General features: G+C 45.1%; 1 protein-coding gene and 1 pseudogene across 1 annotated transcript; both read right to left on the bottom strand.

The window, feature by feature from the left end:
- Positions 1–6337: 6337 nt before the first annotated feature.
- LOC116746889 (protein FAM90A1-like) lies at positions 6338–30772 on the bottom strand. The gene is made up of 6 exons (XM_032618656.1): positions 30634–30772; positions 29330–29386; positions 8794–8867; positions 8168–8367; positions 7624–7729; positions 6338–7027 (listed from the first exon to the last, which is right to left on the bottom strand). The coding sequence occupies exons 1-6, from the start codon at positions 30770–30772 to the stop codon at positions 6338–6340; spliced, it is 1266 nt and encodes a 421-aa protein (XP_032474547.1).
- Positions 30773–43148: 12376 nt separating this feature from the next.
- LOC116746888 lies at positions 43149–49325 on the bottom strand (annotated as a pseudogene).
- Positions 49326–53739: the final 4414 nt, after the last annotated feature.

The raw sequence follows: 53739 nt of genomic DNA, 5'->3' as shown, positions 1-53739 counted from the left end.
CAACCCTGACTTTTAGTTGTGTCCCCCATCTACGTGGATATTAATCAGCCAAGGGCCTATTTCAGGATGCAGTTAAACCAAGGACTTGTTCCACTTGGAGGAACCGTGGCACCCGCCCTTCCGGTCTCGTCCTTAACATCCGCTGCTCCAGAAGGAAGCAGGGGTACACGAGTCATAGTGTTCCGGTCGTGGACTCTCTCAACCCTCTGTGTTAAGGATGCTCAGAAATATGGAATGGCTAAGGTTTAGCAGAAAATTGGTTTATTTACCAATGACATGCAGAGGTTCCAAAAACTTTAATATATGACAGGGTTACACATCTAGAAGAAGGATCAGCTGTCATTTAAGTTCGTTCAGTCTGTGTCCTGTGTTCAAATTCCTTTAGGGTAACAAAGATCACCTAGATTTTACCTGTAATATGACCGCTAACATTAACAATCAAAAGAAACTGCCTGTTACTTATGTCTTCATTTTTATCGCCCAGTTGTGGGGGAGACCTCCCCGTATGATGCACAATCAATCCCCTCATTACATCCTGTCTATCTTGAAACAGAAAAATCTTCTAAAGGTATTTGCTCTCAAGTTCCTTCTCTCCTGAACTCCCGCCACAATCAAAGTGAAAGTGCAGTGATCATTTTCTATCAGAAATAAAGAGAAGCCTTGGGTTAATGCCAGCATCTGTTTATTGTGGATTGGAATCAAGTATCCAGGACAATTCTCATTGCCCAAAACACACTCAAGGAAAAGTTTAGTGTTTGGATTCTCCAGAGCACCCGGGAAATCCAAGGTGGGAGGGACTTCCTAGGAAAACCAATCAAGAGTTGGCCATGGATTACCTTTGGTTTTACCTTCAAGGCAAATTTGAAGGTGAAATGAAATGTCTTTTTTTACAGTTAGAATTTTTCTTCTCTTGATAATAGGAATATGTAAATCCCTATATCCAGGGAAACCCCAGGCATATGCAAGAGAGCCGCCTTACAAGTAGAAAGAAGACGGAACCTAGGCAACCATGTCTATGTCCAGATTACAAGTCAGAGGAATCAAAGTGGGTTAATATGTATTAATTTGGGGGAAGAATTAAAATAAATATCTCAAGAGATTTATTTTACCTTGAGATAATTATTTCAACATAAAAATCTATCTCAAGACACGTAAGAAATGAAGAAAATCACTTGATGAAACCCATAAAAAAATAATTCAGAGAGGCAGAAAATGAAATATTTAGGAACAAATTAATAAAAACAGCAGATGTGGGGCTTCCCTGGTGGCGCAGTGGTTGAGAGTCCGCCTGCCGATGCAGGGGACGCGGGTTCGTGCCCCGGTCCGGGAAGATCCCACATGCCGCAGAGCGGCTGGGCCCGTGAGCCATGGCCGCTGAGCCTGCGCGTCCGGAGCCTGTGCTCCGCAACGGTAGAGGCTACTGCAGTGAGAGGCCCGCGTACCGCCAAAAAAAAAAAAAAAAAAAAAAGTCAGATGTAGATCAACAGTCAATAGAACTTTCCAAGACGAAGAACATGCTCTACATATGTAATGTATGATACAGAAGCTGCCACACACACGTGGTAACAGAACACTTGAAATCTGGCTGGCGTTACCAAGGATGTGAAGTTTAGCTATTTAATTTCATTAACTTGAATGTTCTAGCCACATGCAGCTGGTCGTCACTGTATTGGGAGAGCACAAGGCTACAATCTTAGGTTAGGCAGTTAAAATAACTAAATACATTCAAGACAACAGTGTTAGAGTTGAAAAAAGGGACATGTACAGTCAAGAGTAGGAAATGATGGTGGCAAGATACATGTTGACACAATATGATTCAGAGACCATAAGAGGCTGCTTTGATAGGGCAAAAGTGTAAAGACAGATAGGACTTACAACATTTTCATGGAATGAAGTCAAGGCACATCTCACAGTCTGGAGGACTCACCAAAACCCCAAATTGGAGGAGCTGGTGAAGCCAAATGGATTCTGAGGCAAGTACCAGGGCAAGCAGCCAATTTCTCTTCCTCCAAAGCCCCAAACTGTCCAGCTTCTTCTTCTCTGGACAAATGCATCCCTTTGCCTGTCTGACTTTCCTTTAAACCTGGATAACAGTTTATAACCCAATCTGGGCTACATTCCAGGATCCACCCTCTCAGAAGGTTACCGACCCTAATAGGGTTTCAGGCTGTGAGCCACACCCTGTTCAATTTGATTGGATTTTCCAGACTAATAGGAAATTGTAATCCTCACACAGTGCTGGAGAGCAAAGATGTACGGTCGTGTCCAGGGATAGTGAGAAGATCCGTTCATTCCCTTCTTCATCCGTAAACACTGTCGAGTGCATTCTCTATACTGGGAACCATTATGTGTCTTCAGAATAACAGGGCATCAGACACACGGGGAATCTGTGGAAATGAAGCTGGGATTCCCTGGGAGAAATCTGGAATTAAAAATAAAATGCAAGGTGAGGAACTATGAAAACGTGAAATATAAATAATGAGGTGACAAAATAAGATACATTGCTGGGATGCAGAACGTGACTCTTAAAGCACTGGCCACGTAGTATTTTCAAGAACATGTTAAGAATCTATTAACTATGCAAAGAAAATAGGAAGACAATTTTATACTTTAGTTCTTGGTTAGTGGGGACATCCATACAAAAGTTCCTACATAGTAAACTATTGTAGATAATTTTTCTTCCATGTCATTCACAATTGATTTATACATTTGAGTGGCAATCTTATGGGTGTGGAGATGGCTGTTTAAGTTTAAAATTCCTGGCTCCCAAATGGAAAAAATTAAACCAGGGGACATGGTGAGTATTTCATTGTATCTGAGGACATTTTGCTTGTATCTCATACAATGCCTGGCAATCCTATTATCTCGTGCATTTCAATTCCGTCTCCCGTACACATGAAAGAATATTTCACCTGAAGCTAGTATATTAAGGTAAATCAACTATACTTCAATTTTTCTTTTTTTTTTTTTTTTTAAAAAAAAAGAGTATTTCAGGGCTTCCCTGGTGGCGCGGTGGTTGAGAGTCCGCCTGCCGATGCAGGGGACACGGGTTCGTGCCCCGGTCCGGGGGGATACCCCATGCCGCAGAGCGGCTGGGCCCATGAGCCATGGCCGCTGAGCCTGCGCGTCCGGAGCCTGTGCTCCGCAATGGGAGAGGCCGCAACAGTGAGAGGCCCGCGTACCGCAAAAAAAAAAAAAAAAAAAAAAAGAGTATTTCAAACCTTCTCCATTACCCCTCAATCTCCAAGGACTCATCCTTTTCTCCTACATCCCTCAGATTATATATAACCTATTTCCCAAATGAAATAGATATTTTTGGATGTAGGTACTTTCCACCATAACATTTAAAGAACTCTCTACTGTCATTCATTACTCATGCCATCTCCTGTATAAAAGGAAAGAAATAAAGATGTTAAAAAAATAAAATAAAATAATAGTAAATACATTAAAAAAAAAAAAAAGGAAAGGAACTGCCTTTCCTCTCAGCTCAGGAATTTATTTCTAGATTTGTGCTCTTTCCTATTCTTTCCTGCCACGTCAGAATGTATGTTATAATTTAAATCAAATACACTTTATTTTATTTTCATTTAACTTTTAAAGTATAGTTAATGTATAGTATTATATTCGTTTCAGATATACAACATAGTGATACAGTATTTTTTATAGATTATACTCCACTTAAAGTTATTATAAAATATAATTTGGATTCCCTGTGTTGTACCATATATCCTTGTAGCTTATTTACTTATTTTATACATGGCAGTTTGTATCAATACCTCTTTTCTTTTAAATTTATTTATTTTTGGCTGCATTGGGTCTTTGTTGCTGTGTACGGGCTTCCTCTAGTTGTGGTGAGCGGGGGCTACTCTTCGTTGCAGTGCGTGGACTTCTTAGAAGTAGGAGAAGAGACCAGGGGTCTGAGCAAGAGGAAAGGCCATGTGAGGACAGCAAGTCAGCTCCCTTCGGCTCGACATGGATGGAGACCTTGGGAAGAAACAAACCCATCTATACCCGGATCTGGGAAATTCTGGCTCCAAGACTGTGATGCTTCCAGCAATTAGAGACCTTTTTTTAGATGGAAACCAATGGGAAACTCCTTCTCGGCCTGGAAGGAATGCACTGTCTCACACTAAAGACTTCAGAACGTATTTTCCATGTCTTTTGTCCATTCCCTCAGGAGGCAGAGACTCCACACAGGGCTCAGCTCCGGGGACCTCACGGGGCTAGGACATGGTCAGTGAGGCTGGAGGGCTTAGGAATTCCTTGAAAAGAACACGTGCTACTGTGCATATCTATACAATATCCCCTGTATACATTCTTTATTTGTCACGTGTTCTATTTCACAGATCTTGAGATAAGTTATAAATTCAAATACCTTTTTAAAAATCTGGATGTATTTCATACATTTTCACTTTTTCTAAATATATTGCCATTTCACATTTTTCATTATCTTTCTTCCCTGGACTATTTGAAAGATTATTTTTATTTTGAAAGTAGGAGATTGTTGAACCTCTTTTTGCTTACTCTGTCTGAATATTTTGGGTCGAGTATGGATAATGAGCTGTGTGCCATCACCTGGGTAGATGGAAGGTACGCCACCATCTCAAAAGTGACAGCACGTGTTTCTGTTGAGCCCCAGATCAATGCTGTCTCACTAAACCCATCCTGTGTCCTGAAACCCTGTCCCCTGTATTTGCAGGTCCGAGAAAACCGAGCCCATCCCTAACAATTCCAATCCCAGATGGCTACGATGAGACTCCTCTTCTTTAATCCTGTGATGTTCAGAGGATTCCATAAAATAGAACATGTGTCAGGGCCTATTCAGACCCTTTGAAATGCCAGAAGTAAGGATCAGTGGTGTTTTTTTTTGTGAGAATCTGTAAGGAAGTGCTGGGACAGGACTGGGGTCATGAGATAAGGGAGTGTAAGGAACACGCTCAGACCCGGGTCACAAAGAGAAAGGTCATTCCAGAAGTTCCCGTAGGTGTGGGCACGGCCCCGAGTGTGCCGGCTCTGCTTTCCCGATATGTTAACAACCTTGTGCCTTCAGCCAGCAGCTGCCCTTGACGTACAGGCTTCTGCGGAGTGAAGATGCTCTCCCCAAACAGTTGTTCTGTGTGGAACATGGTTTGCTCCTCCCGGGAAGCCCTCTCTACACAGCTCGGTGAATTTTCTTGGACCTGCTCAGGTCTCTTCCTGTTAGAGAACAGAGGCAGCCTGTGACACAGGTGATATCACTGCCACCACCTCCAGTGGTTCTCAAACCAGAAGATATAATCACCTCCAGAGCAGCTGTAATCCCAATGCCCGGGCCTCAAAACAGACAACATGAACTTGTACCTTTTGAAGTAGGATTCAGGCTTATACACCTATTAAGATCCACCGAGTCCAGTGTGGCCCAGTGTGAGAATAAGGCAGCCTACACGTTATCACGTCGTCCATGCAGGGGGTTGACGCGGTGCATCGTTAATGTGCGTATGTAGACCTGGGGGTCTGGGAGGGCCGGAGAGCCTGTATTTTTAAGCCTTAGGTCCTCCCAAGCTCCCCTTTCCCTCAGTTACAAAATCCATCTTACTTTTTCTTTTTTGTTGTTGTTTTTTGGCCGCACGGCATGTGGGATCCTACTTCCCTGACCAGGGCTCGAACCCGCGCCCCGTGCATTGGAAGCAGGGAGTCTTAACCACTGGCCTACCAGGGAAGTCTCCACAAAATCTATCTTGAGTAAAAATAAATGTTAAGATGATCTTCACGGCTTAGAGATAAAAACCACGTACAGCATGTCTTATACGGTAGAACTTTACTAAAATTGAAAGAAAATTTGAAAACAAAGCTTTATAGTAACGTTTAATGAAACATAAGAAGCAGAGCCGTGGGAGTGTCCCCACCGTGATTTACAGTGAACGACTCCACAGAGTCCACGAGTCTCATCTCAGGACGGGGCACTGCTGACCTTCTGCAAAGCACAGCGTTGGGCCCTTTAGCCAGGTTCCAAAAGTTCAGACATTTGCACCCAATGCAGATTACTTCCATAGCTTCCTATTTACACAATAGTTAAAAGTTACTCCTGGAATTTGCCTCAGGTACTTAAAATAGATTCAGACTGACAAACAACTTGTCATTCCAGCGTGATAAGCACCATTTGACAGATGGCTGTAGTTCCATCAGGAGAAGGTGCGGGGCGTGCACGTGTGTGTCGCTGGGGCTTGTCTGGGTTTCCAGCACCGTTCGCCCAGCAGGGGTGCGGAATCGCTGCTTCTCCAGGAGCAGCTGCTCTTCGTGACTCCCCCTCGTCAGGTGCACGGTCACCTCCAGGGCACCTGGGGCTGGAGGACAAGCCTTAGCTGCCATTGGCGTGTCCCTCCCAGTCGCTGTCTTCAGAGGAAGAAGACACCTGAAGGTCATCGTAGAGGACACTCCGGGGGCCAGGGGCCCAGTGTCCCTCAGGCTTCCTGCCAGTGGGAGGAGGGGCTGACTGCTCAGGACGAGGCAAGGAGGGAGGCGCCACGTACCTGCAGCTCCACCGGCCTTCGTCTACTCTCACGAAGAGTATCCTGAGAGGCTGGCCTGGAACATGGCTGATGGGTGGAGGATGGTGTCTGGTGCAGGCTTGGACACTATTGGGGCGAGATCTGTCCAGTGGAGGTTTGAGGGCAAGGCTTTGCCCCTGGGCAGGTGTCTTCCTGCTGACTTGGGGGGTCCCTGTGGGTCCGGTTGTACTGGGTGGAGGAGGGAGATTCTGGGAAGCCCCCAGATCTGCTGTCAGAGTGCTCTTCTGGGGAGTCTGGATGGGGCTGAGTCTAGGTTTCTTTGGGGGGTTCAGACATGTCCGGATGGGGATCTGGGCAGACCTCTTGCCTGGGGCCTTGATGCTGCTTTTGGAGTCCTGGACCAACCTTCTGCTGATGAGAGACACTGCAGGGTGGGTGGGTATCCTGTCATCCTTCCTGACAGGTGACCTACTGGGGAGATGTGGATCCCGGAGGGGTTTCCTCGTGGATGCCTGGGTGAGCACGGGCATGTTTGGATGCTGTAGGAGACCAAACAGAAAGGCCAGACATGAGCATCTTCTCTCCATCCAGGAAAAATGAAAATTAACCAAAACCCATCTCATAGGAATTAATTGTATGTGATGAGATACTCAACCTCAGTGGTGCTCATGAAAAAGAAAGTTACAATATCACCTTGAGACATTTCTGCATCAGCTAGGCAAATACAAGGAGTTTAACAATGTCTCTTGTTAAGTAAGTGGGAACAAGCTTCTTGTGTACCCCCTTCCGAGGGCTGCGCACAGCTTGGTGTTTTGCGGGCACTTTGATGGCATAATAAGTTTTGATGGCCAGTTTTGGAGGATGAATCACAATTTACAGATTCGTGTTCTAACTTAAAGGATTCTGCTTACGGAATGCTGCTGATAAAATCACTTCCATTTACCAAACAGCATATTCTTGCCAGCCACGCAAGTAAGAATGCAAAATCAAAGAAACCGAGGAAAATGGCATCTGAAAAGTACTCTAAGTGATCACATTGGTTGGAAAAGAATGGGACCCGCTCCCTCCCACAGAAGGGGATAGAGGCCAATTGTGTTACCCCAGAAGAAGAAAGAGCGCGAACCAGGAGACTGACCCTCAGGTAGTGGCAGGATTCTGTCCCCTCCTTCCAGTACTGCTGCCGCCACCCTTGGGGTTTCCTGGGAAATCTCTGGAGTAGCTTCCTCTGCTGCTCTTCTTTCCTGCAAAACAAACCACGTTAAGGGGCAGAAACCCAATTTCCTTGTCACAACTGGGACCAACGGTGCTGTGGCCCAGCTCCTTTCCAAGTCTGGGGGTGACACCGGACCTGAATCCCTGTGCTCTGTGAAGACTCCTCCACCGCTCATATCCTTCCCCCGACTCCAGGATTCCCTCCTGGGTTTCCCAGGAATTCCTGTCTATTTGTCCCTATGGCCTTGGGGCCTGTCAGGTGCAAAATTGCATGTGTTCTCCACACCCCTCAGTGACTTCAAGGCATATTCTGAGCTCCTGAGTGTGGCACCCTCGGGACATGGCTCCTGTTACCCCAATTTCCCTGTCATTTCTAGAGATGGCTCGGCACCCAGTGTAGAGAAGGAGACGAACCGTCTCCAGCGATTTCAACCCAAAGCTTGGGTACCACCCACCCCATTGCTCACCTTTGCCTTTCACCCTTCTCTCTCTCAGCTGTGTTAGGGGTCCCAGGCGTCTGCAGGTCCTGCAGCTTCCGTGGTTCCAGGTTCTCCTTGCCAAGTTTGGAGCCCAAGGGCTGGGGGGCCAGGGCCCCATGACAGCGCTTCATGGGGCACCTGAGGCTCCTCGCTTTGTGCCCAAAGGCTCCGCAGTCCCTACACTTCACCTGTGGGTGGAGGGGAACAAGGTCAGTGAGTCAGCGGAACCCACAGGTGCATGTGCAAAGCGAACACAAGGACAGATGGAGAGGGATGAACACTGGTTCTGGAGAAAGGACAGAAGCACGCGGCCCCTTAGCTGCCAGGATATTTATGATACTGTGGTGTTTCCCAAAGTCTCTGCCAGGGAGCATCAGAGGAGGAAGGGCTGGTACCCTAAGTGTGCACAGCAAGACCCCGATTGAAGGACTTGGATAAAAGCAGGCCAGACATCACGCTAAGGAGGGGTCAGGTGGCCCCCGTCTCTGAACGGCCCCGTCTCCCTGGGGATGAGGTCCCAAGGCAGCTGTCTTTGGTTGGGGCTGGGCAAGGGAGTTATGGACCCAGCTGTTCCAGGCCCAAACCCTGTTTCCGGAGTCCATGCCTCCACTTACCCTGGGGTCTTCATCCTTTGGCGGGGGAGCCACCTGCCTCCCTGTGCCCAGGTTTTGCTTCTTCACTTGCTGGACTTGAGAGAGTTTGCAGGGACCCAGCTGTCTGCAACGACTGGCCATGTTCCCCACTCCTCGGTGCTTCTTACTTTTTGAATTTCCTCTGTATAAAGAAAGAGAAAACTGTCACATTCATACAAGTCACCCCTGCCCCCTCCACACAAATGGGGTCGTGAAAGCTCACGACCACTAAGGAAATCCAGGTTCCTGATACTTTGACTTCTCTGCCCAGACATTTCTCCATTCTCTCCAGACACCTACCCACAGATGAGGACCCTGACTTGAAATTTTAGGCAGAACAGTGAATTTGGATTTGCATCCTTGAAAGACTAAAGTTAGAGACTTTGGTTACATGTATAACTGTCTAATAGATATGAGTGAGAAAAGATTTCCCCACACATACAGAAATACTTATGCTATGGAAAGGCCACATTTAATATTGACACCCAGGCATTTGAAAACCAAACATAAGTTTGATAACTCCTTGAGAATTGGGCTCTCCCATCTGACATCAGAGAAGGCAGTTCTCAAATACAAACTCACGTAACACAATTATTTTCTCCTCTGCTAGCTTAGACGGGGCACAACGCAGCGTCTGAACTGTTTTCTGAATCCTTCACCCTCAGTGTCTCACTTTTACCTAGTTAATAAAATGTGAAATACGTGTTTCAACTGAGGATGAATGGAACATTTTTAGGCTTTCAATGCCTACAGACAATCCCACCAAGTTTTCATAACTGCTCATCCAGTGCCCCGCATCAATCAGAATGCTAGGATGCTAAGTTCCTTAGAATTTGAATCTTCACGTAATAAGAGCATTCAGAAGGATATATTTTTTCAGCCTCTGTTCTCAAAACTGCTACTGACGTTAAATGATCTAGATCATTATGTGACACCATACTTAAAACTCAACTCAAAATCTATGAAAGATTTGAAGATAAGGCCTGAAATTGTAAAACTCCTAGAAGAACACAAAAGATATATGCTCCTTGATATTGTTCCCAATCAATGGAAAAAGGAATAAGGAAACAATAGTATGTATATTCTGTGGAAATCTATTCAGCCATAAAAAAAGCTGAAATCTTGTTATTTTCCGGAACACGGATAGAACTTATTGTTATGATGCTAAAGAAAGTCAGAGGCTGAAGGTGAATACCAAAGGACTTCACTCATGCGTATGATGGTAAGAACAAACAAAAAGGAAATAAACCAACAAATTGGTGAACAAACCAAATGACAAAAACAGACATATCGATTCACAGAACAGAGTAGTGGATACCAGGGAGGAAACGTCAGGGGCCAAGGCACAATGGTAAAGGTGGGCAAATGTGTAGTGACAGTGGAGAGGAAAATTTTGGTGGTGAGCCTGTGTTAAGGTTTACAAAATTTTAAATGTAATACTGTACAAATGAAACATCTAATATTGACACCCACTGTTAATGCAATTTAAAAAATAAAATTATAAAAATAAAGACACCTTGGGACTTCCCTGGTGGCGTAATGGTTAAGAATCCACCTGCCAGTGCAGGGGACATGGGTTCGAGCCCTGGCCTGGGAAGATCCCACATGCTGCAGAGCAAGTAAGCCCGTGAGCCACAACTACTGAGCCTGCGCTCTAGAGCCCACGAGCCACAACTACTGAAGCCCATGTGCCACAACTACTGAAACCTGCATGTCTAGAGCCGGTGTTCCGCAACAAGAGAAGCCACCACAATGAGAAGCCCTCGCACCGCAATGAAGAGTAGCCCCCGCTCGCCGCAGCTAGAGAAAAGCCCGCATGCAGCAACGAAGATCCAACACAGCCAAAAATAAATAAATAAATTAAAAAAAAAAAAAAGACACCTTACCCTATTGCCAGGCCAAATCACTACATATCTTCAGTGTGGACTTCTTGTTCTGAGGGATATGCCAAACACAAATTTAAAGCAAACTACCCTGAAGTCCAGCTGTGCTCCTCCTCTCTGTCAGGAGAGTATCAGGGAGGTGGGTGGAGGAGTGCAGCTTTGAAGGGGGCTGCAGACGGGTCAAGGGGGAATTTCCTCTCCCAGCAGACCTGATACTGCTCCAAGGTCGCATGACCTTGTTAAGGGTTGCTTAACCAATCAACATCATCTGTCACCTTTGCTCTGACCATGTCTGAAGACATGTTAAGAGAAAGAAATAATTCGTGATTTCACTCATGTGTGGAACACAAAAAGCTAACAAACAAAAAGAAAATAAGTAAAAACAACTTTAAAGAAGAAAAAAGTTGACACGATAACAAATACAAAGATACACAGACCCAAGTAATGGAAATCAGAGGAGAAGCCACGGGCAGAGGCAAAATGGACAAAATGAGGCAGCTAGATGGTGACAGAGGAAAACTGCATTTTTGGTGCTGAGAAGGTGTATGGTACACAGAAACTGAAATGTATTGCTGTGCACATAAAACTTACTAAAATTATAATGGAATGATACCTAAGTTAAAAAAATTTTAATTAAATTATAAAGAAATTAAAGAATCGATACTCAACTGCCTAAAGCCACATCACTACGTAATTTTATTCTTGTCCTGTTTCCTTGAGGGACTAGCTGAACACCAAACTTAAATCACACAACATGAAACTCAGCTGGATACCTCTTCTCTCAGTAGATGCTCAGAATGGTGGGTGCTGGACACTCTCCACCTGAGGAGATGCAGCTTTGTGGGTGGCTGAGGAAGGAATTTCCCTTTCATGCTGACTTTATACTACTCTAAGGTCACAAGACCTTGATGAGGCTTATTTTTAACCAATTAACATTATATGTCACCTTGTATTTATCAATGTCTTGAAGACACATTTAGAAAAGAGAAATATCTTATGAATTCACTTATATGTGGAACACTAAACACAAATACAAAAAGCAAATAAGTAAAAAACGGTTAAAGAGGAAAACAAATGACATAAAAGCAAACACATATATTCACAGAACAGAGCAGTGGATATCAGAGGTAGGATCAGGGGGGTGGCCAATGAGTAAAATGGGTCCACAGGATGGCAACAAAAAAACTTAATGGTATACCGGGGTTGAAATATATTTTTGTGCACATAAAACTTAGCTAACATTTTGACCGAATGGTACCCTACAAAAATAATTCAATTAAAAGATTAAAGCGTCTGCGCCCCATTGCTTAAACCACATCAGTACATATTTTGTCTACTGTCGGATTTCTCTGACAGAAAAGCTGAACGCCACATTTAAATCAAACAACCTGAATCTCAGCTGTGTACCTCTTATCTGTCAGTAGGTGCTCAGAATGGTGGGTGCTGGATACTCTGTGCACCTTTGAAGGGGGCTGAGGACAGGTCAGTGGGGGAATTTCACTTTCAAGCTGCCTTTGAGTCTGCTCCCAGGTCACATGACCTTGATGAGGTTTTTCTTAACCAATCAAGGTTACGTATCACCTTTACTCTAATAATGTCTTGAAGACACATTTAGAAAAGACAAATACCTTACGACTTCACTCATATGTGGAACACTGTATACAACGAAAAAACAAACGAGTAAAAAAAATTAAAGAAGAAAGCAAACGACACAAAAACAAACACATATATTCACACAACAGAGTAGTGGATATCAGAGGGTAGCAGCAGGGGGATGGCCAATGAGTAAGATGGGTCCACAGGATGGCAAAAGAAAAAACCTAAGTTTTTGGTGCTGATCAGTTTTATGGCATACTGGAGTTGAAATATATTTTTATACATATAAAACATGTAATATCATAACCCAGTGATACCATAGAAAAATAATTACATTAAAAATTATCCATGACTCATTGCATAAAGCCACATCTATACATATTTTGTCTAGAGTCCTGTTTCTCTAGGGGATACACTGAACACCAAATAAAATCAAACAACATGAAATCCAGCTGGTACAGGAGTTGAAATATATTGTCATACACAAAAAACTTATCTAATATTATAACCAAAAAATACCTTATTAAAAAAGTCTACTGAACAATAAATTGAAAAGAAACTAAAGAATCCGTATCCTTTGTGCATAGCCACATCATTATTTTTACCACTGCCCTGTTACCTGAGGAACAAGATGAACACCAAATATACAGCAAATCAACCTGAAATCCAGCTGGGTACTTCCTGTTGGTAGATCATCAGAAATATGTGTGCTGGACAAACCCCACTGGACACAGTGTGGGTTCCAAGGTGCCTGAGGAAACGTCCGTGGGAGAAGGGTCCTTTTCTTGCTTGCTGTTATACTACTTCAGGTCACGTGATCCTGTTAAGACATTTGTAGCCAAGGAAAGATATCTATCCCTTTTTTTTCTTACCTTGTCTCTAAGGAAGGTTTATACATTGTGATTTATTGTTATCATGCATTTTAAAACTAGAGGGACACCTGTACATACTTTTAAGAATAATTATGATCTGAAAGAAAATTAAACATTTTTGCGTATGCTTATTTTTTCCGAGAATCACAATTTTTACTGTGGTAAAACATGCGTGGCATAAAATTTACTGTTTAATCACAGTGAGGTGTCAAGTCCTATGGCATCAAGTGCACTCATGTTATCCTGCAGCCATCAGCACCATCCATGTCCTGATAAAAAATAGACAGGAAAAAGAAAGACAGCATTTTCCCACATGGAACAAATAATTATGCGATGAGAAAGCTGCATTTAATATTGTGGTACATGCAACTGAAAATCAAAGGAAACTATGATTACTTCTTGAAAATTTGACTTTCCCATCGGACATCAGAGCAGGCCATTTTCAAGTACAAATTCACTCAGGAAAAACATTTCCTCCTCTATTAAACTAGAAGCTTCACAGCTGAGCTTTAAATCTTTTCTCTTCAGTGTTTCTTTTTTATCTAGTTTCTGTTAATGGAAGACAAAGAGGTTTCAGCTAAGAATGAACAAATCCATTATTTAGGCTTTCAATGCCTACAGAAAATCCCACCTTGTTTTGATAACTGCTGTTTCAGTTCCCCACATAAATCAGAATGCTGATTTACATGCCTTCTGAATTTTCATCTTCTTGTAATAAATAGTGTGAAGAACGATGTATTGTATCAGTTTCTGTTTTCAGAATTACCCTTAAAAATAAACAACCAAGGTCACGAACTCACACCATACACAAACCTGAACTCAAAACACATGAAATACTTGCATATAAGACCTGAAACTGTAAAAATGCTAGAAGAAAACAGCGACAGTACACTCCTTGAGATAGGTGGTCATCAATGGAAAAACAGATAAAGAAGAGGTAGTAGGTATTTAATGGAACACTATTCAGTCATAAAACACTTGACATTTGCCATTTTCCACAACATGGTGGGGACCTGGAGGATATCATGCTAACAACATAAGACAGGCAGAAAAGACAAACACCTTATGACTTTACCCATATGTGGAATATTAAAAAATTACAAGAAAAAATAAAGAAAAAAATTAATGATGAAACCAAAGGGCACCAAAACAAACACATAGATGCACAAGACAGAATACTGGAAACCAGAAGGGAAGTGGCAGGTGGAAGGCCCAATTTGTAAAATGCCACAAGATGGTAAAAGACAGAAACTAAGTTTTTTGTCCTGAGCAGGTGCATGGTATACAGGAGTTGAAATATATTGTTGTAAACATAAAACTTATCTAATATTATAACTGAATGATACCTCAGTAAAACAATAGAAATGTAAATTTTTAAAAATTAAAGAATCTTTACCCCACTGCCTAAAGCCATATCACTACATATGTTGACCACTGTCCTATTTCTCTGGGTGATTAACTGAACACCAAATTTACTTCAAACCAACCTGAAATCCAGCCGTGCTCTTCCTATCAGTCAGTAGAATCTCAGAAAAGTGGGTGCTGGACAAACCCCACTGTCGAGATGCAGTTTCCAAGGTGGCCGAGGAAGGGTCCATGGGGCAAGTTTTCTTTCTGAGCTGACTTTTATGCTGCTCCAAGCTCACAGGACCTTGTGAAGCCTTTCGTACCCAGGGAAGGAAATCTGTCACAATCGATAGACAATAGAATTTGTTGCTCATCCTCCTCACACAGGACTGTTTTTCACCCTGACTCTTCCCCAGAATCCCTTGTGGAGATTTGAAAAGTAATGATGGGTCAGTATCATCCTTGTATGTGTTCCTGTAAAGGGACTCAGGCCTGTGGTTTGGGAATTGTGCTACTTTGTGCTACAAGAACACAAGTTATCCCAGTGGATATCCTGGAAGAATTTCCCTTGAGATTTATGTTCAATATTGGTTTGTGTTGAAGGATAAATTCCAAGTCCTGCAGACAAAGTGGGGAGATCTGCTTTGTGAGAACATTCATTTTTTTCTTGGGGAAAAGTACATTGCACTAATTATTTAAAAAACGGGCTTACATGATGGCTGATAGTTTTAGGCATTTTATATTCCTGGAGGCTTATTCCATGAGCTTATGTGGGGGTAGCGAGGCTGGGTTCCTCTTTAGTGAGACTGCTGGGTGCATAATTCAGAAATCAGCTGAATAAGATAGACAGTACGATCCTGAAAGGAACTCTTCATCCACTTAGCTCAATTCAGAGGTTTTGGGAGAAAATAACAAAAGATATTTCTGAGGTCTGGGAGGGCAGAGATGCCTGTCTCTTTAGCCCCCGGTGGTTTCCATCTGCAGAAATATGTTGAGGGGCCTCAAAAAGTGTAGGACTAGATAGATGTCTTTGAGACTTCCTCATGACCTTGCCTGACCAGGTTGGTGACATTCTGGGAAACCTGGCCAGTGGAGCTGAAGATCAGAGCTATGTCACTACCAGGGCCTCAAAGGGTAGATGGGGTTGAGGGATGTTGAAATGAGTGGAGGTGAGTTGTGTGGAAAGAGCTGTGGAGAAAGGGGACACTCAAAGAGTGGGGCTGAGTCTCTGCCCACTTTCCAGGAGTGCAGATCTGAATCCCTGTGTTTACAGGGGCACAAAGAAAACCAGATACCAACACTTGGCTCCTTTAGCCACAGACTTTATTGTTTGAATATTTGCAACTATTATTCTATACACAAATTTTAATTTCTTCCAAACTCTACATTCTGTATTGCTAGATCACTTCACTCTCCATTTTATGCTACATTTTCATGAAGAGGTATTTCCACAAATCACAATTTGCCTGAATGTGTGTTAAAGGATTCTTTAAGAGGCTCCCCCTCCCACTCAGAGGGTCAGTTTTTTCTGATACGAAATCTAGCTGTACTTCCACTTTGATATTTAGGATTGCTACATCCTCAGTGTGAGAATTTAATGTTGACTAAGAAATAAGTGATCACTGAAGACTTCCCTTCCTTCACGACACTGAGGGTGTGTTGTACAGTCTGAGCACACGTGTTCCAGAGAGGTTGCTCTATGAAGAAAGAATTTCTCATGACTTTACATTGACTCACTTCTTCAGGATGAATTATTTATAAGTATGCTTTGGTGTTGCTCAACATACTTGGGTATTTCTCAAGAGTTTACATCTTCGTTCTTGTTTTAGTGTTTATTTCTTGGAGGAGTTTCTTGTGCACATCAAGCCTGGTGATCAGCTGAATGTTTGTTAACAGTCATTACAGTCTTAGTTGTTCTCCACCTGGAGTTGGCCCGTGTTGAAGAATAATTATCAAAAAAGAACTAGGGGTTGGTTATCCTCTGCTCAAGTCTCTAGGGCAGGGGTCCCCAACACCTGGTCCACAGCCTGTCAGGTACGCGGCCGCACAGCAGGAGGTGAGTGGCAGGAGAGAGAGCCAAGCTTCATCTGCTGCCCCCCATCACTCGCATTACCGCCTGGACCATTCCCCATGCCACCCCACACCCCCCCAGCCTGTGGAAAAATTGTCTTCTACAAAACCAGTCCCTGGTGCCAAAAATGTTGGGGACCACTGCTCTAGGGTCTTTAGAGTGGGGAACTGTTGCTGAAAACACCCATATTGTATTTATAGAGTGAGTTCTACTAAGTTACCTAAAATTAGGCCAATGATTAAAGGCTTTGCCACAGAGAGAGGGCACGCACGTATGGATCCACATCCACAGGTGATGCCTGTCTGGACTGAGGAGTGTGATGCCTGAACGAGTGTCCATATTGATTACAGACAGAGTTTCTTTAGTGGGTGTGAACCTTGGTGTGGTTAAATGCTAAAGGTATGCTGGTGTTTCATCCACATTCCTCACATGTATGACGCCATGTCATCTCAGGTCAGAACGTCTACTGAGGGCCCTCCTGACTTTCTCTCCAGTGCTGGCTTCCCTCATGTCGTCTCAGGGAAGAGTCACGACCGAAGCATTTCCCACACCACTGACATTCATAGGGCCTCTCTCCAGTGTGGGTTCTCTCATGTCTTCTCAGGTTTGCATGCTGACTGAAGGCATTCCCACACCGCTGACATTCATAGGGTTTCTCTCCTGTGTGGGTCCTTTTGTGCCGAGTCAGTTCAGAAGCTTGAGTGAAGGCCTTCCCACACAGAAGACATACATGTGGTTTCTCTCCAGTGTGGATTTTGTTGTGTGTGCGAAGTCCAGAACGTTGACTAAAGGTTTTCCCACACAGATGACATTCATAGGGCTTCTCTCTGGGATGGATTTCCTCATGTCTTCTAAGGTAAGAGATTTGACTGAAAGTTTTCTTACATAGACAGCATTTATATGGCTTCTCTCCTGTGTGAGTTTTCTCATGTCGTTTCACGAGGGGAATTTGACTGAAGACTTTCCCACACACACGACATTTATATGGTTTCTCTTCAGTGTGAATCATCTTGTGTTGGCTGAGCCTAAAGCAAGTACTAAAGGCTTTCCCACATAGAGGACATTCAAACGATTTAGCTCTAGTGTGAATGTGATCCTGTCCGTCAAGGAATGACCCTTGACTAAGTGATTTTCCATGCTGTTTGCTGACATTACTTTTCCTTCTTAAGGGAATTGGTGAATGTTGAGGTGAAGATCTAGGAGTAAATTCATCACTCAAATCAGTCCATCCAACAGGATCCTCTTGTGTGTGAGAAACCTGCTTTGGGAAAGAGATAGGAGGCTGTTACTGGTTTGTCCACATCTATGCAGACACTCATTCCTCTACATTTACACCCTAGAGCATCAGTCAGTTGTAGTCTCCTGTTAAAATGTTTCCAGTGTCAGTTGCATGCACATGTTGTGTTACTCCCTTGCAGGCACAAACGTTCTCTTTTATAGTTTCCCAACCCAGATACCAGATTAATTTTGAAGACTTCAGTCTGTTGTAAAGACTATGAGATGAGCAACGTTTGTGCAACGGCCTTTTTTTCTTAGGTCTCATGTTGTCGTTTTGAGTTCATATTAATTTCTTAACTGATTTCAGCCTATCCAAAAATATTCCCAGAAAGAGCTCAATCTCCACTTAATTACATACTAGCAATTGTGCTCAATTGCCAACTTATATCACTGCCAGGTCCTTCATTTAGATGACTGTTGTTCTACCCATGAAACTTACCATTGGCATGGTGGCAGATATGTGCTTCCTGTAGACACTTTGCGTGAATATCATTTCTTGTCTAAGCAGGCTTTCACCATCTAAAGAAATGGAAAAAATATAGATTTTAGAATGGCATTAGGGAAACAGAAATGTAAACAAAAACCAACGTCCATGTGAGTATCTTTCAAAAGTTGGCACTTAGTTGGAGAAACAATGTATAATAAAGAAATACTCAAGGTAGTAGAAATACTTTAAAAGTCATTGTCTATTAGAAAAAAAGAGGATTAAAATATAAAAATGTCATGTGGTGGAGAGACATTGGGTCAGCAAATGATGGAAAACACATTAAATGGGGCGATCAGAACAAGAATCACTATGTGAAAGTTTAACTGCAGTGAGTCCACAAGCACCCTTTTCCCTAAAGAATAGAAAATGGCAGGAAGTAATATGAATTTTCATTGCTAGATGCAAGGAATGATAACAACATGAAGAATTTCAGCCCAATGTCCTCACTTCCAGTTTAGAATATATCGCTCACTTCATAAAACTTTCATTTGGTGTTTCCAAGGACTTAACACACTGACTGAAACTCTTTTTCAGTGAAGCACAGGCCCCTGATTCTTACCTGGACTCTGGCCTTGGAGGCATCCTGTTGCTTCACTCCACAGCTCTTTTCCTTGTTCGAGCTGGGAAATCACATCTGATTTGCTGATCTGATTCCCTGTTTGATATGAAAAAGAAAAAAAGTGTTGGATTTTGAGTCTGGGCTAATTACCCTTTGCTGTGCTCAAGTCCAGGGTAAGGGCAAGAGGAAAATACAAAGATAATTGAAGGTCAGTGCCGGCAACAACATCTTCAACAGACAAAAGAGTGAAGGTCCTTCAGCAGACCAGGAGGAAATCCAGAGCAGCAGCAAACACAGTGAGACCCTCTAGCGGCTGATGCCTGTGCACAAGTTCAAAGAGAGATTACAGAATCCTCAGTGTTTTCCAAATGGGAAAGATTAAAAGACTCTACAGTAGGCTGAATATCACTTTCAAACAGGAGCCAGTAAGGATACGCCTTACAGGAATCATCAAAATTATGTCATATACACGACTCTGGTCTCAAGCCTTCATGGAGTGACTAGAACAGAAGAATCATTTTTAAAATATTTGATCCATTTACTTATGCATTAAAATGTCCATTGAATCCCCAGTTCTGTTCTGAGTGTAAACACTGAGTAGCAACAAAGGTATGAAATGTGGCCAAGATTACTTTCCAGTGTAGTAATGCAAAGTGCCGTGAAAAGAAACATCTTCGTTTTAAGTAGTTATGAGGACTATCAAAGAAGCAGGAAGGACTTGGAGTGGGACACGGGGAAGCTGATCTAAATGCCTGTTCGGTGAGTGAATGAATGCCGTGAACACACGTGCACGTACATCCGTGTTGACAGACTCACCTACGGAGACCAGGTGAGTGATATTTTCCAGCATCACGTTTCTGAACAGGGTTTTCTGGGATGTGTCCAGCAGGGCCCACTCTTCCTGGGTGAAGTTGATCGCTACATCTTCCAACGTCACTGATTCCTAAAACATCAGGGATGTTCTGGTTTAGACAGAGCAGTCCCTACCACTGTCCAGGGTGGGAGGGTTGAGATGAGGAGGTGATGGGGTCTGGGTGGATAAAGGATCACGCTCTGTGTGGGGTTCCCCTCGGTTCTCTGCCAGCGCTGAGCTGGTGTCTGCCTTTCAGGTACATTCACAGAAACCTACACACTCTGACGTCATGAAGCTTTATTTTACAGAAATATCACTTGAAGTGTGTTATAATACGACATGGACATTTTTTTTTAATAACCTGGGAATTAGGACTTCCAGACAGTTGATTATAAAATACTCACTTGAAAATTTATAACTCAATTTCTGTTCCCTAATAATTTCAAGGAACTCTACAGATTCATGACAAGACAAACAATAACCATGATGGGCTACTTTGAAAACATGACTTTTGTCTTAAGTTATTTGCCTAGGGGAACCTTTCATTCCCCAAATATGAACTGCTTTAATAACTTGTTATGAGCTTTAAAACATCCAAAGTATTTTTCTATTAAGTGGTTTCTGTCTAGCAAACCTACAAGAAATACATTATTCTATCAATCAAGACCTACGAAGGAATGCCTAGCATTCCTCAGAAGTGAACAAGATTCATACAGAACTAGGTACCAGGAGGTGTTTCCTCTTAATGCTATAGGACACGGGTGTTCATAACAAACTCTGAGGTCAGATGGTTCAGAAGCATAAGCCGGGGACTCGGGTAGCTGGAGTGAAGGACAGACCTAGCCTGACCATCGCTGTGATGGGAGGACTCCCACTCTCTACATTCTCAGGGACTTAGACCTTAGTTATCACGGTTTCTCTTGTAATCTAATCTTGTCTCCATGCTGAAGGATGAAAGAAGCCTAGTTATTGGTTTTGTTTTCTCCAGTTTTTAAAAAATCTATAAAAGAACCTAATTTTATTCTACCTACTCTAGTCTTTCTCCTTTCTTTTTAGAAAAATTAAGAAAATACTCCTCCCTACATATTCCTTCCAGTTACCAAATATGAATAAACGGTTAATTACTAACAGGTATATAAAATGTGTGATTTGGGGGAGGAATGCTAATGATAGCTTGGTGACTTTTTCAGAACTCTTCAGTAGTGCATATATACTGAACAATTGTGAAAGGTTTCAAATAGAGAAAAAGTAAAATGATTCCCCTTTAGTTCTAAACCTGTGTTCTGCTCTTGTCAACACTGAACAGCCTCACACCAGGTGGTGTAACACTGGATTCGTTACATCACAGGCTGTAACCTCTGACTCTCCAGGGACTGGAAGGTCTGCTCCTTCCTCAGCTCCGCTACCTGCCATCACCAACTCCTAAGCCTAGCACATCCAAAAACGGTCAACAAGTTAATCTTTGTTTGCCAATCAGGACAAGGGTTGAACGAGTTAAAAGAAGTTTTCTTATCTCTTCTGTAAATACATATGACTAGTGCCGGCTCTCATAAGTTTAATTAAAGAACGAGATTAGTTTCTGATTAATCCTGACCCGTGATAACTATCCCAGAGTCCTAGAGCAAAGTAATCTGAGCTCAGATGACTGAACACTGCCTGACTACACTTAGAACATACGAGCCAGTTTGAAAAACTCATCCATCTAATGGCACTCGGGGTGTAGCTTCGGGAGAAGGAGGCGTCGCTACTCACCAGAGGCTCCATTGTCAACAACTTAGCCGCCAGGAGTCTTTCTCGGGATTTCACTCACAGGCAATCTAAGCACTGAGCAGGTAAATCTGAGGATGGAGAAGAAGCCATGAGACTCCAGTCCTGTGCAGAATTTCTAGACCCACCTGAAATGGAGCCCCAAACTGTCACCTGGGCGTGACCCCCAGCCCCTCAAACCAAAATAATTGATGCGCTCTAAGAATCTTCGTTGCAGGGTAACATGTTAGGAGGATGTTAGATGCACGTTAGAAGGACGTGGATGCTAATAAAGAAGGTCAAACTACAGATCTCTTACAAATAAGCCATGATAAGCCTTGAGTTTTGTGTGTTCAGCGGCCTGGGGTATCCAGAATGATTCAATGTCCTCCTTAATTCAAACTCTCGGGAATCGTGACTCATGCCACATGTAGACGGTGGTTTCCTCCTGCAGGGAAACACTCTGCAACTCCTCAGATCGTTCTCTTGCCTCATGCACCCACAGATAAACTACATATTATGACCAACTAACTCATTTACCCAGGACAATTCACTATGCCTTAGGGACCCCCAGGAAATACTGTGTGGGATTTGGATTAGCCAGAGAACATGGGAGTGTTCAAGGAGGGAAGGAAGATCTAGGAAAACGAATTCAGACTTGGCCGTGGATTATGTTTGGTTTTGACATCAAGGCACATTCAGAGTGAAATGGACGGTTATTTTTTCCTCTCAGGTTATTTACTCTATAGATGGATAGGAATACGTAAGCCCCTGTCTGTTATGCAAGAAATCCCCAGGCATGTGCAACAGGGCATCCCTCTAAGCAGAAAGAACCAATATACCTAGGAATCCCTGTGCAACTCCATCTCTCAAGTAATAAGAATCAAAGGTTAATATTTATTAATTTTTTTAATAATTAAAATAAATACCTCAAGAGATTTATTTTATCTTGAGATACTTATTTTAAAATATCTATCTCAAGACATGTAATAAACAAATGAAGAAAATTGCTTGATGAAACCCATAAAAGGAAATTAATCCAGAAAGGCAGGAAATGAAGTATTTACAACAAAAAATAACACATAAGATACAGATCAACGTGCCAATAGAACTTTGCAAGGTGAAGGAAGTGCTCTGTATTTGCATTGTACGATACAGTAACTGCCACACATGTGTGGTTATGGAATACTTGAAATTTAAGTAACACTACAGAGGTAGTGAAATATAGCTATTTAATTTTATTAATTTAAATTTTATAGCCACATGTGGCTGGTAGTGACCGTATTGTTGGGACCAAAAAAGACACAAATAGTCAAATCTAGAATTATGAGAGTGATAAAATAAATCTTGGCACAATAAAATTTAAAGACCATAAGAAGATGCTTTGATAGGACAAAAGTCTAAAGACAGAAATGACTTAGACAATTTTAAGGGAATGAAGCCATCTCACAACTCACTGTTTGGAGAATTTACCAGAACCCAAAATCAGAGGAGCTAGTGAAGCTAAAATAGATTCAGAGGCAAGTTCCACCGCAAGCAGCCAATTCTTCTTCCTCCACCATCCCAAACTGCTCCTGTTCTGTTTTTCTTCTGGGGACAAATGTCTCTTCTGTTTGACTTTCCTTTTACTGGAATCCTAATCTGGCTACATTCCAGGGACACACCCTAACTAGACTCTAATAGGGCTTCAGTCTGTGAGCCACACACCCTGTTCAATTGGATTGGATTTTCCAGACTGATAAAAAATTATAACCCTCACACACGGTTGGAGAGCAAAGATGAAACGACATTGTAAAAGGATATTAGGAAAATCCATTTATCCTTTTTCATCCATAAATACTTTTGAGTGCATTCTATGTATGGGGAAACATTCTGTGTCTTGGAAATAAAGCAGGACATCAGACATAATGGAATTCTGTGTACATGAAGCTGGAGTTCCCTGGAGGAAACATGTACTTACAAATAAAATGAAAGATGAGAAAATATGAAAAGCTGAAATGTAAATAATGAGGTGACAATATAAGTTATATTATTGGGATGGAGAACTTGACTCTTAAAGCACTGGCTATGTAGAACTTTCAAGAATATGTTAATAATTTATTAATTGTCCAAAGAAAATGGGAAGATAATTTTATACTTTATTTCTTGGTTAATGGAGAAATCAATAAAAAATGTCCCTACATAGTAAAATATAGTAAATAATTTTACTTCCAGGCCATTCACAGTTGATTTATACATTTTGTAACAGGGAAGAACAAAATCTGACTCCATGTTGGATCTGTTTCTTTTACTTTAACCTTTGCTCTCTATTGCTTTTGTTACTATCTGTCTGTAGCTATAAGCATACATAATAGCCTGCCTCTGGGAACCCTGTCCCTCTGCCTGAATGATAAACTATAGTGCCTTTGTTCAGCTCACAGGGAGAAATTCTGACCCTGTCCACCCGTGAATGGCTGCAAGAAAGAAGAAATTAACACAGCCCCCTCCCCAGGCTGGCCAAACCAGGTGTTTTGCAAGACTTATGGCCTTTCTTACTTTACTTCCTCACCTTCTCCCCCTCTATGTTCTATAAAAGAAACTAGCATCCAGACCCTGATAAGATGGTACTCTAGGACCTAGTCTGCTATCTTCTTGGATGCCGGCTAAAGTCACTATTCCTTTCCTCAACACCTCATCTCCAATTTATTGGCCTGTCATGTGGCGAGCAGAGTGAGCTTGGACTCGGTAACAAATTTGGCTTAGCCAGCCAAGAGCCTTGCTGATCATGGCTAGCCGGCCCCGGTTAGGAATTTTGAGACAAGGCCCTAGCAGCTTCTGGGACTATTTCTCCTGAGGATCTTCCCTTCAAAATTCCCTGAAGAGGCACCGGCTACCCCAGCACTTGGCAGTTGGAGCAAGGAATCAACAAACTTCTGAGAGACTCGCTCTTTGCAGAGTATGTAGCTCTCGTACTACTGTGAACAAATTCCCCCCTCAATTTGTTTTGCATTTGTTTGGGCTACCCTGTTGGAGAGGGGAATTGTTCTTGGACTCTACCTGATTTGGGAACCTGTTCATTTGCCTGCATCGATGTTGGAATTTGTTTGCGTGTTTTGGTGTTATCAAACTTATTAAAAAATGGGAAATATTCCATCTATCCCAAAGGAGAGCCCTTTGGGGCGTATATTAGATAAATGGGCAAAACATAGCCATGAGCCTATGACTAAGAAAGAGGTGATATACTATTGTAATGGGGTGTGGACCCAATATATGTTAGGATCAGAGGACAGATGGCTCCTGAATGGCCCACTCAATTACTGTACGATCTCGCAATTAGAAGTGTTTTGCAAAAGACCAGGGGAAAGAGACGAGATTCCATATGTAGAAGCATTTATGCTATTGCATCAGGAGGAAAGGAGTCAGAGGGCTGCACCCTTATAGTGCAGCGGTCGAAAGGAAACCCAAGGGCAGACCTAGACAAAAGAGCTTTAACAAAATTCAGGAGATAAAACAAAAACCCAATGAGGATCCATCGGAGTTTCTAGAAAAGATTTATCAAGGTTATAGGCACTACACAGATACAGACCCTGAGGACGTAAGGGGCCTTCATTGGACAAAGCGCCCCATATATAAGAAAATTACAGAAGTTAGATGGTGTATGTGGAATGAACCCTTCTCAATTAGTACATGTTGCTTTTAAAGTGTTCAACAACAGGGAATGACGACAGAAGCAAGAAGGTGCAAACTGAACGGCAGCTTTCTGGCAGCGGCATTGGATTCCTGGAAGGCGAGTAACCTAAAGGACGGTAAGCAACCATTGGGGAAGGGAAAATGTGCTTACTTCAAGGAGGAAGGGCATTGGAGAAAAGATTGCCCGAGACTAAAGAATAAGAAGGAGAATAATAAAAAGGAGACAGGAGCCTCTCACATGGTGGAAAGAGAGGAACACTGATACTGAATGAAGAGGCCGGGGGACTCCCTTGGACTTGAGGCATCCGATTCTAATTTCCCCACTGGAGGCCCGGGTAACTTTGACAAGTGGGGAACAAGTTGGTTGACTTTCTGGTAGATACGGGTGCCACATATTCTGTGGTAAATACTAAGGTTGCACAGAAAACATCTCAGTCTATCGTGGTCATGGGAGTTTCTGGAGAAGTACAAACCTGTTTGTTCTTACAACCTCTAGAATGCCAACTAGGGGACCTCACCCTGAAACATAGCTTCTTATATATGCCAGATGTCCAATACCCCTTTGGGGATGAGATCTCCTTTGCAAAAGGGATGCTGGGACACCTAATCTAAAATAATATACCGAGACAAGAGGCCCAAAAGGGAATTTAGCCAATTCTGGAAAAGTTTTCAAAAGCAGGACTGATTAAACCTGGCAGGTCCCCCCATATAACACCCCTATCCTCCCAGTCAAAAGGCCAAACTCGGGCTTCCCTTGTGGCACACTGGTTGAGAGTCCGCCTGCCGATGCAGCGGACACGGGTTCGTGCCCCGGTCCGGGAGGATCCCACATGCCGCGGAGCGGCTGGGCCCGTGAGCCATGGTCGCTGAGCCTGCACGTCCGGAGCCTGTTGCACGTCCGGAGCCTGTGCTCCACAACGGGAGAGGCCACAACAGTGAGAGGCCCGCGTACCGCAAAAAAAAAAAAAAAAAAAGGCCAAACTCAGCAGAGTATCGCTTTGTCCAAGATTTGAGGGCTATTAATGAAATAGTCCAAGACACACCCTGTGGTACCTAATCCATACACTCTGCTCACAACTATTCCGGGAGAATACGGCTGGTTCTCAGTCATAGACTTAAGAGATGCTTTTTTCTGCATTCTTATTGCGGAAGAATCACAGCAGCTAGAAGTAAAACATTCCAACATAGGTAAATGGGTACGTCAGCCCTTCCATATCGTTGAGGTAGCCACCCAATTCTTTGAAAAAAAGAAAAAATACTGTCCTTGCTTTACAAATCTAGTCTTTACAGGACCAGAGGTGTGGCTCCAAAAATAATCCAAAACCCACCAATCCTTTTACCGCTCCCCAAACCTTCCTTACTTATCTTAGAAAGTCATCCTAGGAGAAACTGCCTGTATCTTTGAGATGCAAATGTCCTATCTGGTCTTGTCAGGAACCCTTATCTCTGCCATCCTTTTAAAAGAGGGCAAGGTATAAATAGAAATCCTAAGTGTCTTTTCTGTAAATATTAGTAAAAAGATTGAGCCGTCTAGACAAGCGAGCTTGATTTGCTCCATCTGCCAGAAACCCAATTTTAATCCAATCTCTTTTGTAAACTGATGGGTTTTACGTTGTTGTACCTGACTCGGGGCTGAAATTTTGAAGTGAGAGCTATGAGGTCTGTTGGTGTGTTTGTATGTGTCTATGTGTGTTGTAGATGTATGGTATCACCAAAATTAATTCGTAAAAGAACTCTACTTAATTGACTAAAAAAGAAAAACAAAACTAAGTACTTATATGCTCAGGAATACAAAACTGGCCAGGATGAATTTTGGGCTCATGTAACCTAGAAAATATTCAGCATCAAACTGATACCTGGTATTGAAGGTGGCTTTAGCTTGTTGATCTAATTAATACAGACCTGTCTTCAGAGTCATCATTATTGAGTATAATACTTTCACTGCACCTAGTGTTCCTGGTGAATTTCAGGTTCTTTCTTTGTCATGAAAGAATTTGGAGATGAAGTGATAGGTAAGAATCAGATTTATTTAGAGAGAAACACGCTCCACAGACAGAGTGTGGGCCACCGAATGCAAGAGACTTCGAAATAGGGCATGGTTAGTTTTTTTGTTGTTGGGATTTTTTTGGTTTTGCTTTGTTTTGTTTAATTTATTTTATTTTTGGCTGCATTGGGATCCTCCCGGACCAGGGCTCGAACCCATGTTCCCTGCAATGGCAGGCGGATTTTTAACCACAGCACCACCAGGGAAGCCCCACAATAAAAGATTTTAAAGGCAAATACATAGCAGATCACTTAAAGGGTAAAGAACTTAAAACCTGTTACCAAAGGCAGTTTAACATTTTAAGAAAACTTGTCCTTTTAACAGAGAAAGGCCAAATTCAGGTTTTGCACCAGCTTACATTTAAAATTCATTTACTCAATTAAATTTATTCTAAACCTAGTCAATGCTGACCATGCACAAAACTCTTTTCTCAGGGTTCACTTTCCACAAAACTTCCATCACTTTCTGTATCCACCCCTTTATTTTTTTCCTTCCAAAACCATCCAGACTTACTTTCTTTTCCCTTAATAAAATGCAATTCCATTCCTCATACCTTCTTTACTAAAAACACACACCTTACTTTCCTTAAAAGTTTTTTTCACATCGAGTTACTTTCCTCGTTGACAAATTTTAACAGATAGAATGAGGTCTTATTTCACCTCTAGTAAACCTAGGTACAACAGAAATATTATACTTAACATTGATGACTCGAAAGACATGTCTATATTAATTACACCAACAAGCTTAAGCCATCTTCAATGCCAGATACTAATTTAGTATTGAATATTTTCCAGATGACATAAACCTGAAATTCGTTCTGGCCAGATCATATTTCTGAGTATTTATATAAGCTACAAGCACTTAATTTCCTTTAAGCCAATTAAATAGAACTCTTTTATGAATTAATTCTGGTAGTACCATGCACCTACAACACACATAGAGGTATACGAACACACAGACCGAGACTTCATAGATCCCATTTCAAAATTTCAGCTCTGTCAGGTACAACGTAAAACCCATCAGTTACAAGGGGTTGGATTCAAACTGGACTTCTGGCAGATGGAACAAATCAACGTCACCTGTCTAGATGGCTAAACCCTTCTTACTAATGTTTACAGAAGACACTTAGGATTTCTAAGTGTCCTTTATCCTTCACAAGTCAAGTTCTAAATTGCTTTACCCTCTTTGAAGTTTGCGTTTTATTTTATTTTATTAAAAAATTTTTTTTGTCTGCGTTGGGTCTTTGTTGCTGTTCGAGGGCTTTCTCTAGTTACGGCGAGCGGGAGCTACTCTTCGTTGTGGTGCACGAGCTTCTCATTGCGGTGGCTTCTCTTGTTGCGGAGCACGGGCTCTAGGCACATGGGCTTCTGTAGTTGCAGTCTCAGTAGTTGTGGCGCATGGGCTTAGTTGCTCCGCGGCATGTGGGATCTTCCTGGAACAGGGATCGAACCCGTGTCCCCTGCATTGGCAGGCAGATTCTTAACCACTGTGCTACCAGGAAAGTCTGAAATTGCATTTTAAAAGGATGATGGAGATAAGGGTTCCTGGAGAAGACCAGGTAGGGCTGGAGTATTACAGGGAGATTGGCATGGCACCAAAAGCCTGTATTTAATGAATTTTGAGATTAGGGGTTGGAGGCCTTTGTTGAGCCTCTGGTTTTGTAGGGTATTGGCACCTGGAAGGGAAGTTTCTAGTGTCCTTTAAGGTGATTTTTATAGGAGTGACAAACTTTGCCTTCTCTGGGATTCCCTGATCCCAGACCTGCGGAGCTATAAGTTTTTTAATTTGGGGGGGAATATTTTGGGTTGGGCTGTCCATGTCTTGTGTAATACATAGTCCAGCCAAAAACATTCCTTGGCTTTGGTTTTCAGAGACTAAGTGTTGACCACAGGCTGAGAGAAAATCCCTTCCCAATAATGAGCTGGGGCATTCAGGCATGACAAGAAACTTGGGAGTTACAAGAATTTTTCCCCAGGTGCAAGTTAGAGGGGTTTTAGTTTTGGCTTTCCTTCGACCCCAACAATAGAGCAGATTACAGGGACAAGGGGCCCAGCGTGAGAAGTCAGGACAGAGTAAGTAGCTCCTGTGTCCACCAGAAATTGGACAAGCTTACCTGCCATGTCAATGGTCACCCGCGGTTCCTCCCGTGTGATGACGACGGTAAGGCCAACTGGCCCGAGGCAGGGGAACACAATCAGATTCACGGTTTGCATCAGACCGAAACTTTCCGGACCACCCAGTTCCAGGAACTGACCTGGGGACCTTCCAACCGGCCCAGGCTTCCCGCCTTTCGAGGGGCGGGACTAACGGTCCCAAGACTGATGCAACCGGCACCGGATGTTGCCAGGATACCCGAAGAGACCACCAAATAAGAAATACCCTGCGCCCTCCCAGATTCACCACACCCCTTTCCCTTCTTCCCCTATAACATCTTGCCCAACCCTCGCCCGGGTGCGACTTCTCTGACCCCTTTCTCTCGGACCAGTGAACCTCGCCCGGGAGCAGCTTTCCTCTGTTTCGCGGTGCCGTTTGTTAAGATCCGACCTTACATTTGGTGCCGAAACCCGGCAGGGGTACAAAGCCCCGCGGGTTACCGCGCGGGCCGCTCCTCCCCTCCCCCAGGAGACAACCAGGGAACCTCTACTCATCCACCCGACCCGGCAGAAAACGGGGTAAGTCCCCTCCCTTGTTCCCTCCGACCCTCAGAGTCCCTGCCCACCGGACTCCCTGTCCTTAATCGCGGCCGCGTCAGGGACTTCTCCGTCCTCTCTCCGGGCCTCGGGCAACTGTGGAGACGTCCCAACCGCCTGACCGCCCTCCGACCTGCCGTGAATTGGAGACTGAGACCAGGGACGCCTCTCTCCCTCTCCATTCACTCAGGGACAGACTGGGGGTCATGGGAACCTCACAATTGAAACCAGATTCTAAGACGCCCCTGGGGTGCCTCCTAGCCAATTTTACAGCCCTCGCTATTTTCCTGAAGGGACTTTGGATTTTAACATCCTCCGTGATCTAGGTAATTACTGCCGCAGGACGGGCAAATGGTCTGAGGTCCCCTATGTCCAGGTTTTTTGGTATTTGCGCTCCCGCCCCTCCCTTTGTGTCAATTGTTCTACCTCTCAAATCCTCCTTGCCAAACAAACATGTCCTCTGCCCTCTGAAGGAGGTAGCAGGAGCGGAAGGACTGGTCAGAGTCCATGTCCCTTTCTCTCTCCAGGACCTCTCTCAAATTGAAAAACCATTAGGCTCCTTCTCTGCCGACTCCTCCCACTACATCAAAGAATTTCACTACCCATCTCAAGCTTACGATCTAACCTGGCACGATATCTTTGTGGTTCTGTCCTCTACCTTAACCCCTGACGAGAGGGAAAGAATTCACACTGCTGCCCGAAACCATGCAGATCAGGTTCACCTTACCGACAACTCCATGCCTGTCGGAGCCACTGCCGTACCTGGCACCGATCCAGGCTGGACTTCTCAGGATGGCCAAGATGGCCGTCGTAGACGCGACCTCATGATCCAATGCCTCCCGGCTGGCATGCAGGCTGCCGCTCATAAGGTGGTCAATTTTGAAAAACTAAAAGAGATAACCCAAGAATCTAACGAAAATCCAGCTATCTTTCTCAATCGCCTTACAGAGGCCTTAACTCTCTACACCTAGCTGGATCCCGACAACCCGGCAGGGGCAGCGGTCCTAGCCACCCAATTTATCACCCAATCAGCCCCGGACATCCGAAAGAAATTAAGACGGGCAGAAGACGGCCCTCAGACCCCTATTCGAGATCTGGTAAAGATGGCCTTTAAAGTCTATAATGGCCGTGAGGATTTGGCAGAATCCAGCCGACAGGCTCGGATGCACCAGAAGGTGGCCCTCCAAACCCAAGCTCTTGTAGCCGCCCTAAGGCCGGCCATCTCTCATGGATCACAGCATCCACGGGGTCCGCAAAAGGCAACCCCGCCGGGGGCCTGCTTCAAATGCGGAAGAGAAGGCCACTGGGCTCGCCAATGTCCCAATCCCCGACCTCCTTCTAAGCCCTGTCCCAGCTGCGGGCTAACGGGCCACTGGAAGAGTGACTGCCCTACGACTGGCCCTCCCTCAGCGTCTCCACACGGGGGGCAGGCCGACCCAAAGGCATTACCACTCGAACTGCTGGGATTGGCTGACGACTGACGGCGCCCAGACTCGAAGACCCCCATCACCCTCGCCGAGCCCAGGGTAACGCTACAGGTAGCGGGTAAGTCCATCTCATTTCTGGTGGACACGGGGGCTACCTATTCGGTCCTGCCTACTTATTCCGGGCCAGTTTCTCCTTCCCAGATCTCGGTCATGGGTATTGATGGCAAACCATCCTTCCCACTCCAGACCGGTCCACTCCCATGTCGTATCAAAGGACTCCCTTTTACTCATTCCTTCGTAGTCATACCATCCTGCCCAGTTCCCTTGCTAGGCCGAGATGTCCTTTTCCACTTAGGGGCCTCCCTCCAGCTGGTTAAACTTGACCCTAAGGTCCCCTCCTCCCAACTCCTGCTTCCTCTTCTCGGCCTGTCTCTAGAACCCTCCCCCTCCTATCCCCCTCTTCCAATCACACTGAACCCAATCAATCCCCAACTCTGGGATACTTCTAAGCCCATAATAGCAACACACCATTCCCCCGTCCTCATCCGCCTAAAGGACCCCTCCAAATTTCCATCAAGGCCCCAATTTCCCATCTCTGAGACTCTCCTTAGGGGCCTACAACCTATTATCACCAGACTCCTAAACCAGGGACTCCTTATCCCCACTGACTCTCCCTGCAACACCCCCATCCTGCCTGCCCGCAAGGCCTCTGGGGATTATCGCCTGGTCCAGGACCTCCGACTAATCAATGAGGCCATAATTCCTCTCCACCCAGTAGTACCAAACCCATACAGCTTGCTCTCCCGTATCCCCCCATCCACAACCCACTTTACGGTTCTGGATCTCAAAGATGCCTTTTCTGCTATCCCCCTACATCCCAAGTCCTATTTCCTCTTCGCCTTTACCTGGACGGATCCGGATACTCATACTTCCAGTCAGCTCACCTGGACAGTTCTTCCCCAGGGCTTCCGCGACAGTCCTCACCTCTTGGGTCAGGCGCTGGCACGGGACCTCACTTCCTGCTCCCTTACCCCCAGCACACTCCTTCAATATGTAGATGACCTCCTCCTTCGTAGCCCATCTCTCAGCCTCTCAAGACAACACACTGCAGATCTCCTCAATTACCTTGGCTCTCGCGGTTATCGGGTCTCCCCAGCCAAGGCTCAGTTATCTGTATCTTCTGTAACCTACCTGGGGCTCCACCTTACCCCTACCACAAAAGGTCTAACAGCCGGTCGCACCTGGATTATCCGTGAACTCCAGCCTCCGGAAACAGCGGAACAAATTCTCTCCTTTTTGGGCCTTATAGGGTTTTTCCGACACTGGATCCCTAACTTTGCTCTCCTCGCTAAACCCTTATATCTAGCCGCTAAAGAAACCCCTCAAGAACCCCTCACCTCTCCTTCCGCCGTTCGACAGGCCTTTCTCACCCTCCGTAACGCTCTGATATCTTCTCCTCCCCTTTCTCTGCCCAACCCAAACCGACCTTTTCACCTTTTTGTGGATGAACGGGCCGGAATAGCCACTGGACTCCTTGCCCAGCCTGTAGGGCCTTGCTACCGCCCCGTGGCTTACCTCCCCAAACAGCTAGACCCAACCATTCGGGGATGGCAGCCATGCCTTCGGGCCCTAGCAGCGGCAGCCGAACTGACCAAACACTCAAACTGACTCTGGCCCACCCACTAACCGTGTTTTCCTCCCACCGGCTGGTCGACCTCCTAGGCCACAAGTCTCTCTCCCTCCTGGGCCCCTCCCGCATCCAGGAGTTCCACCTAGTGTTCATTGAAAACCCTGCTATCTCCCTCGACCTCTCCCCGGCCTAAACCCGGCCTCCCTCTTGCCTATCTCCGATACCGGGGCCTCCCCTTCCCACTCCTGCCCCCAAGCCCTAGAGGCCCTCAGCCCGCCGAGAGAGGGACTTTTGACACCCCTCTTTCAAACCCGGACCGCACCCTCTTCATAGACGGCAGCTCAAAACTCGGGCCTGATGGACGCCGACGGGCAGCCTATGCGGTGCTAACTATCTCAACTATTATCCAGGCTAACAGCCTCCCAGAAGGGACAACCTCTCAGAGGGCTGAACTGATAGCACTCACGCGGGCCCTCGGCCTCTCTAAGGGCCAAAGGGCCATCTTTCTCCCTTTGGTCGCAGGCATTTCCCTCGCTTCCTCTCTCGTTGCTGCGGGCATGGGGGAGGAGCCCTAACACACAGTGTCTCAACATCCCGTGACCTAGAACAGAAACTCCAGCTAGCCATCGAGGCTTCTGCCGCCTCCATCACCTCCCTCCAGCACCAGATCACCTCAGTAGCCCGAGTTGCCCTCCAAAATCGACGAGCCCTGGATTTCCTGACGGCCGACAAAGGAGGTTCCTTCGCAGGCGCATGGAGGAAGTCTCTTGGGTGGCCACAAACCAAATGCTCCTCGGCCCTTAACACCTTGCTTCCTACAGAACCCCGCACTGGTTTCCCCTAAGCCTCGGACCTCTGGTCGCCCGTCTCCCCTTTCGACGCCCCCATTCAGCATGAAGTAGCCAGAGATCAGAACGCCGCCCCATTACACCAAAGATGTCGGGATGTAAGGCCAGCTGGCCCGAGGCAGGGGAACACAATCAAATTCACAGGTTGCATCAGACCGAAACTCTCCGGCCCAGCCTTCCCGCCTTTCGAGGGGTGGGACTAACGGTTCCCCAGGATACCCGAAAAGACCACCAAATAAGGAATACCCTGCGCCCTCCCAGATTCACCACACCCCTCTCCCTTCTTCCCCTATAACATCTTGCCCAACCCTCGCTCGGGTGCGACTTCTCTGGCCCCTTTCTCTCGGACCAGTGAACCTAGCCCGGGAGTACTCCCTAATAAAGCTCACTTGAAGCTTTCCTCTGTTTCGCGGTGCCGTTTGTTAAGATCCGACCTTACAATGACTGTCTTCTCGGGGGCCTTGGGGGGGGTCCCAGGTTCTGTCAATCAGCCACTGCCGTGACTGACATGGAGGAATTTCCTTGTTCCCTTTGGAGCTGGGGGCAGTCCCTCTTCCAGGGGCCCATCTTCTTGCAGAGTGGTCATGGCGTTTGGGGTTTAGGCTGGGGCCTGTTTCCTGAGCATTCCTTGTTCCAGTGTTTGGGACTCCCACAGCTGAACAGGCTCCCTTCCCTGGCGGAGGTCTTCTGGGAGTAATTTTGGGGTGACCAGGAGGTGGGTTAGGTCTTGTCATCACAGCTGCCCAAAGCCTGGCTTGCCGTCGTTCCTTCCTTAAGTCACACTGTTCCTTCTTTCCCTCCTCAGCCTGGTCTCTGTTGTTAAAGACACTGAAAGCTTGTCGATAAGGTTAAGAGGCGTTTGGGGGTCCATGGCAAGCTTCAGAAGATTCCGACGGATGTTGGGGGCTGATTGGCTGATGAAGTGGGTTGCACATACAATGTGTCCCTCGAAAGTATTTGGGTCTTCTGTCTGGGGCTCCTTTTCTTCCAGGGGTGCCACTAGAGAGGGCTTTTGTGTAGCCCGAATGGGTCCCAACCGGCAAGGTTCCCTAACCTAGGGCTTGCATAGCTCTGGGTTTTCTCTTAGGGCCATAAAAGCCTGTACATAAGGAATTCTGTCCATTTCCCGTGTCTTTTGCAAAAGATGTCTAACTGTAGGATGGCATTATAGTTGAGGCTTCCGTTTTCTGGCCAGGCCTCATCGTCCTTAAGTTTATACATTACCAAAGAAAATGAGTTTTTTTTTTTTAAGGGATTTTGCCTTTTTTTTTTCAAATTTTATTTATTTATTTGTTTATTTATGGCTGTGTTGGCTCCTCGTTTCTGTGCGAGGGCTTTCTCTAGTTGTGGCAAGCGGGGGCCACTCTTCATCGCAGTGCGCGGGCCTCTCACTACCGCGGCCTCTCTTGTTGCGGAGCGCACGCTCCAGACGCGCAGGCTCAGTAATTGTGGCTCACGGAGCTAGTTGCTCCGTGGCATGTGGGAACTTCCCAGACCAGGGCTCTAACCCGTGTCCCCTGCATCGGCAGGCAGATTCTCAACCGCTGCGCCACCAGGGAAGCCCGAGCTTTTTCCTTTTAAAGAATCTAGAGAAAACTTGTCCCAGTGACTCTAACTGCACCCGAGGGGTGAGTCCTCGGGGATGGTGGAGGTGTTCCCCGTCGTTCCCTCGGGGAGAGAATGCTCCTGTACCAGAGAGGAGCGCTAGCGCTAGGAGGTCCCATGCGGGCTCTCTAGTCCTAACGACTTTATCCACAGTGGGGGCCAGCTACTCTCGCATGTGGCAGTTCTGCTGGCCGCAGCGTCCTGGGGCCCGTGTCCTATCCTGGCATCCGTAGTACCGAGGATGAGTGCCCTTCCTGAGGTTTCTCTATAGATTCTATAGATTAATCCCTGTGTGCTGGGATATGTTCCCCCGGACATCCTCGTGGTTCTAAGGCCTATTTAATCAAGACCCAGGCTTTTTCTCTAAAAAGGTGGTAAGTTTCAGAGAGCAGGCACTGGCCAGTAAGGGAGACGGTTTCTGAAAAAGGAAAAAAGCCTGTCTTTTCCCTTCCCTTTTGTGGGCGGCACCCCTGGGGCCTCGGTGCCACGCTCCCCCCGCCTTCGCACATGTGCTCTGGCCAGCGGGCAATGGGGCTGGGCGCGGGGGCGGGTCTGCAGCTGAGGCGGAGGCCTCGTGACTGTCGTTGGGGGGACGGAGGCCCCGCGACCCTGAAAGGACACTCCCAATCACTCGACCCGGGGAGGCAAGCAGGGCAAAGGCGGGTCAGGGCCCGGGCACGTATCCCCCGGGGCGGGGCCAGGTGCAAGGCCCACCCGGCTTGAGCCGCCTGCCCCGCCCTAACAGGGCGGGGTGACGTCAGGGTGGATCCTGGAGGGGGCGGGCCAAACACCAGAAGGGACGGACCCACTGCCCTAAGTCCCAACCAGGCGGCGCGGGACCCTCCCCCTCCTGAAACCCCGGGAACCGCCCACCGTGGAGGGAGCGCCCCAAAGGGATCGCAGCTGCAGTAACCAGGGGCACGAACTCTAAGTAACGCTGTAGTCCATCTTTTTACACAACTGGACCTGTTACTAGTGAATTAAATGGTGCATAAGGCCAACCCAGAGGGCAAAGAGCCTATGGTTAGGGTCCTTACCTGTCTGCGAGGATAGCTGGAAGCCTTCCCCGGCATGCCCTACGCACATGTAACAGCGGCAAGGTTGGATAATGCCTGGCAGATTTCTCCCCCCGTTTCCAGCAAAGTCACGAGATAAGAGTGGCAAGTAAGAGCGAGGTAGGGATGCAGAGTTGAGACAAGGAAAGTTAGGCATAGGTGGACCAATAAGCCTATGAGGGTAGCCTCGGGGAGGGGGCGATGTTATGCTTGTACTGAGCCCACATTTCTGCTGCAATAGCTCTGAAAATGAGACAGACTGTAAGAAAGAGAGGGAGGGAGAGATGGAGATGGCTGCAAGTAGGGCCGCGCTTCTCAGGCCCAAGAGAGGCCAGAGGCTAAGTCTAAAAAGGCAACAGAGAGTAAGAAACAAAAGAGAGTGGGAGAGTCATGGTGAGTAGCGCCTCTCAAGCGCAAGAGAGGCGAGAGGCTGAGGCTTATCGTATTCGTCTGACTGGCTTCGCCGATAGCTCGAGGTGAAGTTAAGGTTCTCTCTTCGCCGCGGAAGAACTCGGAGACGAAATGATAGGTAAGAATCAGATTTATTTAGAGAGACACATTCCACATCCAGACAGACGGTAGGCCATCTTGGAAGGCAAGAGACTTCGAAACATCGTGCGGTTAGTTTTTATGGGCTGGTCATTTCATAGGCTAATGAGCGGGAGGATTATTCCAACTATTTGGGGGAAGGGGCGGGGATTCCCAGGAATTGGGCCACCGCCCCCTTTTTTTTTTTTTTTTTTTTTTTTTTTTTTGCGGTACGCGGGCCTATCACTGCTGTGGCCTCTCCCTTTGCGGAGCACAGGCTCCGGACGCGCAGGCTCAGTGGCCATGGCTCACGGGCCCAGCCTCGCCGCGGCACGTGGGATCTTCCCGGACAGGGGCACGAACCCGTGTCCCCTGCATCGGCAGGCGGACTCTCAACCACTGCGCCACCAGGGAAGCCCTATCCTGTCTATTTTTATAAAATTGTCTCTTACAGTACCAGTGTGTAACCAGGCCTCCAACAAAATTGATGATGGCTAAACATCTTAAGGAAATAGATCACATTTATGACTCTCATAGAATAATTGTAATAGTGTGATTCTAGGTATGGGAAGAAGCAAGAGGGAAAACATTTCCTGGTTCATAACAGGCTAGTGAGACAGAGAATCCAGAAAAATCTTTAATTATCAACAGGGCCTAATCTGGAAATTAGCACCTGGAGTGGCATATCAACAAGAATTTTCGCCTGATCTGGGATGAGCCTCCCAGCTCTGTGGGACAATATCTGGTCGTGAAATGTCTCCCAAATATTGGTCTAATTCTGGACCAAGGGGAGGATCTGAGAAATGGAATATTTCCTGCCGTATCAGTGAAGAAACGATGTCACAGACAGCAAGTGCAGCCCTCCAGCCTGAGCTGGTAAAAGCCCCGAGGGAACTCCGGAAGGAAACAAAGAATACCTGCCATCTGGCCGCCATCAGACTGCAGCCACTCCCCCGTGGTGAGCCTTGAGGAAACTCAGGACGTGAAAACATAGAATACTGGCCCCAGATAGGAGAGGTGCATATCAAAGGAATGATTTCAGCAAGCCCAGACCCTTGCATCTTCCCACACATAGAAAAGCCCTAAATTCCTTAACTGGGGATGGCGATTTCCTTACAGTTGGAGAAGGGCGGGTCAATCTACATCTTTCTATAGCTATAAGCATACATATTGACCTGCATCGGGGAAACCTGCCCCTCTGCCTGAATGTTAAACTAAAGTGCCTTTGTTCAGCTCACACATTCTGACCCTGCCCACCTGTGAACGGCTGCAAGAAAGAGGAAATTAACACCCCCCTCCCCGAGGCTGGCCAAACCAGATGCTTTGCAAGACTTACGGCCTTCTTTACTTCCTCACCTCCTCCCCTTCCAGACCCCGATAAGATGGTACTCTAGGACACTAGTCCGCCACCTTCCCAGATGCCTGGCTTTCCTGATAAAGTTGCTATTCTTTGCCTCAGCACCTCGTCTCCGATGTATTGGCCTGTCATGCGGCAAGCAGAGCGAGCTTGGACTCGGTAACTATTTGAGTGGAGACCTTATGGTTGTGCAGATGGCTCGTTAAGCTTAAAATTGCTGGTTCCCAAGAGGAAATAATTAAACTGGGGGGCACGATAAGTATTTCATTGTATCTGAAGACATTTCAGTTATGTCTCAGAAAAATGCCTGGCAATCCTATGATTGAATTGCTTGTCAATTCTGTCTCCCATTCACATTAAAGAGTATTTCAAACCTTCCCCATTGCTATTCATTCTCCATGGACTCGCATTTCCCCCCCACATTTATCAGGTTGTATATAAACTCTTTCACAAAGGAAATAGATATTTTTGTATTATTTTCTCAATATAAAAGTAATTTATTCATAGTAGAAATCTGTAGAAACCTATAAAGAATGAAATTTTATATTTAAAAATCACCCATAATCCTACTACCCAGCAATGATAACTGTTAACATTTTAGTCTAGGAAAATAGATAATTTTGGATGTATATACATTCTACCACTAGATTTAGTTAGAGTATTCCTGTACTGTCATTCATTATTTATGCCATCTCCCTCATAACAGGAAAGGAATTGCCTTTAATCTCAACTTGGTAATTTATTTCTACATTTGTATTCAGTTCCTGTTATCTCCTGCCACATCATGAATTTTATGTTATAATTTTTTTTTTTTTTTGCAGTACGCGGGCCTCTCACCGCTGTGGCCTCTCCCGTTGTGGAGCACAGGCTCCGGACGCGCAGGCTCAGTGGCCACGGCTCACGGGCCCAGCCGCTCCGCGGCATGTGGGATCTTCCCGGACCGGGGCACGAACCCGCGTCCCCTGCATCGGCAGGCGGACTCTCAACCACTGCGCCACCAGGGAAGCCCCTTGGCCTTGTGTTTCTGATCCCTCCTGCTGCTAGGCCTTGCTTTCAGGGAACACTTTTTCATTGTGTAACTGGCACTCTGACTCAGACTGCCTCCGAAGTCCAGGATCTGTATCTGTCGTTCACTTGAGGGAATCTGTACTCTTATCTGCCCTCTTTGTAGGCTGAGTACTATTTTCAGTATTATAATTGTTAGTATCACTAGGGTGATAATGACCTCTGTTACTGTTGACATTCATGATTATTTTTATACATATATCTGTTGCCCTTATGTATTGTGTTTTGGTTGTATTTATACAACAATGAATAGAGTCTCTCTACTCACCAAGGGTGTCTGATTTTCTGAAGATGCCTGTGAGGGGTCCCCAACACAAATACTCATATACTGTAGCTCCCAGCTCGTGATATTCCCGACTGAACCTTCGGCTTGAAGATGCTCCTGAGATACTCCTCGTTCCGTTTCTGAGGTAGGGGCTCTCCCAGACTGGAATGTGAGAACCAAGGATGATGTACTGGGCCCTCCTGAGACTCTGCAAAAAGTCACAAGTCCCTGCGAAGCCCAGCAATTGTTTGTAGCCAGCTGGAATCGCCACCCGAGGGCATCTCTGGACATCTTGAGAAAACACTGAATTTTCTCCTTCAGCTCAGGGACCCAGAAACAGCTCTTAATGACACAGAAGGCCAGCGAGTGAACGGTGGGCATGAGACGCCTGCTATTTCTCTCAGATGCCCCCAAGGACACAAGAACCAGTCCGGAAAGGCTGCAGGGAGAACACTTTTCCCTCTTCAGAAACTTACTTAAGCTCGAAAGCCAGGAGACCACCATTGTCAAAATGGCTGCTCAGTCAGCTACCTTGTTCCCCTTGAGCTGATGAAAACTTTCCAGGTCGCCTCTGGTAGCCAGGAAATGTTGATACTGACCTGGAAGCCGTAGAGGAAGTGACCGGCTCGCTCAAGCAACCACGGAACTTTCTAAGTACTCCGGGGAACCTTGGAATTTTATGGAATTTACTCCAATTGGGATACAGCTGATGATTTTTCTTATAATTAGTTTGGCTTATGTGTTTCTTTATTTGTTGAATTTTTATTTTGTTCATTTGTTTTTTGAGAAAGATGACAGAGGTAAACTACCATTCTCATCATTTCAAGGCTACAAGTATGAAGTGATTTATCACTAGGATGTTAATGTTGTCTGTCCAGCTATTTACCAGGTTTCTCCAGTGTAAAGTTATGCTTTCGTCATGTCAAAAAATGCATTGTTTTGGAAGGATTTCGCTATGCGCAGCCCTTAAGGAGTGGAGAGTTCTACTCTACCTCCTGGATTGCTGATATCCACCTGAATTATCAGGAGTTCCTCTCCATGGGAGATTTGTACCCTCCTCCAATTTATTTATATAGTTAGTCTTTTATTTAAATCAGTATGAACTCTTGGATATTTACTTTGTACCCTGGGTTATAGTGAATACTACTTAATTATTTTGTTGCTCAGAATCTTCCAGTTTTGGCCCTTGGGAATTCTTTTAGTTGATTTCTGTTTTCCTTTGACACAATCCCATCTGTGCCTGTGTGTGTATGTGTGCATTTATTGTTTTGTTGAATTAACACTTCCTCACTGTCTGGAACTACAAGAGTCTCCAGGTTCATCTTGTACATTTCCTGCTCCAGACCTAGAATGATCTATTTCTCCAAGGAACATGGTTTCTTTTTATTAGCAAATATGTTCAAAAACAGCAACAACGTAGATCTGAATGCGTCCATTGCTACAGGGGAATGCTTGTTTCTTGGCTTCTCAGCTGACAGTGTGAGGAAGTTTTTGTATGTTCTGACCTATGTATGTCCACCTAAGTTGCATCTACGGATCCATTGATCCATATATACATATAGACATAGATGCATGTCTATAAGGAATAATCGTTTATATTAACATAGTAATATAAATATTAATATTTATAATATTAAGCTATCAACATAGCTTAATACGTTAAGCTCCGTCATCCATTAGCACATGGGCTATTCTAGCCGTCTCCCCTCACGTGTCTGTTACCCCCAGGCTAACTGCGCAAGAGCCTGTGAAGGGCTCACTTCCCCAGCGGAACAGCGAGCTCTCAGCATCCTGTACCGCGCCCGGCTGCTGGCCGAGGGCGCAAGAGCGCCAGGTGACGTGACGCACATAGGGCGCATGCGCTCTCTGCCCGCGGACCTCGAGGACGCCGCCTGCCCCCGAGAGCAAGCGGTTTGTTTCCTCAGGAGAGACCCGACCTGAAGGTACGTATTTTTCTCAAAGAGCGGGAAAGTGCTTTCCGTTTTGTGGACTTTTCCAAGTGTTTTATTCTTCACTTTCTCGTGCACCGATTTAGCAAGACTTCTTTTACAGAAGTATGCGTTCAGTGAGGGGTTTGGGGTGAAAATCACAGCAGGCTGTCGTATTTTTTACGGGTTCAAGATCATTTCTGAGGGGAAATCCCGCTACAGATTCGGAGGAAGGGACCCGTGTGGACGCTGGTGGAAGCACCACGACGAGCCGGGGTGTTTGGTCGAGTGACTTGGGGACACAGGAAGGGCCTGGTCAACACGCACCCGGTTCCCCAGGTGAAAGGGAAGTAGTGTTTGCAGCGCTACACGTGTTTATTACTTTCTACAGGGTAGTTTTTCTATAAAGTGAAAGTAGTTGAAAAAACATTGAAAAATTGAAGAGTAGGTGTATTAAAACTCCCAACCATGTTTAAATGTTGATATTTTATTCACATCCAAATCAGAATTTATTATGATTTCACTTTGCAGGCTTTAAAGGAAGTTGCCTTCTCTCTCATATATTTAAAATAATGCTTCTCAGCGTAACTCGTTTTCAAATTGAATTATTACCATGATTAACTTTTTTAGTGTGACCCAATGACAGCCCTAGATACTTTTGAATTTCATCTTATGACAGGTCTTCTGCAGGACCTCAGTGTGACAGGAATTGTTGAAATAAACCGATGACACTCCCAAATTTATAAAATTGTCATAAAAAGACATGGAGGGAAAATATTGATTTTGAAACAAAAGCTTATATTCAAAATGACAGTAGATTGTTTTTAAACGGTTTTTCAGAATCTTGTATTCTTCGTTCCTGCACCAGTAGCCTGAGACATCTCAATTCTAAGTTTTATTTATTTATAAATTTTATTTATTTATAAATTTTATTTTACTTATTTATTGTTTCTGGCTGCATTGGGTCTTTCGTTGCTGCGCGTGGGCTTTTCTCTAGTTGTGGCGAGTGGGGGCTACTCTTCATTACTGTGCACGGTCTTCTCATCACGGTGGCTTCTCTTGTTGTGGAGCATGGGCTCTAGGCACACGGGCTTCAGTAGTTGTGGCATGCGGGCTCAGTAGTTGTGGCTCGCGGGCTCTAGAGCTCAGGCTCAGTAGTTGTGGTGCACAGGCTTCGTTGCTCTGTGGCATGTGGGATCTTCCCGGACCAGGGCTCGAACCCGTGTCCTCTGCATTAAAAAATTAGTTAAAACACATTTTATTTATACTCAAATCACTTATAATTTGTGGCTCAGTTATTCTGAAACTTTGTAGTAGTGATTTACATACTTAGGATATAGCTAAATATCCTTGGAGAGATGCAGACTGGTTGGCTTTTCTTTTTTGGGGGGGGGTACCAAATTACTTTATTTGAAGGAATGGTACTAAGGAAAGGACTTGTAGATATTTTGGTACAACTTACAGAAAACGTAAGGTAACCCAAACATGCATGCACTGCCGTGGTGACCAGGGAGGTCACCCCTGTGGCTACGGGAAGCCAGCCTAAGGCTTAGCTCTCATTATCACTATTTCCCAGGGTGTGCTTGCAAAAAGATACCGTGCCATGCCAGATTCGGGGGCCCCCATCGTGCGCAAGTTGGTTACGTGGTCACCCAATTCTTTAATGGATTTCACCTGCTCATTCAGATGAGTCTCAATGAAGTCACACAAATGGGGGCCATTTTTCTCAGTGGCCAGTTGGTGCAGTTCCAGTAGTGACTGAGTCACACTCTTTTCCAAGTGTAGCGCACATTCCATTGCATTCAGCCCGTTCTCCCCGTCATCACGGTCTGGTTTCTTGATATCCCGAAGGAAGATTCGGCCACCCCGTTGGTTCTGCAGCTTCATCAGATTCTCAGCATGTTCCCTCTCCTCACAAGATTGGGGAAGAGAGTATTTGGCAAAGTTCTTCAGAGCCACATCATCGTGGTCAAAATAGTACGACATGGACAGGTAGACGTAGGCGGCGTAGAGCTCCGGGTTGATCTGACGGTTGATGGCGGCCTCCGAGCCCTGGTGGCAGTTCTGGCGCACCTGCGAGGGGGACGCGGTCGTCGTGGCGGGCGGCTGAGGTGAAACGGTGGCGGTGGCTGCGCGGCGCTGTAACGGCGGCGGGGACCTTGGGGCGGTCGGAGGGCGCCGTGAGGTGGTGGCGAGGGCTGGCTCTGAGCGGCCGGCCGGAGCGGGGGACGAGCGCCGGGTTCCGTCCAAGCACTGTTGAAGCAAGAAACCGCGGCGACTCTCCGCGAGGACTCGGCTTTTCTTAATTTGTATTAACACATGAACTCTCCACAACCCCCAGTATGTTTGCTTCTTGGCAGTGTCGCCAGTGTGTTTTTAATCTGAAATATTTTTTAACAAGTTCGAATCAGGCAACAGGAGGCAAGCTAAAAGCTCCGAGGGGCTATATAAAGATAATCAGTTTTTGTTTTACTTTTAAGGGTGCATCTTACTATGTTCAATCTCGTGCGGGACCATTTATCACAATCTTCTGAGGGCAGGTTAGGTGATTGTGTACATGGAATTTCTGTTTATTCATAATTCATAAATCACAAAGATAAAATTGCATTAAGATTCTGCAGGTGGTCTTGGCAGTGAAGAAAGGAGCAAACAAATAAATGCATAGGGAGAAATTAGATGAATAGACCAAAGGAAATGTAGAGTCCTCAAGCCAACTAGTTGAGAAGGAAAGGCTTATAGTTTAAAGACGGGATCTCAGAACAAATGGCATTTCATCTCAGGCTGACACCTAATGAATATGGAGCGGTCCTATGTGCGTAGATAAAGGAGTGAAAATGAAAGATGACAATAGCTCTAAGTGTAGGGATAACAGCAGTACTCCCTTGTGTGGTTCTGAAAAGTAGTGTCGAAGATTAATCCTTGGATAGTTAGTGGGACCATTATCTAACTATCTATCTAGTCTTCAAAAGACTAGAAGAGGGCTTCCCTGGTGCCGCAGTGGTTGAGAGTCCACCTGCCGATGCAGGGGACACGGGTTCGTGCCCCGGTCCAGGAAAATCCCACACGCCGCGGAGCGGCTGGGCCCGTGAGCCATGGCCACTGAGCCTGCGCATCCGGAGCCTGTGCTCCGCAATGAGAGAGGCCGCAACAGTGAGAGGCCCGCGTACCGCAAAAAAAAAAAAGACTAGAAGAGAAGAAATTTTTATTTGCAGAAGAGTTAATGGCTTCATTTTGAAATATATTTCGTTTTGCACACCTGTAATACATTCACATGGAGATTATAGCTCAGAAGTGGAATCTAGATACGAGTTTCTAGATATAAGTTTAGATTTAACAAAGGGAAAATTGAAGCAACTAAAGGATTGTTGTGAGAGTTCTGAGATAGTACATTGTAAGGGGAGAGAAAAAAGGGGTAGGATTGAACCTTGAGCTATTTTAACACTACTGTTGGAGGAGGACCTTGAAAAGGACTCCTGGAAGGAGTGACTAGAATATTTTATATTTTTAAAAAATATATTTATTTTATTTATTTATTTTTGGCTGCGTTGGGTCTTTGTTGCTGTGCGCGGGCTTTCTCTAGTAGCGTCAAACGGGGGCTACTCTTGGTTGTGGTGCGCGGGCTTCTCATTGCGCTGGCTTCTCTTGTTCTGGAGCACGGGCTCTAGGCACGTGGGCTCAGTAGTTGTGGCTCTCGGGCTCTAGAGCTTAGGCTCAGTAGTTGTGGCACACAGGCCTAGTCTTTCCACGGCATGCGGGATCTTCCCAGACCAGGGCTCGAGCCCGTGTCCCCTGCATTGGCAGGTGGGTTCTTAACCACTGCGCCACTAGGGAAGCCCTAGAATATTTTAAAGACAGGAATTTGAGCTGTCAGATAATCCTAGGAGAGAGAAAGTTCCCAAAAGGAGATCATGCTTTGGTTCCAAGTAAAAGGTTGAGATACACTCATTGCATTTAATTATGGAGGAATAACTGTGATCTTATCAAAATTTATTAACGAGATCATTAGTGATTTTTACAAGTGAGGGAGTGTGACCAAGTATGTACTGTCACCATACTGTGACCAAGTATGTACTGTTTTTCAGTTTTATTTTGAAGGGGAAAGGTCACGTGGCAGGGATGAGATGTAAACTGGCTTAGAGCTGGTTTTTATTTCAAGAGTGTAGAGACTAAATGAGTTTAAGGAGATGGATGGGGAAGTGATGAAGAGGTTGCTGGTACAATAAATTCAGTTTCTAATCTATAATATGAAATATTTGAGGGAGTAGGTGAAAAAGGGGTACCACTGGAGAAGTTGGATTTAGTTAGGAATAGAGATGACTTTTCAGTTTTTACATGAGAAGACACACTGATGAGTTGGAGTTCAGGAATAAGTATAGATTTCACGCCAGTGAGCAGAACTGTTTCTTCACATTATCTAATTCATATCTGCAGTAGGAAGTGAAGCCATTTTTGAAAAGAGAATTTGTGAGATTTGAAAGGTACAGAGAATATTGACATATTAATGAAGCATGGCAGAGTGATTAGTAAGCCATAGTAAGATGCCAGATATTTAGACAAAGCCTTTGGGAGATATATGACACTGTAATTAGACCAGATCAATACCTAAACCTGAACTGTGACAGATGCAGCCATGGGAAGAGGAGATATTCGGGGTCATCTGGGACTGGCGTCTCAGCGGATACGGGGAAGGACTAAGGGGCATTAGAATTGTTGGTCTTGGTGTGTATATGCTGAAATGAGTAATTGTGTGTTACACTGACCCATAAAAATGAGGAGAGGTGAGGGCTGATTTTGGAAATTGAGGTCAGTGAACTGGAGGTTCCCATGTAGTAGGAGAACCTGGGCATGGGCAGTATTTGTAGGAATAGACTGAAAGGAGGAGGTTTGTGAGGGAGAGGTCTCTGGTCATGGATCTGACTGGTGACATATACAGGTAAAACCTGGTTTTGGTGTCTACCCACAAGATTAGAATATTTAGTTATTTGATATTCAGAGATGGGCAGAGCTCATTTTAAATTCTTATTCTGTCGATTTCTAGCCGCACAATTTTGTCATATAAATAAAGCTTCCTGAACCTAGCGCACATCAGTTGTTAAATGTGTGACTAGGGCTTCCCTGGTGGCGCAGTGGTTAAGAATCCGCCTGCCAACGCCGGGGACACGGGTTCGAGCCCTGGTCCGGGAAGATCCCACATGCCGCGGAGCAAGGAAGCGTAGCCCCTGCTCGCCGCAACTAGAGAAAGCCCGTGCACAGCAACAAAGACCCAACTCAGACAAAAATAAATAAATAAATTTATTTATTTATTTAAAAAAAGAAAAATGTGTGATAATCCGTAAAGGCAGGGTTGTTGTGAGTATTAAATGCAACAACGTATGTATGTAAGCAAATACATGTGAATTCCACTCAGGGTCTCACTTAACACTAGCAGATTTTTTTTTTTTCTGTTTCCAGGTCCTCAGCATCAAAGGGTTTTAATCATATTCTGTTGACACAGTGTCAGTATTTGGTGATGTAATATATTTAATTGTAAACTTTGTTTTAGGTAGTACTTGAGAGTTGACAGATTCTCTCATATCCTTAAATTATAAAATGAAGGGGTAATGTTGTTCATAAAAATAGCTAGCATTCCAGACACCATTTCACTGAGATATCCCGGTCAATGAATTTCCTCCAGAATGAAACCCCTTCACTACAGTTTATGAGCCTGTCTGCCTTACGGGGGTTATGCAGCATGCCTGTAGCATTACGACATTTGTACTCCTGCCTGTTTCGGTGCGAGGGGTTGTATGTGCTAGACTCGCACGATGAGAATCGTTGAGCACTCGAGCAAGGGATTGGTCTCTGAATTGTTTCCGCTCAGCATGAAAGAGATTCCAGAGTTGCTTGGTCACGTGTCCAGGGCCCTGAAGTATACAGCTAGGGTTGAGACACTGACGTTGCCTGATTTCCACATGTGGAGGAGGATCCAGATGACTAAAGGCAAGTTATCTCGAGGGAAAGTACGGGACACTACTGAGCTGAGACGGGTGTTGCAAAACAACGCTAGTGGACCTCACCAAGATTTAGAGAATCAGCGACTCCAGAATGGCGTCCTGGGTTATGGATACGAGAACCTCCATATGGCAGGAGTCAGGTTCTCTTAGGATTTGGTGCCAGGGATGGAATTAAATAATACAGCGGAACACCGCGTCTAATTAAACTGTAAAGCCCCATACTTGTGTTTTGTTATCTATGAAGTGAGGATGTTAATATCTACATTATGAGCGTCAAAGACTTACAGTCGACCCTTGGAGAGGAGAGCCCTCTCCCCATTTGTCCTCGTCCCCGCTGCAGACACGTGTGGGTTGAGGAGTCACTACCATGTGAAGGTTTGCAGATTCAAGACGGTGGGCATGTCTGGGAATGTTAGAAAAGACTGGAGTCTCTTGGCTTCTTTCTCTTTCCTCAGCTTTGCTTAGCTTTTGAACTGCCCTTTGGTGAGAATACACAGGAAGACAGGGCGACTGAGTTCCAGACAATGCAACCCCAGGTGAGTAGGACTTGCTCTTTCTTGTGAATTGATACCTGTTTTTCCAGGGGAGGAGTGCGTTTCCCGTCTTGGCCTGGATCTCCTGTGTGCCCCCGTGAAGTTAAATTACTGCCTGTCGTATTTCCTCAGGACTCTGGGAGGCTTATGGCAGGTCGGGGACTGATCAAGAAATAATCCCCTACCCAATATTTACACTACTTTATTCCGTTCCCCACCCCCTTAATCGTGTCCTTGAAGAAAAGGTGAAAAGTTGTTTCTTCTAATGTATCCCATGTCAGTGTCCGCTTCGGGCTTAGGCATGTGGTGGACACAGGTGATGGAAATGAGTAAGAGCAAACGCTTATAGTCCTGCAGGGAGGCAGATGTTTCTTCAGGTGAGTTCAGTCCATCCAGTGAGGCAGACGCTGCAGAGGAGGGCTGTGCAGCATTGAGATCGGGGTAGCGGGGCGGAGAGCAATGAGGAATAATTTATTTATTTTTCCCAATTTTAAATTTATTCAAGTGTTTATAGAACACACTTGAACATTTAAATAACTTGAAAAAAGAAAACAATTCTCCTTACCCCTCTTGCTCCCAAAACCCCAGTTTCCTTCTTTGTAATTAAACTGTGTTCAAATTTGAAAACAGAAAGAAACGTCTGGGGCTTCCCTGGTGGCGCAGTGGTTAGAGTCCGCCTGCCGATGCAGGGGACGTGGGTTCGTGCCCCGGTCCGGGAAGATCCCACACGCCGCAGAGCGGCTGGGCCCGTGAGCCATGGCCGCTGAGCCTGCGCGTCCGGAGCCTGTGCTCCGCAGCGGGAGAGGCCACAACAGTGAGAGGCCCGCGTACCGCAAAAAAAAAAAAGAAAGAAAGAAAGAAAGAAATGTTTGGAATCGTTTTCTTAATTCGGGCTGTGCATTGCGGAAAAAGGACTGTAACGGAGTAAACCTAGGGTCTTGTAGCAATTTTTGAAGGACTGGAAAGGTCAGGTTCAGTTGAGGGGCCTCTATTTCCCGTTAGCATATAGACAGGGTTGTGATAACGGGAAGAATAATGATAACCCGTGCTTGAAGGTCCCAGAGAAAATGGAAACGCAGAGCCTCACCACAGGAGGGTCAGGCCAGGACACTCCTTCTGCACAACAGTCTCAGGCCCCTTGGGGTTTGCTTCTGAACTGTACGACTTCTTCTCTGTCGTGAACATGTGAGTTGTGTAGAGATGAGAGAGGCCACCCCTGATTATCCACATGCTCTAGGAGGCTGTTCAGTCCTGCAGAACTTGGCCATCATCTGTGCCCAGGTTATTTCCACCACAGTTATCTCACTCATGTTCATAATGATGTTATGTTTTCAAAGTGGGTGGATATTTCTGTCTGCGTGAAAGACACACGACATGTCACCATAAACATTTGACTGGAACCCCAAACAGGGTTGAGCTTTTTCTCTTATACAGCAGCCCAACCGCAGCACTGCCGTGTCCAGTATCTTCCCGTGGCCCTTTGTAGGGAAGGCCCTGGCTTCACAAAATGTCCATGATGTTTTAGGAATTAGTGACCTTCAAGGATATAGCTGTAGACTTCACCCAGGAAGAGTGGGCCCTGCTGGACACATCCCAGAGAAAGCTGTTCAGAGATGTGATGCTGGAGAGCATCAGTCATCTGGTGTCTGTGGGTGAGTCTGTCAACACTGATATATGTTTAACAAGTATCCAGAACAGCTTCCACGTATCCCCCTCCCTTCTCAACCCTCATTCACATTCTTTCATGGTTCTTAAAACTACTTGAAGTTAATTCATTTGTTTATTTATTTACTTACACCTGTTTTGTCAGCCCAAAAGAATATAGTTTTCCTGACCACTCTTCCCTTTCTCTCTTCTTTATCTTTAACAATCAGGAATTCAATGAATATTTTTAAATGAATAAAATAAATATTTACTAAATAACTTCCCTGCTCTGTATACTCACCTGATGGTTAAAAATTCATTCTTGAAAATGATACCAGTGATCTATTTCCAAAGAGAAATTAGATTGTTCTGGTGGAGCTTCTGTGTTTCGGATTCTTTTTTAAAATGTAAAGTTCATCTTACTGTGGGAACATTTAATTTCTCCGTTGAAAACGCTGAGGATTCTTCACTCTGGCTTTGACCTTGGACCTGCACACCAGCAACAGGAAGAGCTCCCTGTGTTGTCACAGTGACAGTGTTTCAGCGTTGGGGGTGCTCTTCCCTGGGCTGTCCTCCAGTGTTCACCTTGCCCCTCCTTGGTGTCCTGCCCTCAGATTAAAGGACATGCATGGTTCTCAGCAGAAAATGCAAAACCAATGTATCTTTTTTCCCCCCCACAAACAGGGTATCAACTCCGCAAATCATATGTGACTTCCCAGTTGGAGCAGCAAGTGGAGCTGTGGAGGGAAGGAAAAGGAGTTCACCAGTGCCTGAGTCCAGGTGAGCTCCAGGCTTACGTGTGCTCAGCACGAGGAAGATCCTGATATTGGGAGAGCAGAAGCTGGGAAATGGCCGCTGCAGATTTTGTTTCTTTTTTTAATATTTATTTATTTATTCATTCATTCATTTTTTTTGGCTGCGTTGGGTCTTCATTGCTGCGCGTGGGCTTTCTCTAGTTGAGGCGAGCAGTGGCTTCTCTTGTTGCGGAGCACGGGCTCTAGGCGCACAGGCTTCAGTAGTTGTGGCACATGGGCTCAGTAGTTGTGGCTCACGGGCTCTAGAGCACAGGCTCAGTAGTTGTGGTGCACGGGCTTCATTGCTCCATGGCATGTGGGATCTTCCCAGACCAGGGCTCGAACTCATGTCTCCTGCATTGGCAGGTGGATTCTTAACCACTGCACCACCAGGGAAGTCCTCACTGCAGATTTTCTTGAGTGAGTTATGCTTTTAGGAAAGCAGTAGAGGCCACTGGGGCCTATACTCTCTTTTGCACTTTCTTTTGGCCTCAGAAAGGGACTGTTCATGTCCTTGAGTTAAGGTTTCACACAGAGTCCTTTGTCCTGTTTCCTTCCCTTTGACAATTTTCCTTCTCTTTACCAGTCTTGATTTTATTTTTTCTCTTATTTCAATCCTGAAAATACTTCCTAATTTTCAGTTTTCTGAAATGTGTTTCAACTCACTTTGCTTTCTTTTCACATTCCTGCTCTGTGTCAGGGTCGGTATTTGAAACATACTCACACAGGCCTTGCATGCTTTCAGCAGGTTTCTTTCTCCAATGCCACACTAGCATTTTTGAACAGTATTTTAGACAGGAAAAGTGGCCTTATGGGAGAAGAAATAATATTCGTACAAGATATCTGCAGAAAGGACCCATCTAATTGCATGTCAGTGGTGAGTTTCAAGGGGGTAAACCCTTTCCTCCATATTAAAGACATGGGAACTGAAAGGCTTTAGAATGCAGGACACGATGGTTATTTGAGTTGGATGTAAATGCTGCCCCAGCAGAAGGTTGTGGGTAGTTTCAATTTAGGGAAAAATTAATGAGTGCTCAAAACCATAACCTGAGTTCTTATAAAAGAACAATTGCCTAAACATGGCTCATACTTGAAGTCTTTGAAACTAGTGAAATCTTTAACAAGTTTGATAGCCCTGCAGTTGAAATGTTATGAAACAGGAAACCTCTTTGTGTTGTGGAAGATAACACGCAATGCATATGTAAATAACATGGGGAAGATTTCAGCAGGAGACACTCACATCATGGTCAAAGTAGAAGTCATGGGGCTTCCCTGGTGGTGCAGTGGTTGAGAGTCCGCCTGCCGATGCAGGAGACACGGGTTCGTGCCCCGGTCCGGGAGGATCCCACGTGCCGCGGAGCGGCTGGGCCCGTGAGCCATGGCCGCTGAGCCTGCGCATCCGGTGCCTGTGCTCCGCAACGGGAGAGGCCACAGCAGTGAGAGGCCCGCGTACGGCAAAAAAAAAAAAAAAAAAAAAAATCTGTTATGTTGCTCAGTTTATATTTTTATGCAGCTTTCAACATAATTACAGAGACTTGGTTCAGTCATAATCTAAACTGAAAAATATAATACAAAATAATGTAATCTGTCATATCAGTGTTTAAAAATGTATATGGTAAAAATTAATACAAACATGGAAGAATAAACATATAGTTTGTGACTAAAGCTTGATGTTAAAGTAATACTTCTCTTTTGGAAATGTCAAACCTTTCTGCATTTTCCTACCTGTCCTGCCACAATCATTCCTATCTTGAACAGGTCAGAGGAGAAGAGAGAGGGGATGGGAGGCCAAGAGACCAGGGCCAAGGTGGAGTAGGAGAAAAACAAAAGCGATCAGGAGAAAGCACAGGTGGGTGAGGGGGCAGCGGTTCTTAAGGTGTGCGGCTGGCATCTGAGGCACAAGGCGTCACTGGAGCAGTGATAGAGTGAAGGGAGTGTTCAGTGAACTTAGGGGCTGGCAGAAGCAGAAAGCAGTGTGTGATCCAGGACTGGATCCTGGAGAATGGAAAATTAACAAATAGCATTTACATTAGCACCAAAAATAATAAAATACTTAAGAATATATTTATCATAATAGATTTGTACACTGAAAACTACAAAATGTTTTGAAAGAAATTAAAGATATACGAAAAAAGGAAATATGCCCTCAATGAAAGTGATTATGGATTGGGTGACTATATATTAGATGACAATAGTCCTAAACTGGTCTACAGATGAAATGTAATCTGTATCGAAATCCCCAGTTGGCATTTTTGAGATCAGCAAGCTGACCATAAAATTCACATGGAAATTCAAGGACGCAGAATAGACAAAACAACCTTGAAAGGAAAAATAAGTTGAGTCCTCATACTTCTCGGTTTCAGATCTTACCACGGAGGTACATTAATTAAGACTCTGTGATATTGGCAAAAGAACAGATTTATAGATCGATGGAATAGAATTGAGAGTTCAGAAATAAATCCTCACATTTATGGTCAATTTATTTTTGACAAGGGTACCAAGAACATTCAGTGGGAGATGTGAGTCTTTTTTATGTGGGCAACTACATGCAAAGGAAGAAATTGTACCCATGTCTAACATATTTTTAAAAACCTAAAATGGATAAAATACCTAAATATAAGAGCTAACATCACAAAACTCTCAGGAGAAAACAAAGACGCAAATATTTGTGCCCTTGGATTAGGCAATGATTTCTTAGATAGTGACGTCAAAAGCACATGCAACCAAAGAAAAATTGATAAATTGGACTTCATCAAAATGAAAATAAAAGTTGAAAGACAACCCACGTGAGGGGTAATTCTATGACTGATGTCTTATGAAATCTCTCTGTGGAGGTCTGAAGAAAGCAACACTACAGCTATAATTTGTAAAGAAGCAGCAGTCACTTGTATATGCTGAGACAGGGGGACGGTGGTTATTTTTTGGCTTGGACGACGTCCATATTTTGTCTGTGTCCAGGGTGGAATTGTTTTCGTCTTGATTCATCATTGTATAATGGCCTTGAGTGACGCTGATGTTCTGTGGAATTGTTATGTTCACCGGACAACTGTGACCCAGCTGAGGGTACCAGACCAGCTTGCGGCTGACAAGGTCTGCTTTCCTCTCATACAATTCAAAGAAGATGAGGGCAGAAGGTGAGCTGGAGCATTCAGGGCATCTGC

This window comes from Phocoena sinus, chromosome 21 (assembly GCF_008692025.1).
Source record: "Phocoena sinus isolate mPhoSin1 chromosome 21, mPhoSin1.pri, whole genome shotgun sequence".
In the NCBI taxonomy this organism is placed as follows: Eukaryota; Metazoa; Chordata; class Mammalia; order Artiodactyla; family Phocoenidae; genus Phocoena; species Phocoena sinus.
The sequence above is the reverse complement of the archived record's forward strand: the minus strand, read 5'-3'. Positions and strand labels throughout refer to the sequence as shown.

Excerpts from the sequence above, each read along its gene's own strand:
- LOC116746889 (XM_032618656.1), bottom strand. The coding sequence starts at position 30,772 with ATGAGCGGCAGCCTGCATGCCAGCCGGGAGGCATTGGATCATGAGGTC. Across the intron at positions 7,730-8,167 it reads GAGAAGGGTGAAAGGCAAAG|GAAAGAAGAGCAGCAGAGGA; the intron begins GTGAGCAATGGG and ends TTTGTTTTGCAG. Across the intron at positions 7,028-7,623 it reads AATCCTGCCACTACCTGAGG|CATCCAAACATGCCCGTGCT; the intron begins GTCAGTCTCCTG and ends GGTCTCCTACAG.